The 68,856-nt window shown below is 42.2% G+C and overlaps 2 protein-coding genes and 1 long non-coding RNA gene across 4 annotated transcripts in view; 2 read left to right on the top strand and 1 right to left on the bottom strand.

The window, feature by feature from the left end:
* Positions 1-18,173: 18,173 nt before the first annotated feature.
* Positions 18,174-34,144, bottom strand: LOC121712549. The gene is made up of 3 exons (XR_006032633.1): positions 34,021-34,144; positions 33,976-33,977; positions 18,174-18,186 (listed from the first exon to the last, which is right to left on the bottom strand). It is a non-coding gene; the product is annotated as an uncharacterized LOC121712549 (long non-coding RNA).
* LOC121712338 (SLAM family member 9-like) lies at positions 29,256-56,413 on the top strand. Its single transcript, XM_042096539.1, has 6 exons — positions 29,256-29,299; positions 48,778-49,092; positions 53,602-53,862; positions 54,419-54,521; positions 55,810-55,874; positions 56,048-56,413. The coding sequence occupies exons 1-5, from the start codon at positions 29,266-29,268 to the stop codon at positions 55,832-55,834; spliced, it is 738 nt and encodes a 245-aa protein (XP_041952473.1). The 5' UTR covers positions 29,256-29,265; the 3' UTR covers positions 55,835-55,874; positions 56,048-56,413.
* Positions 56,414-59,762: 3,349 nt separating this feature from the next.
* LOC121712235 (SLAM family member 5-like) overlaps positions 59,763-68,856 on the top strand; it is a 15,966-nt gene continuing 6,872 nt past the window's right edge. The window contains exons 1-9 of one of the 2 annotated variants that reach the window (XM_042096339.1): positions 59,763-60,002; positions 62,409-62,478; positions 64,170-64,487; positions 65,000-65,254; positions 65,546-65,668; positions 66,361-66,380; positions 68,137-68,208; positions 68,457-68,546; positions 68,689-68,739. In XM_042096339.1, the coding sequence (XP_041952273.1) occupies positions 62,430-62,478; positions 64,170-64,487; positions 65,000-65,254; positions 65,546-65,668; positions 66,361-66,380; positions 68,137-68,208; positions 68,457-68,546; positions 68,689-68,739 (978 nt within the window). In that variant the 5' untranslated portion in view covers positions 59,763-60,002; positions 62,409-62,429. Of the gene's footprint in view, positions 60,003-61,117; positions 61,267-62,408; positions 62,479-64,169; positions 64,488-64,999; positions 65,255-65,545; positions 65,669-66,360; positions 66,381-68,136; positions 68,209-68,456; positions 68,547-68,688; positions 68,740-68,856 lie in introns of those variants that run through there. The other variant, XM_042096330.1, reaches the window with a different exon arrangement.

Genomic DNA, 68,856 nt, shown 5'->3' with positions numbered 1-68,856 from the left:
AGCCTCAACACAATTTGAATTTTGAATTCTCAGTTTCATCTAGCCCAATTGTCACATCCCTAGACATCTCTGCTCGTCGACGACTGGCATAGCAGAGGCTACCTTCACTTTCTAAGAGAATGTGTGAACGACAGAGGAGAACCGCAATACCTAGTTTTTTGTACAACAAGACGCATTTTCCCCTTGGGAATCTATAATGATACCATGTCGTCTACGGAAATAAGTTGACGGATATTTGTCGAAGCAAGGGATAACTTTCCCTGAAAAAACTGAAATTCATCTCAGTCAAAAAGGGCAGACTTTAATCCTGCCCTGTGCACATCCCTGCACACACACACACACACACACACACACACACACACACACACACACACACACACAAACACACACACACACACACACATCATGGGTTATGACGAGTCAGAGAGAGAAGGAGAACAGACAATGTGAGACAGAGTTAAACTTCAGCTATATCAAAAATATCTTCCTGCCATTAATTCACGTCTAGCCCCCCTCTCTCTCTTTCTCTCTCTCTCTCTCTCTCTCTCTCTCTCTCTCTCTCTCTCTCTCTCTCTGTGTCTGTGTGTGTACATTATGTTAATGTATGGCCAGCCCACAGACAGCTTAACCCAGCTCTGAGATGGATCACCCAAACAGAGATGGGGAAAATATTAGCTTTGGCACTCGGTGACAATCTGCACTATTCTCTCTCCTCTCTCAGTACCTCTGCCCCTCTCACACACTCATATTCACTTAGACACACTAGCACACCTTTGAGTAAACACACACACATTCATACTTCATACATACAGTATGTACAAAGAAATAAGCAGGCTGCACACACGTGTGTAGAAAGCTCACACAGGCAGACAGACAGAGAGACACACACACACACACACGAGCAAAGGAACAAGCAGGCTGCTTGCGCACACACACACACACACAAACACACTCTCTCTCTCTCTCTCTCTCAGTGACGGTAAGTACAATTTATCACTGACCTGCAAACAAGTCAACTTGAACACACATCCATATGGATCTGGGTGTATGGTGAGTATGTGTGTATGTATATGTGTGTGTGTGTGGTAAATACCTGTCTACTTACATGTCTGTGTATGTATGTTTTCCCCTTAGGAAAGTCCTGATCTTGGGGAGATAATGGCAAACACTCTCTTTTTATCTGTGTGCACTCTTTGAACCAGAGGATGAGGTCAGAGGCAGCATGACTCCATCTGTGTGTGTGTGTGCTCTTTTTTCATGGGTGTCTATGTTTTTCCAACATTGTGTGAACCTTCATGTATCTGGATGTGTGTATATGTTGCTGTATGCATGATTGTGTGTGTGTGTGTGTGTGTGTGTGTGCGTGTATGTATGTTTGTTTGTGTGTGTGTGTGCTTCTCTTGGGCATTCGCTCCTGTTTTATCAGTGTTCTCTCAGGCAGCCCGAGTTGTTTGATGTGTTGCCATATCTCTCCTCACGCTCTCCCTCATCATGTCTTCTTCCCGTCTAGACCACCTATGTGCTGCAACAAGTAAACTCCTTTCCCCTTCTTCTCCTGCTCTCCCTCCCTCTTTTACCCCCCTCTCCTCATCTCTCCGTCACCCCATCAAAATGTACACCCCCTCCCCTGTCATGGTTGACTCCCCTCCCAGCGTGATCTCAGATGCTGGGACAGAGAGGAGAGGAGTGGATCTGTAATGTTTCCTCATGATCCATATCTGCCAGACCATCCCTCCCAGCTCTGTGTGTGTGTGTGTACACGTGTGTGTGTATGTGTGTGTGTTTGTGTGTGTGTGTATGTGTGTGTGTGTGTGTGTGTGTGTGTGTGTGTGTGTGTGTGTGTGTGTGTATGTGTGTGTTTGTGTGTGTGTCGGTGTGTGTGTTTGCATGTGTGTGTGTCGGTGTGTGTGTATGTGTGTGTGTTTCTGTTGTGGACTACCTGGTGTGTGGTAACGCTCATTTTGCACACTTCAGCTGCACTCTCTGCAAGCACTTTAAACACTTCACAAATGATCTGTAAATGTTGAAATATCTATCACCTAGCCTTTCCTCTTATGAGCCATAACTTGACTCTCACGCCAAACTTCAGTCAACCTATTCCCCAACAGGGGCCTTGACTAATTTGCAGGTCTCTACGCAATGTGCGTAAGCTGTACAGGCTGCCTGACTCCAGGCTGACTTTAGGCTATCTCATATGCATCTCATACCTGAATGTCAGGTCATCATTGTTATTCCTAGGGCTGGGGGGAGTGCAAGTAAAGGGCCAACGATCACACAGTCCAGGCTGCCGGAGGGCCCAGGAAAGAAACACAAACAGCAATATCATCCGCTTTTTAAGCTTACAGTAATCAGCCTAGCCCCAAAACCTTACCTCTATTAAACTTTAACTTAGTCCTCCTGTTCTGGATAGATGGCAGTTGCATGATAGATGGTATCAAAGTCAAAGTCAAAGTCAGCTTTATTGTCAATTTCTTCACATATACTAGACATGCAGAGGAATTGAAATTGCGCTTCTCTCTATCCCCATGGTGAAGAAGAAACAACACAACAGATAAGACAAAAAGTGCAACAGATAAGGACATTTTTAACACACAAAAAAAAAATAACAATAATATCACAAGACAAAAACACAAGAATGTAACAGTTAGCAAAGAAATTGTACATTCTGTGATAGAGCAGAAAGATTTGAAAAAGTGCAATAATGCAAGAGATGTGTATTTGTCAGAGTGCAGAGTTTTGTGAAAAAGATGCTATACAAAAAAACAGCAGCAAGTATGAATGTTCCGTCTTTCTGATCCTCACCTGGACCAGAAAGAGGGTGGAAGGGACAGAAGGTGAGACAGATAACTACAAGTTTCCAATTGAGTGTCCCATTACTATTCTACGAGTCCCAGACTGGACAGAGAGTGTGTGTGAGGCAGACAGAGAGGCATGTGTCTGTGGTGCGTCAGGGTCTGGACAGAGGCCCTGGGGCGCTTGCGAAGGCACTCGTGGAATCTGGACATGGACAGAGACGTCAGCTACCTCCATAATCACCATGGGAACACCTGCTGGGCTTCAGGGCCGAGGGGAGAGAGGACAGAGACAAGGGAGGGGAGAGAAGAGTGGAGGAAAGGAGATGAGAGAGGCATTGAAGAGAAGAGACGAGAAGAGAAGAGAAGAGAAGAGAAGAGAAAAGAGACGAGACGAGACGAGACGAGACGAGACGAGACGAGAGGAGAGGAGACGAGAAGAGACGAGAAGAGACGAGACGAGAAGAGAAGAGAAGAGAAGAGAAGAGAAGAGCTTCAGGCTCTGGAATGGAATGTCAGCTGTCTGAGGGGGAATGGAGAAGAGAGATGGAGCGATAGAGAAAGAGAGGGTAGTGGAGGAACAGATGGAGAGAGATATAGAGAGAAAGAGAGGGTAGTGGAGGAACAGATGGAGAGAGATATAGAGAGAAAGAGAGGGTAGTGGAGGAACAGAGATGGAGAAGGATAGAGAGAAGTACCAAGAGATCAAGAGTGAGAAGGAAATTGTATGTGACAGAGAGAGAAAGAGAGGCGGGAGAGAGAGAGCAAGAGAGAAAGAGAGAGTCCTTTGAGACATCAGAGACCAAAGGACTGGTTGGTGATTTCCTCAGATATTCTCTAATATGACCTCCATCTCTCTCAATCCTCAGAGATGGACTCTAACATTTCCTCAACAGAGGTTTCTAATAGTGACCTCAGCAGACTGGCCTACACATACACACATGCACACATGCACACACGCACACAAACACACACACACATGATGCACACACACACACACACACCTCTAAACCTCTAAACATAGGCTACTGAAAAAATATTAATAATATCCATAGCTGGTAAACATTAGATGAGTGAGAGACGTCAAGATGAAAGGATCAGGATGAAAGGAGAGGAGAGGAAAAAGAGGGTGACTGCAGAAGAGAGTAAGAGGGAGGAGGGGATGGGAGAGAAGATAGGAAAGAGGGGTGAATAGAAGAAGTGGTGAGGAAATGAGGAGAAAAGAAAAGAGAAGAGAGGAACAGAAAAAAGAAGTGAAGAAAAGAGGTGGAGGAAAAGAGAAAGAGAAAAGAGAAGGGGAGAGGAAAAGAGGAGACAAGAGAAGCAGAGAGGAGGAGGAGAAAAGAGGAGACAAGAGAAGCAGAGAGGAGGAGGAGAAAAGAGGAGAGGAGTGGGGTCGGCGTCTGGACTTGATTAGTGTGCTGCTCAGACAGGGGGAGATGAGATGAGATGACATGGGATCCTCTCTTCCCAGAAGGCCGTCTAACGCAATTACTCCTGATTGGCCGTGCTCAGGCAACACTAATCAGGTTTGTCCTCCCTCACGACGACACACACACACACACTCACTCAAAGGCTACCAACACATTCCTGCACACCCTCCAACACCCACCCCCCTCACCCCACCCCGCACACACACGCACGCACACACACCTGGGCCACTCAGGCGGCAGATGACAGACCTGTGCTGACAGTTGGTTACTCTATTTGCTTCTTGTCTGACTGAGGAGGGAGTTACAGTGAATAGATATAGATTGATATATATGCTTTAATGTGCTCATGGGTAATTTGACTCCACAAAGTCTGTAGAAAAACAGACTTGATGATCATGTGACATACAGTACAGTCTTATAGACCTTATATAGATTCACATCCAGAGGCTGGAGCTGGCAAAAACCTAGAGAGAACTTGATGTCCGAGGCCCTGATCATTCACTTGCATACACATGCACACACAGTCACATGTCACATACAGACAAATTTATCAACACTACAGCTTGCCCTGGCCTCTACCACCACAGCCTAATGTCTTCTTCAGTTATTAAAGATCCAAAAAGGCATTCACCAGGCTCCACTATTCAACAAGGGTAGCTTATGAGGTCTTATCCAAAGGGGAGCTCCACTTCAACTTACACTTTCATTTAGACCTGCAGGGGAGCACTACTTTATGTGTCCTGCAGTGGACAAGTTACACAGGCAGTAGAACAGAGGGGGAATCTGGCCCACATATGACCCAGTTGTGGCGTGGGTATGGGTGGTCTATGGGTCTGTGTCAGAGCCATGTATACGGTAATACTATTCTATTTTATTCTGTGTTGTTCTGCTCTGTTCTGTTCTATTCTATTCTTTGTTATTCTGTTCTGTTCTAATTCTATTATATTCTTTTCTTCTATTCCAGAGCCATATAAGGCTCTGTTCTATTCTATTCTATTCTATTCTGTTCTATTCTACAGCATTCTCTGCTAATAAAAAGTCACAGGGCTGCACATCATGCTTGGATGTTTGTGTAACCTGCCTGTCAGAAGGGTGTGAAACTCAGGCTGAGAATGTCCAGAGCATCCCCTGTGAGAGGGAGCAGAATCTGGGCTAGTAGTGGCATCTAGAGAGTACAGGGGAAGTGTTGGGAGGGGCGGCTGAAAAGCACTGGCACACACACACACACACAAGTGCGCGCACACACACACACACACACACACACACAAGTGCGCGCACACACACACACACCTGGAGAGCGGGGGGGGGGATGTTGGGAAGCCCTATAACGGCCGGCTGGCCGGCGCTGGAGTCTTGGCAGCTCTGAAGCGTTAAATGGAATAAGCCCAGTGTTTGTGCGACACGATTCAGCAGGATTACCAACCATAATAAGATGGTTATCGGTGAGCTCCAACACATGGCCCAGCAGAGAGAGGGAGAGAGAAAGAAAGGGGAAGTGGGAGAACGGAAGAGTGATCTGAGGGAGAGCAGAGATATGAGTGTGTGAGTGTGTGTGCCAGACAGAGACAGTCTGAATGAGTGAGTGTGTGTGTGTGTGTGTGTGTGTGAGACAGAGAAACAGAAACAGTCTACTGTACATGTCACTCTGTCTGTCTCTGTGTGTATGTGTGTGTGTGTGTGTGAAGGGGGGGGGGGGGGGGCAGGCCTGGCAAAAGGATGGTCTAACTTCATTCACTCAGATACTCTTTCTCTCTCTTATACACACACACACACACATACCAAGATTTATGTATGAAACAGGAGCTCTATAGCTTGTATACACTTTTGGTAAAGACACACACAAAAAAAGAAAGACACGTGAACATACTGACTACTGACTATCTGTGCCCCCACCTATCTCCCTCTCGCTCACACACACACACAAACACACACGTTTTGTCTGGGGGGTGAGTGAGCATAGGCAGAGCCTGTTCTGTCTCCCTCATGTCTTTATTAAAACAGTGTGCGTGTGTGTGCTCTCACACACACTCACCCACAGGTCACATCTTATCTTTTTCCTGGCTTGCCCTCTCTCCAAGGGTGTGTGTGTCTCTCGTCAGGGACGTGTCTCTTTCCAAGTATCAGTGTGTTTGTGTGTTACTGCATGCTTGTGCGTGTGTGTGTATGTGTGTGTGTGTGTGTGAGTCTCTCCTTGTCTTTGGCCCTGTGTCTCTCTGTGTGTGACTGTGTCACTGCACATGTTCATGTTCAAGTGTGTGTGTGTGTGTTACGGGCAGTCGGACACCACCCTTAACATAAAGGGGAGACGCACACAGATCAGCTCGTATCAAAAATAGGGGTATGTTTATTTAACAGAATGGGTATCAAAATCATAGGTAGGCTAACAGTAACTAGTAACTACAAAAGCGGAACGCTTTCTACTGCCGGGTGGACGGCTAGACGGAAGTCAATCAGACAGAAGGCACGGCTGTAACTCGGTTCTCAGTCTTTGTGTGCGCCCCCTCAGGAGCGGTTCCAGAATCCTTTTATAGCACAGGTAGGCCTTACTCAGGTGTGGCTCACCTGTAATTAAGAAAAGGGGAAGACACTGCACCCAACAGGGGTCGCCAAACACATGTAGGAACAAACACCAGAGCTGGGGGACGTAACAGTCTGTTATCACTTTCTGGTCCTGTTTGTCTAAACCATTCTCTCTTTCACTCTCTCACTCTGTGTGACTCTCTATGTAAAAGTCTCTCTCTCTCTCTTTCTGTGTGTGTGTACACATCTGTCTGTGCTTGTCAGATATCTGTCTCTGTGATGTACCGGTTGTGTTATCTGATGGCTGTGACACAACATGGGGGATTACACAGGGCATTTTGATTCCGTGGTTCAGGTTTACTGAATATGTACACATATATTCTGTAAATGCACACACACACTCATGCACGCACGCACACACAGACAGTGACACTAGGATGTTGGGATGTTTGTATTTTGTCAGATATGTCATTTGGTGTGATCTTTCTCAATTCAAATTCAATTGTTTCCTTCTCCCTCAACCTTCTGATCTGCTCACAGCTTCCTGACTCTCGCTCTCTTTTTTCTCTCTCTCTCTCTCTATTTGGCTCTCTCTGCTCATGTTTCTTTCCTTTGGTTTGAGTCTCTAGCTCTCCAGGTCTTTTTGGATCTCAATATCTCCCCTCTTTCCCATCCCTCCCTTTTCTGTCTCTTTTAATCTTTCTTTTCTTCTCTCTTTCACCCCCCCCAATCCAGAAATCTCCTCAACTTTGTCAGTCTTCCTCTCTTTCTCTCTGTCTCCTCAATTTTCTCTGTCTCCCTCTCTCTTTCTCTCTGTCTCATCTCTGCTAATCTTTTTCTTTCTCTACCCCCCCTTCTGTCTCCCTCTCTCTTTCTGCCAGTCTGCCCCCAGAGTGGGCAAGCGACCACAGAGCATGCATGCCGAGCAGACTGCCTTCCAGTGGTAAGCGAATGGCCCACGGTGCCAGCCAGCCACTGCCATCTCCAAAGACGTCACTCAGAGCTGGCAGTGTTTGCATCGCATCCAGGGCCGCATGGAGCCTGTTGCACTGCCAGCGCTATGGAAACGCCAGCCCATCGCCATGGAAATGTCCCTGAAATGTTGTCATGCCTTCGGAGTTTCTACTGCGCGTCCTTAACGGGTAAACAGAGACATACAGAAACAACCGCACGTACTGAAAAACCAACCCTCGCCCTCTCTCACCCTTACACTCTCTCTCTCTCTCCTTCTTAGGTCTTCCTTCAACTTCCTCTCGCTTTCTCTGTTCTTTTTAATTAACTCTCCCTCTCTCTGCCCTGCTCAGTGTCTTTAAAAAACACACATTCTTCTCTCTTGGTCTCTGTCGAAGCCCACTGTGTCTGTCGCCATATCAAATCATAGGCCCCTCTCCCCATCCAGCCACCGATGAGTGCCTTTTAGTCTGTGAAAGACAGAGAGAGAGTCGGAGAAAGGGAGAAAGAACGAGAATGAGGGTGATTGAAAAAGGATGGGGGGGAGTGTAAGAGGGAGAGAAGTGGGAATGAGATTGAAAAAGCGAATGAGAGACAGAGTGGGACTGATAGAGAGACAGAAAGAGAGAGAGACAGAAAGAAGGAAAGAAAGAAAGAAAGAGAGAGAGAGGGTGGGGTAAGATGGAGACAGGAGGTTTGTGGTCTGGCACTCACTGAGCCTAGCGTCTGGTAATGGAAACCGTCTGTTTCACACACACACACACACACATGGGTAAGACGCCTGTGTGCACACACATACAAAGAGTGTGATGCACATAAGCACTTACACAAGAAGGAATATAAACACATGCAAACACCCAATGCCATGCACGAGCACACGCACACGCACACACACACACGCGCACACACACACACACATGGGTAAGACGCCTGTGTGCACACACATACAAAGAGTGTGATGCACATAAGCACTTACACAAGAAGGAATATAAACACATGCAAACACCCAATGCCATGCACGAGCACACGCACACACACACACGCGCACACACACACATACACACACATGTGCCCACACACACACACAGGCACGCGCGCGCGCGCGCACACACACACACACACACACACACACACACACACACGCACGCGCACACACACACACACACACACATGATCAGATGACTCTCATCCACAATTCAATACCACTGTTGGATCCCAAACATGCATATACACTAAACAACAAAACACACTGTAATACACACGCTCTGTAATACACACACAAACACAATCAAGAAAGCAATTAAATGTTGGGTTGTCTTCAAACACACACAGACACACAGACACACACACACACACACACACACACACACACACACACACACACACACACACACTCCAGGACCCGGTGCACCCTGTGTGCTGTGAAACAGGAGGGGGCGTAGTTTGTCGATGCATAAAACAGACGCGTTATGCCGGGCACCCGTACGACTCAGTCAGGCCCGGCTGGCTGACGTCATTTTTCCACACAACCGTTTCACCCCAAATTACAGGCGATCAAACCCTTCCTCTGTTAAACGTTAAGAATAGATCAATGTCGGATCGCACAGGCGGTTCTGATTAGCCGAGGATGGCTTCGGTTCTGCCGCGGGCTCACAAGCTGTTATTAAACGTAAAACGAGACCACCGCGAGCCGAGCCTGGCTGTGTATCGCATTAACAGATAAAACGATCTCCTGTCAATTGCAAAAATAAAAAAGTACAAATAAAAGAATCACTCATTATTACACTGCAATCACTCATAGTTGGTTTGTCATTCTCTGCAAATTGAGAAGCTGTTTTTTCTTTCTACTTCAAGCTTAACTTGATGGTAGAATACAAAGATGACTTAAGATGCACTCTTTCTATCTATCGATGTTTCGATCACATCTAATCTGAGAAATGCTAATGAGAGTTCCACAAGGGACTATATTCTATGTCCCAGTTTGTAAGATTGTCATCGTCTTGGCTTGCAGAAACAAAACAAGAGAGAGGATACAGAATGAGAAAAATGTGATAAGCTGGCGCCATCTAGTCTCTCAATACCTAAACCACACTCAACAGCTTTACATCTTGCCCTCTGTCTCCCAATACCTTTGAACGCAGGCCCGGATCTAGACTACTCAGATTGAGGGGGCAAATATAATTTTTGGGTGGACCATTTTCCTAGTAAACATCACATAGGCTTCGATTTGGTAACCCAAAGACATTTTTCTCCTAGACATTTTTCCAGCAGCGGAGATTTTAGTCACAGAAAGTTGATAAGTTGATTTTAGTCACAGTTCAAGTTGAGAAAGTTGAGTTAAGATAGGGGTGTCTGGCGGCATGCACCCCCGGAAGAATTTTTTGAAAAATGACTCGTTAAATGAGGACTTCTGGCGAGTTTTGTAGAAAGAAATGAACAGAATGAGACTTACAAACATGACATAGCCTAACCATCAACAGATTCATCTTTTGTGTTCATTTTCAAATTTTTCATTTACAGAAGGTTACATTATTGGTAAAAAATTGAACAAAAAAAATAATATCTAGGTTTGCCACTGCTGAATGCATGCAGGGGGAAACACTGACATCACATTGACACTAACACTGACAACACTGGCATTTCTTTATTTAAAGTCATGTCTGGTCCTCCATGGGGTTGGCAGATTCAAAAAGCTACAAAATAATGTTGATAAATTAGGTGGGGCAGAAGACCCCCAGCCCCATTCTAGATTCGGCAATGTTTGAACGTATTGCACTCTTTAGTAGGGACAAATATCTTTATTCTGTGTCCAACATTTGAAACTCAGATGTGGCGGCACACTGGTTCAGCGTAATTTCATGCGACTTCCCATGACTGAAGATTCTGAATGATGCACAAGTCAGCAAATTATGCCTTTTTGTTTTCATATGTGCTTCCTTGCCTGCAGAGCAAGGGTGGATCCAAGAGGGTGGCCAATGGTGGCACTATAACCATGGTATTTATCAAAAATCTACTATATCTTCTACAAGCATATGCATCAAGTGTATACCAACTGGCACCATGGGAAATATGCTTTCTAAATGTAACACTACAAATAACAAAAAGTGCATTTGCCACTGTCTTGAATTTATGATTTTTTTTGTGAGGATTTAATCATGGGCAGAGGTTGGTATGGTGGCTAAATGAATGGAAATGATAACAGGCAGGAGAGGCGAACATTGATGGCCATCCCAAATAACTTAAGGTATAACTTCAAAGAAAAGCTGTCAGTCCAGCAGAATGTCACAAAGAGCAGGCAGAGGTGCTCACTGGCATTTTTATCCTCTCTTTGTCACTATGCACAAAGGCGTTAATTCTGCCATTAGTGTGTGTGTGTGTGTGTGTGTGTGTTCCTCCAAAGGAAACAGTAAACCTTGGGTTGATCATCTAGTAATAGTCTGTGTGCCTGGACTCTGCAGCATCTGCAGCAGCTCTGCTCTAGTCAGACAGATGAATGATTGATCGCTCCCCAGTTATAACCTGTTGAGGAGATTTTGCAGATAGCCCCCAGTATGAGGTTTCTCCATTAGGATTCCCTGACACTGACATGTTCTGTCAGACTAATGACTCAATACAGTCATTGAGTCAGACTAATGACTGATGGTCAGATAAACTGAAAGGAAATGAAACACACTGGAAAGAATTTCTGTGTTTGTGTTTCAGAATCACTAAACCTGTGGCTGAGTATATCACTATACTCTAATAGGCACAAGAGGTCCATCTAGTGGTTTTAGAGCATCATCGCATTAGACTGGTGAAAGTATGACCTCTCAATAACTAGGTGAGCTTGTTCTTGTGTGCTCGTTTTCAGCAACGGAAAGTGCAAACACTTCATTTCATGTTTGGGATCTCATCTATCTATTTCTCTATCAATATCCTCATCCCCTGCTTCATTCCTTTACTCGCCCCCATAAGTCTGTCCCAACCACTGCCACATTTAGTTTAATCTTAACTTAATAAAAAGGAGATATCAATTATCATCAACAATGACAAGCCAGCTAGAACCTGCCACTCGTTTTCTCTCCCTCTCCTGCGCACTCAGACGCATTCTCAATTAAATGGAGTAGCATAGGGCCTATGTTCAGGTTGGATCTTTATAGAGAGGACCTGAAAAGTATCATCTTTATGTAACATGCTGTAGGTGCATGTTGACATCGTATACTTTCTCTAACAAGAGTGAAAAACAGTTTGCAGTACAGCTACTATTTATTGGCTAAATGTTGGTCCCTCCTCTGTCTCTTGGTGCCCTCACAGTGCGTGATGCGTGTGGTGGTGGTGATAACTGATCAGGCAACTTTTTAAAAATGAAAATTTTCGCCTACAAGCTCCTCAAGTTCCATCTTCAGCTAACTCCATAGACAATAAAATAAACGATCTAGCTGCTTCAGGTTTTGCAGCCTCCGTTACATGACATCAGCCCCCCACAAAGGAAATAGGTAAACACAATGCGTTAATTGCATTAATATTTCGTAATGCATTATGTATTTGTGTTATGTACATGTGTTAGGTACTTTTTACTTTACTTTACCGGCTAACTCCCTCCTCTTTCAGTCTATGCTCCCTGCTCTGGCTCCGTTCGTTCTTCTAATTCCTTGTGTTTTCTGGTAGACGCTTCGTTCGTTTCCATGGTCTCTCGCGCTGGTTTCACTGCAAACTGCGTGCAGCCGACGTAGCATTACGGCACAGTAACATATTTTGGCGAGCCAGCCAGGAGGAGTAGTTAGCAAGTAACATCACCCCTTTCATACGGAGACGAACCTGGAGTGAGACAATGGGAGACATCCAGTATCTTCGAGATAAAGTAAGTGAAGCACTCTGGCAGCTGGGGGAGAAGGACCTTTCTGAAGTCTGCATGTATCTGAAATGTGACGGACTGGACAGAGGAGAACCCCGCAGCAGGACCCAGAGGTCGCTCATCAAAATGGCCGAAAGTGTGCTGGATGAAAAAGAGGAAGCTCAGGAAGAAAGTGAGGTTAGTTCATTATTAGCTGACATACTTCTAATCAGTTTAGTGTCCAATATCTATCACCCCAACACCAATCACAGCTAGTCAGACGATGCATGGTCAGCTGCTACCTGGACAACCATCCAATTGAAGCATTGTGGGACACAGGGGCTCAGTCCAGTGTAATAAATGACCGTTGGCGACAGCAGCACCTCCCTCATACAACCATTCGACCCATCAAAGAACTTCTAGGGGAAGAAACCCTCACTGTTCATGCAGCCAATAACACACCAATACCCTACCTTGTGAGTTTTAACTAGCTTCTTCTGGTACAGTGGCGCGCGGTCAGTTAACGGTTATCGGCAAAGCCACTGAGTATGTTTGTTACATTATACGAAAGCTTGTCAGCTAGAGGAATAATACAGTTCAAAAATGAATGCTGTGTATGTAATGTATGAGGTTTACTGTTATGAAAAATAGGCTAAAAGTAAATACTGAAGGTATCATTTTGTGTATTAGCTCCAAGTTTGTGTCAGCGTCAGTCCCAATGAGTGAATGTATGTTAGCTAACGCTAATCGCGATAGAGGTTATTGCATTACTATAGAGGTTATTACACTCTATGTGGTTCTGAAGGAAGGCATCAAGACATGATTGTCCTCTATTGTTTAAGTGTCACATTATTTCGGCGGTATTGATGTTAGGAATTATTATCTGTTATCTCCACACTGGGAATTTGAAGAAAGAAATCTATGACATGAAAACATGAATAGAACATAGGCTAAGGTTGTTCAGTGAGAATGTTGTACACACACGCACGCGAGCACAGACACATTTGGCGCCGTTACACACACACACACACAGAGAATTATTATCTGTTATCTCCACACTGGGAATTTGAAGAAAGAAATCTAGCAACATGAATAGAACATAGGCTAAGGTTATTCAGTGAGAATGTTGTACACACACGCGCGCGAGCACAGACACAATTGGAGCCGTTACACACACACACACACACACATACACACCTTCCCAAATACTTACCTGTTACATGGTTTCTTAGATGTTAGATGTTAGATGATTTCTGCTACATACGCATAGTATACTTACTTGTTGGTGGTATAATTGTATAATATGTTACATTATTACTGCTTATGCGAGACATGGAATTTAATTGCATATTCAAAATATCTGTTACAATGTTCTTCTGAAACCCAATGTGTGATTGGGTTATACATTAACTAAAGGTTGTGATACTTAGCAATAGTAATGTGTAAATAGCTGACGACAGAACAAGAGTTGTCAAGTAAGTTACGTGTAGAAGTGTGCTGATGAACTGTCACATCTTTTTGTATTCCCAACAGACTTTTAATTAAATGTGTTACACCAGACCACAGTGTCATTCTTGGACTCGTAACACATGCATCACCGGCCAAACTGGTTAGTAACTTTTTATTAACACCGGCCAAAATTAATTTAACGCGCATTTGGCAGGTTGGCGGGTGTTAATTTAGAACCCTGACTGTCAGACTGAAATGTGCTACAGAAATAAACTTCCCTTGACAATAGGATGATGAGAGAGATGGCCACAGGAAATCTTCTTCTTTTTTCCGCTCTTCTTTGCTCATGCAAACAATGGTGGGCTATGTGTAGTTCATATTGTTTCTCCAAGCCCTTGACCTTCAAGTAAAGTAAAGCGTAGCATAGAATTGCCTCTTTTTATTGTCAAAACATTCACTTTTTTGACAACATTATACAGACATAATGGGGTCATAAAGACTTCTGTCATTTGCTTCTTGCCAGAATTTGCATTGTGTTTCTTCGGCTATTTTGCTGTAGACATCTGTCTTGTACATAGGCCTAGTGCAGAATTCAGTTCTCAAAGAATATTAGCCAATACAACAAACTGACACACAAATCCACAACTTTTGAATACTTTCTTATGAGCTTAATTGTCATGAGTACTTTGCACACACCTTTTGTACACAGCCCAGTCACTGGTTGACTAAAATGAGCTACAGAAAGCAACTTCACTCCGTCTTGTCAAAACAGTTGTATGTTTATGTAACCACAGGAACTTGACTCAGTATGATAGTAGGCTATAGGCCCAGGCATGTGCAGAGAAGGGGGGCTACATGGGCTCTAGCACCTGCCCTTTTGATGTCCAAGTGCCCTTTTGACAAGACCCGTTTTTTACTTTTAAAAATGTGTAATACTTCCGCTAGTTCCAACGTGAACATTCGCTAAAATGTCTCATTAATAGTTTGTGAAATTAGAAATTCAGTGAACTCTCAGAAGGTGCACGCAGGCACAGTGCTGCAGGAGACGTTTGGGAGCACGGTAAGGTCACTTGGGCATAAAAAAAAAAATCTTGGGTTCCGGTTTCCGACCGACCCTGTCAATTTATGTGCGACCCAAATTTATTTTATGAGCTTGGGGAAGAAATAACACTAAATAGTCTAGGCTACATTAAATAAATTCACAAATAAAAGGCGAACTATAATTACATTAATTACCCCTTGCATAGGGATGAGCGTATTCTCTCTTTTAAAAAAGCTAACAAAGTAGCCTAGTGCAGCGGTCCCCAACCACCGGGCCGCAACTGGGCCGTAGCCTACGACAAGAGTTTAAAAAAAAATGCATGCAAACTAAAACTCATTCGCAATAATACCCACTGACGATGGTGAGCCAGATACCTCAAAGAAAAAGAAGGGGTCATTCAATACGAAATATGACGAGTCATATTTAAAATATGGTTTCGCAGAGACCGGTGACTCGCATGCACCAAGTCCTTTATGTGTGGTATTTGGCGATAAGTTGTCAAACGAAGCAATGAAACCAACAAAGCTAATTCGACATCTAGAGTCCAAGCATCCTACACTTAAAGACAAACCCCTTGAGTTCTTTGAGCGTAAGAAGCGCGAGCAAGAAGGACAAAAAACTAGTGCGTAAAGCAACCACATCGGTGAACGTGGCTGCGCTAAAAGCCTCATAGTGGCTAGTCGGATTGCTAAATCTAGAAGCCCTTTACTATTGGGGAAGAGTTAATTCTGCCTGCTGGTAAAGGCATGTGAAGTGAACTCCTTGGGGAGGCTGCAGCTAAAAAAATAGTTCAGGTACCGCTTTCTGCAAGCACTGTCCATAGGCGAATTGATGATATGTCAGAGGATATCGAGGCACAGTTGTTAGCATGGGCGGACTGGCCATCTGGCATACCGAGCATTTTCCCGGCGGGCCGACGCACCTTTTGGGCCGATAGAATAGGCTATATATATAATTATTATTTTGGCCAACGATCGGCCCAAAGGAAGGACAATCAGCGGCCCATTGGTTACATTTCTATTGACACTGGACTGATCCAATAACAGCTCACGTCAGGCCCCACCCCTCCCATTTTGGCTCAGAGCCAGGATTCTGTGAGCGCATCAAAAGTTAATCGAAGTTGCCTACACGAAATTGCGGCGGGTGCCGGTAGTCACAATTGTGCAAAATTAACACCAATGTAGAAGATTCAAAAATACAATATTGCAAGTAGGCTAGCATGTCAGTAACATGTTGAAGTTCGTTGAGTTTGAACGAGGATGTAAGCAAGCATACAGAGCAGAGGGACAGTGAGCAGGTGGTGGAGAGTGCGAGCCTATTGAGGCTACTTGATAAGAACTCACTCACTGGTGGAGCAGGTAGGCTATGTGTGACATGCCATGCTGACGATGATGATTATGATGACTTATTAATTGCGATAATGTAATGATATGGTAATGATAACATAGTAAGGCCGTGCTGTGATTACAATAACAAATAGCGCAACTTAAATGTTCTAAATTAATGATTTGCAAACCCGGACAGCAAAAGAGTGTCAAATCGATGTTAATTGTTGGTCAGATTGATCAGTTTCCGTCAGACACCCAAAATTCAACATCGATGGCATGAGTGGTGGTTGGTCTCTCAAAGTAGAGAAGGTTTCTATCTTGGAAGGGTTATCATGCCATGGGCTAAAAGACTGTAGACTGACGGAAATGTAAGCTAAACGTAAAGTCATGCACAAGCCAACTAAGCTATAACCTATACGATAGGCTACTGGAACAGATAATTAGTTCATGTAGCTATACTGTTCCAAAATGTACCAGCAATGTAGGTAGGTAGTATAGCCTACAGGAATAAAATATTTCCAGCCCTGTTTATTTCATGTTGTTTTAGTTGTCCTACAGTGATAACTGGTATAAATTACATTAATGTCTACGACAATCTGGGTAATTTAACTCTTTACACATAGGCTTCAATATTTTTTGGTGCTGCTGTCAATTGAGCATTGTATAGTTTAAATGTAGCCTATTGCAGTGTTTCCCAAAGACTGGGTCGCGACCCACGGGTGGGTCACAGGAGATTTTATTTGGGTCGTCAGTACAATTTATGTTGTCTAATAGGCCTAATTTATACCACTTAGCCAGGAAAGCTATCAGTTTTCTATTAGGATAGTTTACCACAGTCACGGCCCCCTGTGCAATTGTGCATTTAGAATAGCTCTGAAACTGGGGGGCAAACACGTCGCACAGGGGACAGCGTGGACATCTCATTCGCAAAATGAAACATTTCTGTGCAGACCTCGCAGTTGCTGGGGGAGGGACATGAATCAGCCTAATCAGCTCTTCAACTTGACCGATTAAAATCTAGTCAACTAAAGCAGACATCCGTACGGACATGGCTATTCAATTTGCGGCTGTAGATAGTTTCGATTGTAGATGCACTCTTTAAAGTTAATATATTACGTATTACTATAGCAACCTCCTCACATTCCTTATTATTTCGGATTTAAAACGCTCAACAGTGCATTATATTAAGCTACAATTTAAATGGACATTTTAAACGCTATTATTTCCTCTCGTTTTCCACCTCGCAAACTCTATACTGTAGGCTACAGTAAAGGCGCATTATCGTTTGACTATTGCGTAAAAGCCTCTTGTTCTGATATTTATTCATTTCACATTCTTACAACATAGCTTGTCACAACATCAATACTGTCACAGCCAGGCCAGGTTCCCAAACGAGCAATCAGTCCAACTTAACCACACCTGCCCGTTCACTCTCCCCTGCTTATTAGTTACTCACCCCAACCAATCAGTCTCCACTGCTCATTCTCTTCCCTCCTGATTGGTGATCACTTTCACCTGCACTTCATTGAACCACAGACTACTTAATCTCCATTCACCCAGCACTCTGTCTCTGGCCTCATCATCGGATGCTACAGAACTCCAGGTCACTCTGTTCCTTGAAATCTGTTCTGAACTGCTATTGAAGCTGAATCGCCTAAGTTTGCCTTTTGGATCTCCTGTGTTCTCAGCGTGTGGTATGACACTTCTGAACTTTTGCCAGTAGGCCATGTTTTCGTGAAAACCCTGGATTTTGCCTGTGATGTTCTGATGCCTATGATGCCTGTAAATAAATCTCACTCTGCTTGACGTCTTGTCTGTCTCTGTGGGTCCTGACAAATACACGGCCTTGGTATATGGCCTACAAACAAACGTTTAACTCCAGAGGAAAATGCGGATTCAACTTTCCAAATAAAGAAACCTCCACAAATAGGCGACAATATAACGACTTGAGTTACTTGCTATGTTTACAGAGGAATTGGTGTTATGGATCCATTTGTCTGCAACGCAACGTAGCCTACAACATCACTCTTTAGAAATACAGGAACAGCTTACTATGCTGAAGAGTGACAACTGCGTAGCATGCAAGAATACCCCCGAGAAAAGTTTGAGAACCTGTGGCCTAAAACAATATGGTTGCATGCAGGTTGCATGTTAGATCTGAAGTGAAATGGGTCGCGATGGTTTGTCATTTTTAAAAAGTGGGTCCCCAGAAAAAAAGTTTGGGAAACACTGGCCTATTGAATAATTTGAAATGATGCTGTGAATTAAAGCAGAAACTCTTTAACAATTGCTTGTATAGCCTACTTGAATATGGAGATCATGTGCTCCATGCCTACCTCTGATCAGTCAGAGTGAGGCCTACATCACTTTCAGTGCTCCATGACAGTTGAAAATATACATATTCAAGGGTAACGCAAAGATTCTGTATTTAATTAGGCGTGCCCGACCAATTTGAGGGCCGCTTGGGCCAAATATGCCAGGGCCGACATTTGGTCCCAGTCCGCCCCTGGTTGTTAGAGAGGGTGAATGGGTCACCATGGTACGCTATCCAAGTTGGTTGGTTGCAGGTCACTGGCCAGAGTGTTTGAGTTGCGAGAGCCGCTGCAGAGATTTCTTACAGAAAAAAAGTCACCGTTAGCTGCATATTTTAGTGATGAGGGCTGGGTGTCAAAACTCGCTTACCTGTGTGACATATTCGGGTTGCTTAATGACTTCAACCTGTCGCTGCAGGGGAGAATGACGACTGTCTTTAAACTGGCAGATAAAGTCGCATTTAAAGCCAAGCTTGATTTGTGGGTACAACGAGTGGATCGGGGTGTATTTGATATGTTCCAAACAGTAGTGGGGGTTTTGGGAGAGACTGAGGCAGGGCCCTTTCTCTCACAGCTGGTGTGCGATCACCTTGTTGCGCTTTCAAATGAGTTTGAACGTTACTTCCCATCCTCCAAAGATCCACAGCAAACCAATGAGTGGGTCCACAACCCATTTGTCAATATCCTGAATAGTCCTAACTTGTCAGTGCAGGAGGAAGAGCAGTTGATCGAAATTGCAAATGACGGTGGTCTTAAGAGTGTGTAGGCTATGAGGAAACCTCTCTGGCGGGTTTTTGGATGAAAACCAAAGCAGAATATCCCGTAAAAGCGCTGAAAACGTTGCTACCATTTCCCACCACGTATATGCGAGGCCAGGTTTTCGGCAATGACTGCAACTAAGACCAAATTGCGCAATCGACTGGACATTTCAAACACACTGAGGGTGTCACTGTCTTCCATCACCCCCAGGTGGAACCTTCTCGTTGCAGGGAAACAAGCACAGGGCTCCCACTGATTATATTCGTAATGCACGTTTAGTTCCCATGTTTTGTTACCATATTTTGTTAAGCATGTTCACACATGATAGATGTAACTTCAAGTTGTTCAATTGTCATAGTTCATATTTTCACTTCTTCAAGTTCACATTTTTCACATTTTTAAGAGTTCGTTACCTTCACTGTTCATACATAACTGGAGCTAGTTCTTTTCAAGTAATGCATGCACAACACGGAACATGGAAACCCCGAACCCCCCCACCGGTCCGTGAAAAAAAAATGGGAATCAAACTGGTCCATGGTACATAAAAGGTTGGGGACCCCTGGCCTAGTGCACAGCTGTTCACGAAGACGATTGTTTTCGTCACTTACCAATGCACTCGCAATTTTGTCCAAACACCGCAACTTTTTCGCAAATTTGACCAATCATCGTAGTTTCCCCGTGAAATTTCACCTACCACAACAGTCTCTCGCGCAGAATATTGAGCCAGATGCCACACTTACTTCTGCATATTGTAATGTATTGAGATTTATGTTTAGGTGCATGCGCTCTGGTGAGTCCTTAATTAGGGGGGGGGGCTCTCGCGAGGCTAGACTAATAGGTAATGGGATGTGAGGTTATGTTTTAACCGGGGAACTGGAGGTGGCACTTGAGTTGTACATGCTGTGATGATGTTGGCCAATCAGCAGCCTTTGATAGTCTACAGTCCGGCATCAATCTGTGAGTAACGACAATCACCATGACCACGCTGGGTCGTATAGAAGAGTTTGATGAAGGCTCTGGCAATTCCATTGAAGAGTATATTGAGCGATTAGAATGTTTTTTCCTGGCTAACGACGTAGCGGAGGAGGAGAAACGACGCGCTATTCTGCTTAGCGTCTGTGGGGCTGCAACATATTCCACACAACGTTCGGTGGTCGCCCCCGCCTTCCTACAGCCGTCACCTATGCAAACCTCGTAATAGCCTTGAAACGTCACTACAGTCCTCCTCCATCACAAATTGTTCAACGTTTTCAGTTTCACAATTGCAAACAGAAGCAAGGCCAAAGCATCTCCAGCTACATTGCTGAACTCCGCAAACTTTCAGTACATTGCGCCGCCTGCTGGCTGAAAAGGACCTCACATTCAAAATCGCCGAGGAGAAAGCCCTTGCTGCTGAGACGGCCACATTAAATGCACGTATACTCCAGCCGAACCAAAGTGCACAACCACAGTCAGCAGAAGTTTATCAGACTGCACACAGTCCACCCATCTTCAAAATAAAACAAACAGCAGCAGAAGGGGGTGCAAAGCCATGTTTTCGTTGTGGAGGCACACACAACCAACAACATTGCAAATGTGCCTCTGCAGTATGCCACTATTGCAAGAAAAGGGGACACATTGCTCGTGTTTGTTTTAAGAAGAGTAGGGAGGTCACATCAGCAGATTCTTCGGACACAGTTTCTCAATCGGAACAACACACACACGCTGTTAGGCAACAAGACGAGGAATATGACATTTATACCATGGGCAGGCAGCCTTATGCTCACATAAAAAAACCATATCAAGCCACTGTGATCCTGAATAACAAGGCACATGTTATGGAGGTGGACTCTGGAGCCGCATGCTCCTTGATCAGTGAGGGCAGTTACAACACCTTGTGGCCTACCCAGCCGCCTTTGCTGCTCAAGGACAGTAGTGTGCTTAAACAATGGTCACAAGCACAACTACAAGTTAAGGGGAAAATTTTTGTGGAGGTGCAGTATCAGGGTAATCGCAGGTCCTTAGCCCTGATTATTGTTCAAGGTTAGGGGGCAAGTCTACTGGGCAGAGACTGGTTTGATGCACTGGGCATTTCCGTGTTAGGGGTGCACCAAGTATGCCTGCAATCCGTGGAGCCCATCCTAACGGAATATGCAGAACTTTTTCAGGACCTCGGAGCCTCACGTACCCCTCCAATTGCCATTGATATTGATACGACAGCATCACCTACGTTTTTTAAAGCACGCTCCGTGCCTTTTGCCCTGCGGCCAAAGCTAGACGAGGAGCTTGACAAGCTAGTAGCTCAAGGTATTTTTGAACCAGTGCGACACTCGAAGTGGGCCACACCCATCGTCCCAGTAGTTAAAAAAGATGGCAGCTTAAGAATTTGCGGTGACTATCGCTGCACAGTAAATACAGTGGTGCAGCCTGATGTTTACCCCATTCCTACGATAGCTGAACTGTTCTCCAGATTGGCAGGGGGAGTTATCTTCAGTAAATTGGACCTCAAACAAGCTTACCAGCAGCTGGTGCTGGACGACGAGGCTGCAGAACTTCTCACGATAAACACCCATCGTGGGCTGTTTCGGGCCCGCCGCCTGCAGTTTGGAGTTTCGACAGCTGTGTCCATCTTCCAGCGTTTTATGGATACCCTCCTCGCTGGTATACCAGGGGTGCAACCGTACCTGGATGATGTCTTAATAGCTGGTAAGACTGTGGACCAGCACAATGAACGTCTTCGTGCAGTGCTGGAACGATTTGCAGAAGCAGGATTGCGGCTGCAGAAGGAGAAAAGTGTGTTCGCTGCCAGCCAAGTTGAATTTTTAGCCGACTATGGAGAAAGTTGAGGCCATTCAGAAGGCGCCCTCGCCCCGGAACAAAACAGAGCTTCAATCATTCCTAGGCCTACTCAATTTTTACAGCTGCTTTTTGCCAAACAAGGCCACCATCCTGGAACCACTGCATCGCCTCCTGGATCAGTCTGCACCCTGGCAGTGGTCTGACTCACATGAAAAGGCTTATACTGCTGCTAAACAACTGCTGATGGCACGTGCACTATGATGAGACAAAGCCATTAGCGGTTGTTTGTGACGCTTCGCCTTATGGATTGGGGGCGCTACTCTTCCATATGGAATCTGATGGCCGGGAGGCTCCCATCTGCTTTGCCTCAAGGACAATATCCTCCACAGAAAGAAATTATGCCCAAATAGATAAGGAGGCCTTGGCAGTCATCTTCGCAGTTAAGAAATTCCACCAGTACCTCGCTGGTCGCCACTTTGTGGTCTTTACCAGTGGTGGAGGAAGTACTGAACCTCAGTACTTAAGTAAAAGTACAAATACACAGAGAAATATTTACTTTAGTAAAAGTAAAAGTACCACAATGACAACCCTACTTAAGTAAAAGTAAAAAGTACCTGCTTTTAAATGTACTTTAAGTATTAAAAGTAAAAGTATTTGCATAATGATTTATTCTCTTAATATCTATATTCTAAAAGGAAAAATCAGTATGGGCTGTGGCATTTTAATTAAGCTAGTTTTACGTTATACTCGACTAGATAGTTTTAAGTTAATGCAATTGTGCTTCCCATCTGTGGCCCAGTTTACATTCTGACCTACAATTCTAGAGACTGTAATTCTGGTTATCTACTAGGGTGATCTGAGTAATATCATTCAGCAAAACACGAGAGCCTGAAGTTTAACGGGGTAGACAAGGGAAACGTCGGGTGGATCGTAATGCCAATTATGCTGATTGAACAGAAAAGTTGCTGAGAAAGGTGTCTTTATGATTAAGTTCAGTTTCACTTGCGCAGACGCATAGACATTGAATGAGCGCTCACGTTACTACCCCCCAATTGTAGGCTATGCATCTTTATTTAATCACACACAATTAAGGAATATTTCCTAATCTGGAAAATGTTATGTTTTTTCCGGCCACCGGTTCATTAATAGTCTACCATTCATTTGTGCCGCAAATGATCAGACGTGTGACAGAAGCATGGGCATAGCCTGTAACTTCGTAGCGCTCCAGAATCTTTGGTAGCAACCCCTCGGTAAAACAAACGTGTTTGTCAGAGAGAGAAAAAAAACTGATCATAAAATGTATCGTAAAAAGGAACGATGGTGTTGTAGAAATGTAGCGGAGTAAAAGTACAGGTAATTGCTGTAAAGTGTAACGAAGTAAAAGTCAAAAGTATGCACTATAAATTTTACTTAAGTAAAGTACAAATACGTGGAAAATTTACTTAAGTACAGTAACGAAGTATTTGTACTTCGTTACATTCCACCACTGGTCTTTACTGACCACAAACCGCTGTTGGGCCTGCTACACCACTCTAAGCCTATGCCACCTGTCCTGTCCCCACGCTTGCTTCGCTGGAGTGTGCTTCTTGGGGCCTATGATTACGAGCTGTGCTACCGCCCTGGCAAACAGCTGGCGAATGCTGATGCCCTTAGCCGCTTACCACTGCCCACTGCCATTCGTGAGACTCCACCCCCCATGGAGGTACTCTTACTGGAAATGGCACCTGAAGCCCCACTGAATGCAAAACACATTGCTGTACTTACTCGGAAGGATCCAGTTCTGTCCTGCATGACTGGCCAATGGACACACCTGACAGCCGTTTCAAGCCATTTGTTACCCGGCGCCATGAACTGTCCGCACACAAGGACTGCCTATTGTGGGGAAGTCGTGTGGTTATTCCCAGCCTGGTAAGGGAGGAGATACTAGCCATGCTGCATGATGCACACCCAGGCATTGTGCATATGAAGGGTCTGGGGAGGAGTTATGCCTGGTGGCCGGGCATGGATTCAGCGATCGAGCAGACAGTAAAATCCTGTAAAACCTGCCAGAGATCCCGTCATGCACCACCAACAGCACAGCTACACCCTTGGGAGTGGACAACTAAGAAATGGTCACGGTTACATATTGACTTTGCGGGTCCATTCCAAGGGAAGACATTTCTCATAATTGTGGACTCACACTCTAAATGGTTAGAGGTTGCCATGGTGAGTTCAATGTCATCCTCTGCAGTGATCAGCACCTTGAGACTCCTCTTCGCAACTCACGGGTTGCCAGACGTCATTGTTTCTGACAATGGTGCGGCCTTCACATCAGAAGAATTCAAAGAGTTTGCCAGGCGGAATGGCATCAGACCAGTGACGACGGCCCCTTACCATCCTCGTTCAAATGGCCAAGCAGAACGTATGGTCCAGACAACCAAGGAGGCCCTGTCTAGGATCACTGTCGGTGACTGGCAGACACGCCTGGCTAGGTTCCTGCGGTCACAGCATGTCACTCCCAACTCAGCGACAGGAAAGAGCCCTGCCGAACTTCTCATGAACCGGCGTCTCACCACTGCCCTTGATCGCATTCATCCTGACTATGAGAATGAGATGCACCACAAGCAGGAAGTGAGTGCAGGAAAACTTCAAGGCCCAAATAGATGCTTCAGGCCACAGGACACGGTGAACATGAGGAGCTACACTGGGGGACACAAATGGATCCCTGGTGTGATAGTAGAACCTACGGGCCCAGTTTCATATAGAGTGCAGACTCCTGACGGACAGATGCACAGACGCCACGTGGATCAGCTGCGGGGTAGAGTGATTTCAGGAACGGATGTGGTCGCTGGAGAATCCATCGTTCCTGGACAGCAGTCACCTGAGGATGGGCTGCTTGAGTCTACCTCAGCTGAAACACCACAACCCGAGACCAGCAGGTCTGTTGAAGACCCCTCTGGTCTTGTGACGATTCCCGAACCCACTACCCCTCTACAGCGTCCGGCAAGAGACCGTCACCCTCCACGCCACTTGGCTGATTTTGTTGACTGGGGGAAAGGAGTGTAATGTATTGAGATTTATGTTTAGGTGCATGCTCTTTGGTGAGTCCTTAATTGGGGGGGGGCTCTCGCAAGGCTAGACTAATAGGTAACGGGATGTGAGTAACCGGGGAACTGGAGGTGGCACTTGAGTTGTACATGCTGTGATGATGTTGGCCAAGTTCTAAGTAAAGAGTTTGTTTACTACCACTATCTCTCTGGACTCTTTGTCGGATCTTACACATATGACACCAGACTGCCCTAACGTGTTCGTTTCTCTGCAGTTTTGATGACAATAAATAGAAGGCTAACGTTAATGATCTGCTTACTTACATCTCTCAACATGGTGTTGCTAACCTACCTAGGCTATGAAAGTAAGTTAATTAAGGCCTACTTGGTTTAGGCTACTGACATTCGAGTAGGCTATGCAACCCATTGGCAAACGTTTACCTGGAGATGTCCTTTTAGCTTGTCATGTTTGCTAGCTTGTGGGTAGTGCTACCAAAATCATAGAAATTAATAAAATTGCAAGACATTTACCTCTTCTATGATCCAAGAATGATTTCATTTGAGTTGGTTTTTTAACATTTATTTTAACTAATGGCATAGAAGACATTCCCAATTGCATCCACGTTTCGTAATGCACTATGCAAAAAGTGATTTACACTCGTAGCCGAACACAGTGAGATGCCAGCCTTCCAATCCACTCAGAAATGTAACTAGATGTACCGCAGAGCGGTACAAAATATTTTTGTAATATTTTTTCCACAAAAATAAATCACGCTGAAAGGCCTATATGATTCTAACTGTCTCACTAAATTGCATTATCCACACTCAATTCTCACTGGTATCTGCTAGACAACAAGTACCAAAACATGATTAGTTCATAGATTTCACATGTAAAATTGATTTTATACAACCCCACCCCCATCTTGCCTGTTCATAATTCTGAGAAATTCTTGAATTGTGTGCATGTACACGTTTATGTTTATGTGTGTGTGTGTGTGTGTGTGTGTGTGTGCGTGCTTGTGTGTTTGCCTGCGTATGTGTGTTTGTGCATGTGCATGCATGCGTACATATGTCTACTGTGTGAGTATGTGTCATACGTACAGTATGATTACTGTGAATGTATGTGTGTGCGTGTGTATCTGTTTATGCACATGTGTGCACATGGAATGGGTTAACATGACCCAAACATACTGAAAAAATTGGTCATCCTAGGCCCTACGGTTCTCAAGATATTCACAGAAAACTGTGTCTGCCCTACCCTCCTTTCGGGGGGTCCAGTACAGCGGGGGGGGCTACAGATCAAAACGAAAAATGATGGTTCTATGCTATCCATGTGGGGTTACATGCCCACCAAGTTTCGTCTACCCCGGTCTTTCAGTGTCCCAGGAATCCTTGTTGGTGTACGGTCACTAAATGTACACATACATTATTTTATTGTAAGGCCCTCCATGAACAAAAGTTCACAAAACTTGGCATGCATTCGGAGGGTGTCATAATGATCCTACACTTTCAATTTCGTGCAGTTTTGAATATGTCAGCCAGAGATATTGTGATGAAAACACCTTATTTTTTGCTTTTTAATTTTTAACTAGGTGGCGCTATACATGAAATAAGTGGTAATGGGATGGGTTGACATGCCCCCTTAAGACCATGATACAAAAAAAGGTGGACCTCCTAGGCCCTACGGTTCTCGAGATATTCACAGAAAACTGTCTCCGGCCACCTACAGGCCAGTTGGTGTATAGTAACATAAATTAATTTATTATGTGGCCCCCCATGAGCGGAATTCCACGAAACTTGGCGTGCATTCAGAGGGTGTCATAATGATCCTACACTTCCAATTTCATGCAGTTTTGACTATGTTAGGTCACAGATACCTGCGATTACAACACCTCATTTTTACTTTTTTGTGTTTAACTAGGTGGCGCTACATGAAATGAGTGGTTATGGAATGGGTTGACATGGCCCCTTGAGATCAACATACAAAAAAAAAAAAGGTCCTCCTAAACCTTACGGTTCTCGAGATATTCACAGAAAACTGTGTCTGCCCTACCCTCCTTTCGGGGGGTGCAGTCCAGCGGGGGGGGCTACAGATCAAAACGAAAAATGATGGTTCCATGCTATCCATATGGGGTTACATGCCCACCAAATTTCGTCTACCCCGGTCTTTGAGTGTCCCGGGAATCATTGACGGAAATTTGGGCATGCGAAAAATAAAAAAAAACAAAAAAAAATAAAAAATCTGACTAAACCTTAATTACTAGATACTTACTTGGCTATTAGTAATTATGCAGGCCACAGACTATGAATTATTAAAAAAGATATTAACTTAATATGAATTACAAAATATATGAATGTATTGAAACATATGACATGATGCCATCTCTTTAGGTGACTGTCTTTTTTGGACAGTTCTACGAAAGGTTATACTGCTTTGTGAATTACCCCAGTCAAAGCATTTACACAAATAAAGTAGGCCTACTTTGATTTTCTGTAATCCTTACTGTTTACCTTTACTTATCCTTTTTGAATAAGCATCAAGATGATCAGTGTGATTTTGGTCTTACTAACCTTAATTGCCCTAAATTAAAAAAAAAAATCACAACTATATTTGCAATTTTCACTTCCTCCTGCAATTTCTCCGCAAGAAACAGCTAAAAACACCGCAACTTCCATCACATTTTTTTTTGAAAAGCGAAATCAGGCATTTTAGATCACAACAATCTCAAAAAATCCTCGCGAAATCCTGGAGGGACTGATTTCCTACCCATCCCTTACTGTCATGGGGGGGGGATAGAGAATAAAACGTTTAACGTTGTTTCATGTTTAATGAAGTAGCCTATCAAACCCGTTTTAACCATGTCATGGGCCATCCATTTCAATAACCTGGCAGCTTCGAAAATCTAAGGCTGAACGTTCATAACATATTCTGTTTAGGTTACTATGTTATAGTAGCTTAGGTTAGTAGACCTAGTTCATAAAACAGAGTAGGCAAACCTTTTCTAAATCGTCATAAGCCGACAACATAGGCTACTGTAGTTGTTTAACTAACCCAACTCCACGCGTCGTTCTCTGTTTACAGTAGGCTACATTAGGCCTACGCGTCATTTCACTCAGTGGCCACACGCACAGCGCGTGAATCTGCAAGACACCAGCTTGCTTGCTAATGGTGGTAGTTCACTGTGATAAACATTAAAATTATAGCCTGACAAGCCAGACTAGGCAATAACATATTTGCTGCCTAGGGTGCATCTAAATTTCTAGGCTATTAAAATTAGCTTTAAATTTAATCAATAAGATGTAGCCTTATAGCCTATGATCTCTGTGTAGACAATAGCCTGAAAAGACCCATCTGTCTGTGCCCTGGCTACAGTAGGCCTACATGCACTCCTATTGAATTTTCAGAACCAAGGAGAGAAATGAGAAAAATGTGTTACAGCTTTGTCTGCTATTTACACCCATTCTTCTTGATACATAATGAATACATATGAAAATGTATTAAATGTTTATCAGTACTTTGCAAATTGCTAAACCATATAATAGCCTGTCCCACCATCATCATTGAAATAGCATAATGCTAGAATTTAAATGCAAAAAAAATAAATGTCCAGCTCAGGTTCAGATGATTAAAGCTTTATAGGCTAGGGAATGTAAAACTTAAGTTCCAGTATTTTTTGCGTTTAACTTGTTGTAGCATGAGGCAAGATTCCATGCTGCACTTTTTGCAAATGTTATATTTTTATTTTGTGGATACAGTGTAATGGAAGACGTTTTATTTTGATATAATTTGCATGTAGCCTATGTATTCTCTATTGGGTTGTAATCAAAAATAAGTTTTAAATAAAGTTAACATGGAAAAATTTTGTTCCATGTGCCCTTTTTTTTTTTTTTTAATTTGAGCCTTTCAAAGGTCTCTGCACGCCCCTGTATAGGCCTACGTATAACCACAGGAACTCTGAGGTCAGTCATGCGAACTCATGCGACAGTCATGAGAACTTTTTTGTTCCTTCTCTGCTTCTTTGTCTTCACCTGTTCATATGAGCAATGGCAGCCTGTGTGGTCATGATACCTCTTCTAGTCCTCAGTCTTCACAAAGGTAAAGAGTAAAACATTTCTTCATTGTATAGTGTTGCATCACAGTCATGAAAGTTTTAAAACTTCAGCCATAAAAGTGTAAACAACTTTGTCATTTGCTTCATTTGGTGAGTCTTCTTAGCCTGATGTCATCAGGGGCGGACTGGGACCAAAAGTCGGCCCTGGCATATTTGGCCCAAGCGGCCCTCAAATTGGTCGGGCACACCTAATTAAATACAGAATATTTGCGTTACCCTTGAATATGTATATTTTCAACTGTCATGGAGCACTGAAAGTGATGTAGGCCTCACTCTGACTGATCAGAGGTAGGCATGGAGCACATGATCTCCATATTCAAGTAGGCTATACAAGCAATTGTTAAAGAATAGTTTCTGCTTGAATTCAAAGTATCATTTCAAATTATTCAATAGGCCAGTGTTTCCCAAACTTTTCTGGGGACCCACTTTTTAAAAATGACAAACCATCGCGACCCATTTCACTTCAGATCTAACATGCAACCTGCATGAAACCATATTGTTTTAGGCCACAGGTTCTCAAACTTTTCTTGGGGGTATTCTTGCATGCTACGCAGTCGTCACTCTTCAGCATAGTAAGCTGTTCCTGTATTTCTAAAGAGTGATGTTGTAGGCTACGTTGCGTTGCAGACAAATGGATCCATAACACCGTCAATTCCTCTGTAAACATAGCAAGTAACTCAAGTCGTTATATTGTCGCCTATTTGTGGAGGTTTCTTTATTTGGAAAGTTGAATCCGCATTTTCCTCTGGAGTTAAACGTTTGTTTGTAGGCCATATACCAAGGCCGTGTATTGATGTTGTGACAAGCTATGTTGTAAGAATGTGAAATGAATAAATATCAGAACAAGAGGCTTTTGCGCAATAGTCAAACGATAATGCGCCTTTACTGTAGCCTACAGTATAGAGTTTGCGAGGCGGAAAACGAGAGGAAATAATAGCGTTTAAAATGTCCATTTAAATTTTAGCCTAATATAATGCACTGTTGAGCGTTTTAAATCCGAAATAATAAGGAATGTGAAGAGGCTGCTATAGTAATAGGTAATATATTAACTTTAAAGAGTGCATCTACAATCGAAACTATCTACAGCCGCAAATTGAATAGCCATGTCCGTACGGATGTCTGCTTTAGTTGACTAGATTTTAATCGGTCAAGTTGAAGAGCTGATTAGGCTGATTCATGTCCCTCCCCCAGCAACTGCGAGGTCCGCACAGAAATGTTTCATTTTGCGAATGAGATGTCCACGCTGTCCCCTGTGCGACGTGTTTGCCCCCCAGTTTCAGAGCTATTCTAAATGCACAATTGCACAGGGGGCCGTGACTGTGGTAAACTATCCTAATAGAAAACTGATAGCTTTCCTGGCTAAGTGGTATAAATTAGGCCTATTAGACAACATAAATTGTACTGACGACCCAAATAAAATCTCCTGTGACCCACACGTGGGTCGCGACCCAGTCTTTGGGAAACACTGCAATAGGCTACATTTAAACTATACAATGCTCAATTGACAGCAGCACCAAAAAATACTGAAGCCTATGTGTAAAGAGTTAAATTACCCAGATTGTCGTAGACATTAATGTAATTTATACCAGTTTTCACTGTAGGACAACTGAAACAACATGAAATAAACAGGGCTGGAAATATTTTATTCCTGTAGGCTATACTACCTACCTACATTGCTGGTACATTTTGGAACAGTATAGCTACATGAACTAATTATCTGTTCCAGTAGCCTATCGTAGGCCTATAGGTTATAGCTTAGTTGGCTTGTGCATGACTTTACGTTTTGTAGCTTACATTTCCGTCAGTCTACAGTCTTTTAGCCCATGGCATGATAACCCTTCCAAGATGGAAACCTTCTCTACTTTGAGAGACCAACCACCACTCATGCCATCGATGTTGAATTTTGGGTGTCTGACGGAAACTGATCAATCTGACCAACAATTAACATCGATTTGACACTCTTTTGCGGTCCGGGTTTGCAAATCATTAAAGGAGAATTCCGGTGTGATATTGACCTAAAGTGTATCGAAACATGATACCGAGTGTGAACGTATGTCTCATAGCCCATCTCGGCTTGTCCCCTGCACTCCAAAATCTGGCGCTAGTTAGCCGATGCTACCAACATCTTTTTCAATAGTGGTGCTTCGGCATCGGGCTAGCCATGCAAATAAATCACTGTTTTACACCCATTTACGAGGCTCAATGTATCTCCACACTTCATTGGTAGACTTCCGAGGGCCCTGACATTTAAAACGAGACATTGAGAACTTTGAAAAAGCACTGGTAGTTTACTTACAAGACGATTTATACAGACAGTATCTTCACGAAGTTTAGCGTTTGCAGCCATCTTGAATTTAGTCACGATAAGTCGAGCAACGAGTAAGAATGAACAGCTATGATAAGGGATCAGATTCCAAAAATAATTCAGTGGAAATGCATGGATTCCAGTTGCTGCTACTGGAAGAAACTGGAATCCATGCATTTCCACCATAGACTGTATATATAGAACTGGACAGTGTGCCGTCTGTTAAGAGTGATGCGAGCGCTAGTCCAGGGCCCCCTGGTGGCTGGTTGCAGTACAATGTGTAACTCCGCCCATCCCCATGTATTTCAATGGCCAAGTAGCAAACTTTCCGTGTCACTTTTCTCACCTAAAACTATTTTTGTATCTACAACTTTTTATTCGAAAAAATAGTTTTCAAGATGCTTCAATACACACAATTTTTCTTTTCTCGCTGAAATTATTTTTTTTAATGTTATATTAACAAATCTAAAAAGGGCGTGTTTACACCTATGATTGACAGCTGGCTGGCTGCAGACACGACGCTTTGTCCATTATGTTTTAACGTCTAGGCTGCAGACACTACCACGTCATCGCTCACTTATTTTAACGACACCTGATTTCGACACATAATCTAACCTAAATAAGTGTTGCTGTTATTATCATTAGGCTATATCTTATCACAGTCTGACTAAATACAAAATTGATAGTCATACATTGTGTAGTTGTTTGTAAGAGACATCGTTGTTAGTTGTGACAGATTCTTTGTGAAAAAAGATATGTGCTGTTCTTTCGTAGATGCTAAGTATATTAGCTCATAGCATGCTACATCATGCTAGCATTAGCCAGTTGATAGGTAAAGTAAAAGGGCTCTGGTATATTGAAGTGACGTTAGCCATAGTCACCATCATTTACAGTCCTACTTGTTTCAAATGGTTTAACGTAACCAGTGATTGCCGCCATCATCGTTGCAACTTCATTTGAATACACTTAGGTCACTGGAGAAGGCGATGTTAAGTTTCATTAACGTTAACTCTTGCTTAGTTTTGCGAATGGCAATAAACGCCACCTAGCCTGCTAGGTCGACAACCTCGGTATGCCCATTTATGAATCAGCCTGACAAATAACGTTACTTGTGTTTTAGTGAACACATTATTGGACCATAGCTTAACGTGAGGAGGGATTCAAAGTTACAAATGCTTAGTATGCTCAGAACAGCGGTATCTGAAAATGCGTTAAGGTATCGTTGTTACCTGCGATTGCACTGCTGGAGAAGCATTTTGCATTGGTATGATTTGATCAGGTCTTGCCAGTGATGTGTAATCCTCCCGTAGACGTACATCATTTCAAAATACTACGTCTAAATCGAAAACTGTGACAACTCATTGATAGGCTCTCTCAATATGTCTGTAATCGTATGCCTCTACCACAGGCTTGCTAGTCAGAGAGGGTGCTCCATTACCAGAGAGAGTGCTCCATTATAAATCAAAAATGTAATATTGCAGTCTTCATGTCAGCTGTAAAAATATGAGAACATGGACCTACTACATCAGGATACTCTGTAAACATTTTACACATAATCAGGAAGCTACTTTGCTGTTCAGTGTGTGATGTGTTTAAAGTGGTACTACATTTTTATTCTTTGTTTCAAGTGCATAAGAAAATACCACATTATGATGATGGTTATGGTTACCCTTAACAAATACAAAACAATATAATACTTAAAACAGGGATCAATCAATAGCCTAATGAAATAAACAATGAAAATGAGGGGGGAAAGCAATAATAAATAATAATGCCCATTCAATCAATAATATAATAACAATAACATGGTAAGACTACATTAAGGAGAATATCAATAATAAACAAATGTCAAATTAATCAACAGCCTATAAGGAAAATAAAACAGTACTACTGCATACAAACCATAATGTATAAGAAGTGCTTAAAAGACCAAAAACTAGCACAAGAACGAAGAGCACTGGGCAACTCATTCCACCAACATGGAACCACTGAGGAAAAGAGTCTTGAATTTGACCTAGTGTTTAAGACTGGTCGACACAACAGACGCTCATCAGAAGACCGCAGTGGGCGGTTGGGGATGTATATCTTGATAATTGAATTAAAATAACAAGGAGCAGATCCAGTCAGTGTTCTATAGGCCAAAGAGAGATTTAAATTTAATTCTGGCTACTGTAGGGAGCCAATCGAGAGTAACTAGGAGAGGAGTTACGATGTGTCCTCTTTGGCTGATTGAAGACCAGTCATGTTGCAACATTCTGAATGATATATCCCACAAAAGAAATAAAAAAAAACATTCAATATTGATTTAGTATCAACCAATAATTATTCTGATATTAATATTCTTGTAACGTCTACATCTTTGTGTAGACTACAGTTAAATACTAAGCAATGGCCTCTGACTTAAATACCAATATGGTATTTAAGTATAAATACTTAAATACCTTAATATGGTATAGTCTACGTGATACACAGGACTACACAGTAAACCCATTTAAAAAGCATCATCTCAGTATACCCATTTAAAATAGGCAAGGATACGTATTCAATAACATTTGGGGTTGCTCACAGTATACCCACCACTGCAACTAACTAACTAGACTACACCACTGGTTAAATGGCGCATTGCAATTTACAATTTGTGTGAGTTCAGGGGCATACAGAAAGTTGAAGTTTGGGTGACATCAATAAAGAAAATAGAAACAAAGGGATGTGTACAGCCTCAAGTATGAATGATGTCACATTAACAGAAGGTTCAGAGCAGCGGCAGACCTTTCTTGGTGCCACGCAAGTTATTGAAAGTCATGTGTTTTCAGAACGTAGTGGTGCTGTGCCATGTCCCATGTATAAGGGGCTTCAGGTTAATCCAGTGACGGTGGGTGATGTCAGGGAGATGGATGTCAGGGGACTTGGAGAAAGGAGGAGGACATGCCACCTCAGACCACCCCAGCCAAACCACTTCACGTAGGCATTCCCTTGCTTGCAGACTAATGTAGACCATGGAGACCACCTTGCCGCCACCTCCAGTACATTCAGCCATCTTACCTGCAAAAAGGAAAGTTACAATAAAGTTAGTCAGACAATTTTACAACATTACAAAGCATCTAATCAGGCACTATAAGTAATACCAATTAATTAAATATATGTGTGCAATAAACTTCACAGCCTACCTAATGTTAACTACACATTTAAATATGCGGTGGGAATGTTATTAACTTGCGTCAGCTTGAAAAATAACGTTATCAGTATGACTGATCATGGACGTTAGATGACAAACTAAGGTCTTTCTCAAATGTTCACCGATATCCCTGGGAAGTGACTGGTTCTTGGCGTAGTGTTTAATGCAGGCGTTTCATTTATCGATCATTCACTTATGCGGTCTACAACTACCGACCTATTTTTTACAGTCTATGCTACCGACCTACCATCACAGAAGTAGCTCTAACAGAGGTGTCTGTCGTTAACGTTAGAAAAAATGCAACGCTGGCAAACTGGCTAGTAGTTACATTAACATGACGGGTTGATGAGGTCCATGCTTCACATTACGTTAACGTTAACTTGCGTTGCTTTATCACATCATATACTGTACTGACTGTCTAGTGTTATTAATCCCCATGTACAGTCAATGGTTACTCCATGTTGAGATGGCATACATTAAGATTGAGACATTTGAAAACAGCAACAACTAATAAAACCAAGTATCATGCATCGACTGTTACGGGAGCTGTGTGCTAATCTTCACTTCAACGACTAACTTAGCCTCCCGTTGACGGTAACGTTAATGTAGCTGCTAACGTCAGCAAAAAACTTTTCAGTTGATACGCAACACTTACCAGACAAGAACAAACCGATTGTTGTTTGTCCTGTTTAACTCACAGCCGCAAAATTCATCCAGCCAGCTAGCCTTCGGCGCCGAGTCGACCTGCGTTGTGGAAAGGAGAAGGGGCGGGTTTCACTTGACAAGGGGCGTGTTTAACTCGCTGAGTGGCAACTGAGTGGGCGTGCCTGACCGCGACTCCTCTTCACTGCGCATGCTTCAACTTCTGCTGCGCAGCCGCACTTCAAATTGGTTGCAAATTTTCCAAGATGGCGTCGCCTCGGCGGCTTCAATTCCATAGAACACTGCTGAATGCAACCACACTGTCCAGTTCTATATATACAGTCTATGATTTCCACTGAATTATTTTTGGAATCTGATCCCTTATCATACCTGTTCATTCTTACTTGTTGCTCGACTTATCGTGACTAAATTCAAGATGGCTGCAAACGTTAAACTTCGTGAAGATACTGTCTGTATAAATCGTCTTGTAAGTAAACTACCAGTGCTTTTTCAAAGTTCTCAATGTCTTAAATGTCAGGGCCCTAGGAAGTCTACCAATGAAGTGTGGAGATACATTGAGCCTCGTAAATGGGTGTAAAACAGTGATTTATTTGCATGGCTAGCCCGATGCCGAAGCACCACTACTGAAAAAGTTGTTGGTAGCATCGGCTAACTAGCGCCAGATTTTGGAGTGCAGGGGACAAGTCGAGATGGGCTATGAGACATACGTTCACACTCGGTATCATGTTTCAATACACTTTAGGTCAATATCACACCGGAATTCTCCTTTAATTTAGAACATTTAAGTTGCACTATTTGTTATTGTAATCACAGCACAGCCTTACTATGTTATTGTAATAAGCCTAGAATGTGAGGTCAGACTGTTGTGACTAGAGAAATACTCTACAGAAAAAGTAGCACAGATGTATAAACAGTAATCTTTATTTAACACAATTCATGCAGCTCCCAAACATGTCAGACTGGGATTCATGAAATCTTAAAACCAAATGCTATCAACCTGGGCGAACAACACACCACTATGAAGCCTACTACACAGAAGACACTGCAATAAAGAGACCATACAAAAGAGATCACACACACAATAAATGGGTAAAAGCTATAGCCCACACCACCCCCATAGGGCACTGCACAGGTTCACACTGCACTTTAAGATTCATACCAGAGACGCCATCAGACTACAACATAAGGCTTTAGATACAAGGATACAAGGATACAAGGATACAAGGAAGTTTATTGTCACATGCATATAGTTACTGGAAGTAAGAAATGCAGTGAAATTATGTCTGGTGTCAGCCTATTTGTGCATTAATGGGGGGGGTAAAAAGTGCAGTAGAAGAGGGGTTTAGTAGATTAAGTGGCAAGGGCTGCATAAAAAAGGTGGGGGAGGATTGGGATTGGGTGGGGGGCACCAACAAGGAGCACCCAAGAGCAACAGGGGCAAGGAAAAACTCCCTTACCAAGGAAGAAACCTTGGGCAGATCCACGGCTCAAGGGGCTAACCCAACTGCCAGGGGTCTTGGTGTGTGTGTTGGGGGGATGACAGGGGAGATGGGATAGTGTGCTGTGTATGTGGGGAGAGGGCAGTGTGCAATATGTGTGTTGGAGAAGCTTCCTCATGAGACAATGTGCTGTGTATTGAGGGGGGGGGGGGGGCAGTGTGCTGTAAGTATGTTGGGGATGTGTGTTGGAGAAGCTTCCTGATGAAATAATGTGCTGTGTATGTAGGGGGGGGGGGGCAGGGACTTACTATTGCAAGCAGAGTACTGTATGTAATGTATGTGAGTGATGACAGTGAAGATGTGTGTGTGGGCGGGAGGGGAGTGGAGCAGTGACTGTGTGTGTGTGTGTGTGTGTAGTGTGTAGGTGGGGGCAGTGTGCTGTAAGTATGTAGAGGATGTGTGTTGGAGAAGATCCTGAAGACAATGTGCTGTGTATGTGGGGGGGGGGGCAGTGTGCAGCAAGTATGTAGAGGAGGCTTACTGTAGCAAGCAGTGTGCTGTATGTATGTGAAGTGATGACAGTGATGATGTAAGTGTGTGTGTTGGGGGGGGGGGGGTCAGGGACTTACTATTGCAAGCAGAGTACTGTATGTAATGTATGTGAGTGATGACAGTGAAGATGTGTGTGTGGGCGGGAGTGGAGCAGTGACTGTGTGTGTGTGTGTGTAGTGTGTGTGTAGTGTGCTGTAAGTATGTAGAGGATGTGTGTTGGAGAAGATCCTGAAGACAATGTGCTGTGTATGTGGGGGGGGGGGGGGGGCAGTGTGCAGCAAGTATGTAGAGGAGTGCTGTATGTATGTGAAGTGATGACAGTGATGATGTAAGTGTGTGTGTTGGGGATGGGGGTGGGGTGGGGTGGGGGGTGGGGGGGAAGAAAGGCTAGGCAATCAAGGACATGGGTAGATGGAGGAGAAATCAAAAATAATAAATAAAAAGTGTGCAAAAGTTGGAGAAAGTCAGATATGTGTGTGTGTGTGTGTGTGTGTGTGTGTGTGTGTGTGTTTTGACGTGTGATGAAATAAGAAAATAAATAAAAGGTCTGTAGCATAGGGAGAGGGATGTAAAAGTGTAAAAGTGCTAAAAGTCTTGTAGGTGTGTGTGGGTGTGTGTGTGTGTGGGGGGGGGGGGGGGTCATGAGTGCTGAGGAGTGAATGAGTGCAAAGTCAGTATAGTGTGAGTTCAGAGTTGGGAAATGTTTGAGAGTGCTGAGGAGTGAATGTGTGCAAAGTCAGTATAGTGTGAGTTCAGAGTTCGGATGGCCTGGGGATAAAAACTTCTCCTGAGTCTCTCAGTTCTGGCTTTGTGACTACATAGGCGTCTTCTTGATTTCAGCGGTAGGAATAATCCATTGTTAGGATGAGAAGAGTCCTTCAGAATCTTTTGGGCTCTTAGGAGTACTCTTCTGGAATAGATATCTTGTAGAGCAGGGAGTTGAGTTCTTATAGTACGTTCAGCTGAGCGCACTACTCTCTGCAGAGTACTACAATCTCTAACTGTGGAGTTCCCATACCAGGTGATGATGCTACCAGTTAGAACACTCTCAACCGCTGAAGTGTAAAAGGCCTTCATGATGGATGTAGAAACTTTGAATTTCCTTAGCTGACGAAGGAAGTAGAGTCGTTGTCTGGACTTCTTCAGAACATATTGAGTGTTAACAGTCCATGTTAAGTCTTCAGTAATGTGGACACCAAGGTATTTAAAACTTGTGACTCTCTCTACAGGTTGCCCGCTGATCATTAGTGGGGTGTAACTGTAGTTCTGCTGCTGCCTTCTGTAATCCACTACCATTTCCTTGGTTTTATTGATATTCAGTGTCAAGCTGTTAGATTGACACCACTGTGCCACCTCATCAACCTGATCCAAGTAGAACTGTTCATTGTTGTTACTAATCAGGCCCAAGATCACTGTGTCATCTGCAAACTTGATGATGGAGGTATGACTACTGTTGGCTTTGCAGTCATGTGTGTAGATGTTGTACAGCAGTGGACTCAAAACACAGCCTTGGGGAGCACCAGTGCTGATGGTTAATGAGTCAGATGTCAGACCCCCCACTCTAACCACTTGTGAACGGTTGGTGAGGAAGTCAAATATCCAGTGACACAGGGTGGTGTTCAGTCCTAAGGCCTTCATCTTTGTGACCAAGGTGAGAGGTACTATCGTGTATCACCACAACCCTCCCACCCAATCATGAAACGGATACTGCCAGGTTTAAAATAAGTTACACACACACACACAAAGTCAATAAACACTTAACTCTCCCGGGATACGAGACCCTCCCCCGGGGTCTAAGCTTTGGCGCTGGTTGGCACAGGGAGAAAGCAGACGCCAGTCCAGCGCTCGTGAGGCCTCCGAACAATAGCGGAACCGGAGCACCTCTTTCTGAGAAGCAGCAACGCCTACGCACTCCTATGCCCGGCCTTATCTACAGGTTAGCCCGCTAAACTATCTTCGCCGCCGGCAGCCCTAAATAGCATACGAACGGCACCCACCCCCAAACCTTGAGTGCAGCTCGGCGTTAGCAACCACACGCCACTTCCCAGTTTCACTCACCCTTTGCTGTGCTCTTCTTTTTATGACTATGCCTCTCCTTCAACTCGACGATAATCACTGCTCCAAAGTTCCTGCTCCTTCACGCTCATCAGTGGTCAGGTGCGAGCAATCAATTAACTCAACCCACTCTTCCCTCAGCTCCCTCCCCCCACATACGTCAGTCATAACAATACATTCATCCAACGTCATTTCATTACATTATCATTACCATATCATTACATTATCGCAATTAATAAGTCATCATAATCATCATCGTCAGCATGGCATGTCACACATAGCCTATGCTCCACCAGTGAGTGAGTTCTTATCAAGTAGCCTCAATAGGCTCGCACTCTCCACCATCTGCTCACTGTCCCTCTGCTCTGTATGCTTGCTTAGGGGAGCCCGGGGCACAAAGTAACACTTTTTGGTTATGGCTAAATAATTCTAAAATCATTTGAGTTTCACTAGTTATACTTTTTAACAAGCAACATACATATCTCTGTTACACATATGCACTGGAAGTTTGTTTGTAGGAGCTACTGTTCTTTTACAATTCCACCGAGAGTGGCGATAGGTGAAATGTTACAACCTGCCCCATATGCGGGGTTAGTTGTAACACTCATTCAAAAGGCTGTTTTTAATTAAATGAATTCAATAAATGTATCTGAATGTGTATGATAGAATAGGATCTGACTATTTATGATAAGTCATGAACTAACTACAGACGTGTGTCGAAAATTGACTTTATTTTCTATACGGAGAAATAACATGAGAAATATGCGCCAATGGAAGCAAAGAGTCTAACCAAGGTCAATCCTGCCAAGAAAAGCCCTCAAACCTTAAAACACATGAGGCAAAATGCAAAACATCACAAAAACTAACTAAACTAGCACTAATACGCGCACATTTTTGTATTGCAACATCATTGTACAGTATGAGTGGCTTAGTTGTAACAGCGCGTTACAACTAACCCCGCTGGGTCACGTTTGTTATAAGATAAGCTAGCTCCTGCTATGAGTTGGCTACATGTTTCAAAACGGTGTTCATTTTTAGCATTAAGATGATACAAGATTGGAGTCAGTGAGCTGCACCCACAACTTAGTAATGGAAAGACAAGTACCACCTAGACATTAACGTTGATGTCTTCAAAAGGCGTTTTGCTGCAGATCTTAGGGATGTGACGCTCGAAGCTGACGTTTCGAAACAGTGTCGAGCTTCCGAAACGCAAGTGTTTCGAACAGTGTTTCGAAGTGTGGTTCAAAACGCCCATGTCACGTGACCATGGCTTAGTGAGGCTTCGTGGTGTTTCAATTTGGTTTGGACAGGTGGCACACTTGCCGCGCGAGCCAATTACCCGAGTAAACACCTGTTTGATCTAAATTACAAAGTCCCAGAATGCTTAAAAGTCATTCAAACACATCCTATCTTTGTGTTTTTTTTGTGAGGAGAGAGATTTTAAGAGATATAGCGACATAGAGACATATAGAGATATAGCGATTTATAGTGCATTCTTGTGATTGATAGGTTAGTGATATAGATTAATTGACAGGCTAGAGACAGACAGTAAGCAATAGTTTAGATAGATATAGTCTAGTGACGTTAATATTTAGATAGTAGCAGAAGTAAAAAAAATATATGACGGATGCCTTTATTTCAAGAACAGCTGACCCTTTGAAATAGGAGGAGAGTGGTTTATCCAAACCTAACTGTGATGGCAAAAAAATATTTGTGCATGCCAGCAACAAGTGTGCCTTGTGAAAGATTTTTTTCCAAGGCTGGGGAGGTTTATTCAAAAACAAGAAACAGATTAAATGCCAAGACGGCAGAACAACTGTTATTCCTAAATAAAAAATGTATGTTGACATACAAAAAATGTGTTGTTTATTTTTCCCATGTTGTACCTGATTAGTCTAACCTGCTTCACATGTATCCTTTATTTCCCTACAACATGTTCCCAAAAAAAAACCTGGGCCATAAGCATAGCCTACATTTTAAAACCATTGTAGCATTTTCCTCTCCAGCATATTCCAAAGGATAATGTACTATGAAACTGAAATAACAAAACATCTAACTGGCAGATATAAAAATGTTCTAATTACTGAACGCATATACTAGTCTGAAATGTCTAAGCACCAGCAGGGAGTCGAACACCGGCCGCTCCGGCCGAATGCAAGTGTGTTAACCACTGAACCACGAGGCTGTGGACAAAATCTTGCGTTCCATGTTGGCTATTTATATTCTTCGTCTGAAGCAGTTGTGCTTCACGGTCAAAATGTGATGTTAGCAAAACTGGCCACTAGATGTCACCATGGAGTTACGTGTGTCGGATTGTTTCGAAACCTCGACACATTCCGGCGCAATTGCTTCGAACGTTTCGTTGTTTCACAAAGCCTCTGCCCATCCCTAGCAGATCTAGGTGGAAACACGTCCATACTGACTGAAAATTTGTGGAACACCGTCTCATAGTCATGTGATTAACTGACCAATAGCATGCCTCGATCAACCCCCTGCAACTAGGGAAAAAGTCTGTGTTACATTTAACCCCGCGTTACTTTGTGCCCCGCGCTCCCCTACATCCTCGTTCAAACTCAACGAACTTCAACATGTTACTGACATGCTAGCCTACTTGCAATATTGTATTTTTGAATCTTCTACATTGGTGTTAATTTTGCACAATTGTGACTACCGGCACCCGCCGCAATTTCGTGTAGGCAACTTCGATTAACTTTTGATGCGCTCACAGAATCCTGGCTCTGAGCCAAAATGGGAGGGGTGGGGCCTGACGTGAGTTGTTATTGGATCAGTCCAGTGTCAATAGAAATGTAACCAATGGGCCGCTGATTGTCCTTCCTTTGGGCCGATCGTTGGCCAAAATAATAATTATATATATAGCTTATTCTATCGGCCCAAAAGGTGCGTCGGCCCACCGGGAAAATACCGGTATGCCAGATGGCCAGTCCGCCTATGGTTGTCATACTTAATTCTAGTCAGAATTTGAGTCTGATACTCCTTCATTGGGATGTGATTATGGGGCATGTTAAACCAATACAGTGGGGAAAATGCACTCAATTGGATAGACCTAACCAATTAAAGCAATGCAATAGCTTACCGTGAGCTGTAGGGAAAACACTGGAACCATCCTTCTTCTCCACAAACGTTGTTTTCTGGTGGTTTTTTTAAAGTTATTGGGCTGTTAATATATTGTAGCCTACAACACCCTATAGCAAAATGTAAAGGTGCTCTAAGCGATGCCACACGTTTTTTAGGTTAAAACATTTTTATGTCACTTACTGCAAACATCACCTAACCAACCAACGCTAGCTGTCCTGAATACACTATAAAAAAACACGATCTCTGTGGACAGCCCACTCCAAAAACGGCAACAAAAACAACCAGGGCAAACCTAGCCCATAAAAACATAACAAACTGTTCCAGCAAATTACAGACGAGATGAGCGTTTAGGAGAGTTTCAATTGCACAGGAGCAGCACGGGAGGGAGGGAGAGGAAGTAGTGAGCTAGCTCTCTGTTTTGTTCGAAAGTCAACAGAAGTGACGTTACCCAATATCGCTTAGAGCAGGGGTCCCCAACCTTTTATGTACCATGGACCGGTTTGATTCTTATTTTTTTTTCACGGACCGGCGAGGGGGGGGGGTTCCATGTTCCATATGTGTTGTGCATGCATTACTTGAAAAGAACTAGCTCCAGTTATGTATGAACAGTGAAGGTAACGATCTCTTGTGAAAAACGTGAACTTGAAGAAGTGAAAATTGAACAATATGAACTATGAATATTGAACAACTTGAAGCTAAAGTGTGAACATGCTTAACAAAATATGGGAACAAAACATGGGAACTAAACGTGCATTACGAATATAATCAGTGTGAGCCCTGCTTGTTTCCCTGCAACAAGAAGCTTCCATCTGGGGGTGATGGAAGACAGTGACACCCTCAGTGTGTTTGAAATGTCCAGTCGATTGCGAAATTTGGTCTTAGTTGCAGTCATTGCCGAAAACCCGGCCTCGCATAGATACGTGGTGGGAAACGTTTTCAGCGGTTTTACGGCTATCTCGGGATATTCTGCTTTGGTTTTGATCCAAAAACCCGCCAGAGAGGTTTCCTTATACACACTCTTAAGACCACCGTCATTTGCAATTTTGATCAACTGCTCTTCCTCCTGCGCTGACAAGTTAGGACTATTCGGGATATTGACAAATGGGTTGCGGACCCACTCATTGGTTTGCCGTGGATCTTTGGAGGATGGGAAGTAACGCTCAAACTCATTTGAAAGCGCAACAAGGTGATCGCGCACCAGCTGCGAGAGAAAGGGCCCTGCCTCAGTCTCTCCCAAAACCCCCACTACTGTTTGGAACATATCAAATACACCCCGGTCCACTCGTCGTCCCCACAAATCAAGTTTGCTTTAAATGCAGCGACTTTATCTGCCAGTTTAAAGACAGTCGTCATTCTCCCCTGGAGTGACAGGTTGAGGTCATTAAGCAACCCGAATATGTCACACAGGTAAGCGAGTTTTGACACCCAGTCCTCATCACTAAAATGTGCAGCTAACGGTGACTTTTTTAATGTAAGAAATCTCTGCAGCGGCTCTCGCAACTCAAACACTCTGGCCAGTGACCTGCTAAAGATGCTTGTTTTTTGTTGCTCATTCTAGCAGTTTAGCTGACTTTGTGTGACACTACCGTTCGCCAAGACTGATCAAGTGAAGTGAGCTGACCTGAGGCTGCGCAGCGCTGAAGGCAATATGTAAAAGTGTTGAAGGCGGGACAGACAGACGTAAGAAAATAGACCTTGCAAAATGCAATCAAACAACTGCATATAGACCTATGCCATGTAAAAACGTGACATTATTGCAAATTAAATTTAGTTTAGTTCGCATGCATTTTTTTTAAACTCATGTCGTAGGCTACGGCCCGGTTAGGAATGTCCTGCGGCCCGGTGGTTGGGGACCGCTGGCTTAGAGCACCTTTAAGACCACGAATAGCTGTGGCTAGGCCGCGAATAGCAGGGTAGGCTATTCGGAAAAAACAGATATTTCCCCTCCTTCGTTTTTGAAAATAATTCTGTTCACACCGATGCTAAAAACAGCTGGGGAAGGGTGTCGCAAACCCCTCGAGCAAATTACAGAGATGACCAATTAGAGATAGAGAAGAAACAAGGGAACAACATTAACCTGACTCTCGCCAGATGAATTTCGTTCCGCCTAGCTCCACTCACATCCATCTGGGATCGGTTCCGTTGGATTGTATGGTAGAGCCAATCAGGATGCAGGGCGGGAGTTTCATAGATGTGACGTAGCGTAGAAGCGACTGTGAGACTACTCTCAGCGTCACGGGTTGGCTTTGATGTGAGTGGTTGAAGTAGCCAGTGTTGTGCGTGAACGAGTTCAAAAGAACGCGTTCATTGAACACGCTAATTTTTTCGTGAACGTTGAACTGAACGCAACACATTTTTTAATAAAGAACTTGAACGTGAATTAGTTCACATTATGTGTCATGAACGGCAGACATCACTGTAAATGAACGTTGGAATTTGGACATTGAAAACTGAGTGACATCTGTTTTCTCTTTTGAAACGCAACGAGAGAAAGTTCCTCCCTCCTGTATTCTCGCTGGTGCCGCTTAAATCATGTATCACCAGACAGAAATGGTTTTGACATTGTGTGCGCAATGCATTGCGGGCAACGTAGTGTCCGGCTGAGAATAGTTGAATAGCAGACTGGCTTCCACACAACGTTACCCGTGATGAATTGCAGCAGAGTGGGGTATAGCAACGCCGCGTAGCAGGCAACAACGAGAGCGCGGAGGGCTGGATTTCATTGCACTAAGTATAGAACTGGTCTACCTTGTCTGTACTGCTGCAAGTTTCATCACCTGGTAAGAAACCCACAATTGCAGTGTCATGAGCAAATGTCTAATGAGCAGCTTCAAAGAACGTATAGTGATTTCTAGCTCGTAGTGTGAAAAAAAGTATTTATTGGGCAGTTCCAGCGTTATGGATGACATTTGGACTCATATTGGTAAACAAAATGCCTTAGAGTGGGGGCAAAATTAGTATCAGTGAATTAATTTGCATAACTTTTAATGCAACCTCTGTCCTCTGAATACTGAGAAATCCTTAAATTTCATATGATCAATTTCATCCTAAGAATACAAGGCATTTTATCTGCGTTATGGATGTGACATGAAATGGACACACTTTTGTGAGAGATTACAGGTTTTCTACAAACTCTGTGAATTTTAAAGGAAACTGCAGAAACTATGATATATGTACCATGAAGGAGACTTGAATGAACACAAAAAGTGTGTTTTTGCGTCATTTTCGTAATGCATTATGTACGAAAAACTGGTGTTATGGATGTGACGGTTTCACGTTATGGATGTGACTTGTCTGAACCAGTCCTCGACAAACTACATAAAACACATAATTAAGTAGTGAATTTTGATATGAAACAATTGAAATGGTAATCATGAAAAACTAGTGATGAAATTATTGCTTCCTCAGTGCCCACTAAGATCCACAGGAAGAATCAGGACAACAAGTCATTTAAAATATAAAAAATAAATTATTTTTTTTCTTTTACCGTCATCAATTTTGGTCAGTGATTACCTGGTTACTGAAACACCAGGGAACATGAAACTTGGTGGCCACTCCCCTAAATAACTAGCCCTACCTGAACCGTTGCACCCAAGATGACAAAATATTTATGGTATGTTAGTCTCAAGAGCCCGCATGAACCTAACCCATACCCACTCATTTGTGATTTGCACACATAAAGTACATGCACGCACACGTGCACACACGCACATGCGCACACACACGCACAGTCGCACACATACAGACAGGCAAGCACACATAAACACATACAGACAGGCAAGCAAGCACACACACACACACACACACACATGCACAAACACCCACCCACATGAATGCAGACACATAAACACACACACACAGGCACGCATACGCATGTGGGCATGCAAACACATACACACACACACACACACACACACATAAACACACAAACATAGGCACGCATACGCACATGCACACACACAAACACACACACACAGACACACACACTCTTATAAACAAAAGCAAACTCACATATGCACACACTCATTTACATGCACATGAGTTGCAGGAGTAGGAGATGGAGACAAATTGACAAGCGTGATTTATTTTTGCGAAGAGAATATGCAGGACTGAGAGGCGGTCATATTTTGTACCGCTATGCTAACACGATAATCCAGTTACTGTACAACATTAGTATGACAGTTACAGGAAGATAATCGCTCAGATTTTCGTTATTAGGCCACTTGAAAATAGGCTATGGCTATGGCTATTATGTTTGTTTTGCTAATGGTTAGGCAAGGCCTCCCTGTGGTTTTGATCAACCTAATAATTTTTGAAATGTCAGTTGTAAACACTAAGTTGAAATGCGTTGAAACTGACATGCCACCAGAACAGACGTTTTATCGGCTTTGAGGTATAATAAAGTCCCCAGTCTTGTAAATTCACATTATGTAACATCCATAATGTCACATCCATAACGCACCATTAAAGGTTTTAAAAGTAAGAAAGGGGCACAATTTGGTCATCACACTTTACATTGATATAAATCAGCTTTGCACAGACACTATGGACATTGTCGCATCAACACTGTATATGTAGCATAAACTTTTCCTATAAAACGTTATGGATGTGACATGGCCATGGAACTTGCTGACTTAAAAACAAAAGCCTTACAAATGTAAGGAGTTGTGCTCCTAAAGGCAAGCTGAGCATAGACATTGCTCTACCATTCCCTTGTCAATCTGGAATTTGTCAAATGACACAATTTGTTTGAACATTGGGTCCATTTATCCACTTTTGAAATATGTATAATATTACCATGTAAAAAAAGTTGTTTCTGTATGGTTGCACACCATATTTATGATGTAAAAAGAGTGTCATTCTCCATCAAATTCAATCAGATCAGTTACAAACAATAACATATAGACCTAAATGAAGATTTTAACAACAGTTCTATTTGCGTATGCACAATTTTTTTTTTCCATGGTAAGGATGACCTTTGCATGGAATTGCCCTATTTGAATATCTCACGAAAAAAGTAAAATGAACTGAACTTTGAACTAGTTCAGAATTAAAATTGTGAACTTTGAACGTGAACTGTTCACTTTGAGCATGTATGAACTGAACTAGTTCAGAAAAGCTGTGAACTGGCACAACACTGGAAGTAGCATGTCAATAGATGACGGACAAGTGGCTTTTCCAATCTTATGCAAGGATTTTTTTTAATAAGGCTCAGCCTTCTGAAGCTCCAATGGATCGATCCCAGATGGATGAGTGGAGCTAGGCGGAACGAAATTCATCTGGCGAGAGTCAGGTTAGAACAACATGTCACAATGCAAAAACGCTGTTTCCCTTGATGAAAGTGAAACCAGAGTTTTCCCACATAGTTTTGGCTGGGAGTTTTCAGAAATAATCGTTATCAGTGATAAAACCTCTGTTTTCGTGTAAATGAAAGGCCAAACTGCATGGAAATATATGCATTTTCCCCATGTTTAAACATCTGTTGAGCTTCATAGCGTTTCAATTGAAACGTGCTCAGATGACGTGATAGACGAGGCACTGTTGCTCATCTGTCCATCATCTTCTTGCAAAGCCCAATTTGATGGGTCCGAACAGCTGTGGTTCGCGGGCATAGTTGCTCCACAACGGAACAAGTCCAGACCGAACTTCCCGACCTCAAATGTTGTGGGCGGGCCCATAGATATTAGAAAGCTAGATTCCGCACTGTCCGTCGAGGTGGGGGCAACACCTTTCTATGGGCAACACTTGCCGGCAATCAGAGACACCTGTCTGACTTCCAGTCACATGTTCCTCCATTGGCCTCCAGTGATTGTTGCCCCCACCAAGATGGCGTCGCTATTTACGTACGTTCTGGATCCCGATGCGGTATCTAGCTTTCTAATATCTACTGTATGGGCGGGCCTAGTTCAGCTGGCATCCAGGCTAGTCTTCCGTACAACAAGTCAAGAATTCACAAGATTTTGTATAATTTCCGTTGTACTGGCATCAATCGTGTATGCATTCCACATCTCAGTTTTTACCTCTAAATGGTCAATTCTGCATATACTGTACAGTATGTTAACCAACACAATACATTTGTGTTGTAAACTCTAATTTAAACTATGTCTATTGCACAACCTTGATAAACTGGGGGAAAAGCTTGACTTGATATAAATGACTTAGTCTCTGTTCCCACAGTGGCCAGCGCCCCGGAGTCTCTGTTTGCCTTAGAGAAACACTCTGTAACCTTTAACATGAAGACAAATGACAACCTGGATCCAGATGTTGCCATATGGACCTTTAATCAATCAAGTGATGTTGTCAGGTATTACCCACATTATCCTAAATCTCGCCAGCTAAGAGTCACAGACCCTTACAAGGGCAGAGTAGAGTTTAATCGCACCACATTCTCTCTGGAGCTAAAGAACTTGATGAAGAATGACAGTGGACTCTACATAGGAGAGATCAATGAGTGGGCAAAGACTGTTGTTGGATACAGGCTTTTTGTTTATGGTGAGTAAAACATTTATATTCTGTATATACTGTGTATACGGTATATGGCTTGTTCATCAGTGATTTTAGACTAAGATAATACGCTAATACATTATGCCTCTCATTATCATTAGCCTTACTATTTCTGATGAAGCTGTGCTTTGTTACTGTACATGTCAGACACCATGATGGTGTTCAGCACTAGAAGGAGGGGTAACATGCACTCGCTCCTTAGTGTTTTACTCCCCCTCGCTGTTGGTTAATTATATTCTCTTCAACTGTGCTATTATTGTACTGTTTCAGAACCATCTTATCATCACTGTGTTCAGGGATGGGCACAAATACATCAAAATGTACTTCCAAATAAAATACAAAATACCCACCTTAAAAATGTATCAAAATAAGCTACAAAATACAGCAGCCAAAAAATGTATCAAAATAAAATACTGTATTTTTGTATTTTCAAAATACTACAAAATACTTTTTTTTTTAAAGCCTTTTTTCGTCTATCCCTTCACTTGTACACTACCTGGAAAAACATCTGAAAGCAAGAGACTCCTTCCATAATCAGTCAACAGATTAGATATGCTGACCCCTCATGTTAGACATCCCAATATAAACCTCTGCCCTGAGAAATGTTCGGTAACTCAAGGAACCCTTCCTTTAAAGGTGCCCTGCCACACGTATTTCATTACTTTGTGGTAATGTGGTAAGTTGTTTTGTGGAAAAAATGCCTTGGTTACCTTGGTTTCAAGCCATTCTAGCTGGTATAGAAAGCCTGCAGGAAGACTCAGCTCGATTTGTGACAGTTCTCATTAATATTCAACAAGCTAAGCTGCTTGACTCTGATTGGCTAACAGCTAGTTGGTTTCGTCCATAACATGACAGCTGTTATCAACTAATTTTAGCTTCATGGCATGAACTTAGCTTGGCTAGGGAGTGCTAGCATTGTCCAAATGTGCATAAATAAAACCTGCTAGGCTAGCGAGTGCATTAAGCCTGTATAACACAGCACTTCCTTGAGTTGACAATACCGTTTTACTTACGGACTGGGCACTGGTTAGCCTGGAGGACCAGACCCAATCTGAAAGATTAAGGGTCTGGCCACGAATAACGTAATGGCCAAACTCGAGGGGCGGCACCAAGCACGCATTTGAAAATCTCACCGCACGCAATTGGATAACACTATACGATCAATGTTAATGCCTCTAGCCCGCCTATATCAGATACACAGATATGATCGGTTCCCCGCGATGCAAGGGGCAAAAGTTACGTGCATCATTACTCGTTGCCAGAGTCTCTCGCTGAGCAAATGCTTCCGCAAAAACTCTGGATTCCAAGGGTAGGCACTAGTCTTAGACTGCCGCGATGGTAGCCTACTGCTCCAGGCTTCAACAGCAACCTTTTTGCGAAGCCTGTGGCATTGTTCCAAAAACAAAACTGGAGCCATTTGATCCTCAACTCTGGGTTTTTAGGCATACAAAAACATACAAAAACTGTCACTGAGCTAGACGAATTTTGTGGGCGCAGTCTCAATTGGGCGAGCTCATGAATAGTAATGAGCTCAGTCAATTCCACGTCAGACTGACCAGCTTTGTAATAGGCCTGATTTCTCCGCTTATTTCTTTGCGGTGTCTAGAGCTGACAGAGGGGGTAGCAGTTCATTTTCACATTCACAACATCACAAACACATATGAACCTAACATATTTAAAAAATACAAGTAAAAACGGTTTTGTGTGGCAGGGCCTTTAAGACCTTTAAGTATACTTATTTACTCTATTGGTGTAATAGATTGCCCACTATGAATCAGTGACAATAATTCAAAGACAAACAATCCAAATAGATGATTTATTTAGAAATTTAAACTAGGTGGCATTTTAACCTTTTAAGTTATTTAACATCATCACTACCACACTTATGGTGAGTTTCATCACAGTTGAATAATTTTGTATACACCTGAAACTGGTGTGTGCACAACCTCTATCAATGTACATGTAAATACAAAAAAGCATGCGCTTTGTGTTGTGATGACTAGTGCAATGCAGGGGCGCAGGAGATTGAAAGTGAGGGGGACCAAATTGTGAACACAAACCTATAGTGAGATCAGATTTCCAGATATCGGATTGCCACCTCTGGCCCACTTTCGACCATCATATTTTAAACTTGCCAGAATATTAAGACAATACCATTGATTGTTTTCAAAATATTTTTTGATAAAAATGGTGAAAACTTTGAGATGAGTACAACGCCAGATCTGCCCTCAGACCAGCTTCTTGCTATGTGCAATTCTACTTTTATTATTTTTTTTTAGATTTATTTCACACTACTTGGGCCAATGGTAGAATACTGGTCACTACTTGGGCCAATGGTAGAAAAAAGCAACATGGGATGTTGATATTTTATGAAGCCAAGAATGAATCATAATGCCTATGATCCAAACATGGACTACATGATCAAATAGCCTAGTTAGGCCTACTTAAATTGTCTGGTATAAACCAAATTAACTCTTCACTGTGTGTTTGCAGTTAATATTTATGCAATGTTAGAACTTAACAAGTGTATATCTCCTAGATTTCAGTGCCCATCAGTCCCAACATTTAGCAATATAATCAAACAGTCCAAAAGTAAATTAAATCCCAAACCAAACCGAAAATGCTTTTGATAGCCTACCGGTATGCCGCTCCAAACGAAATGCATGTCTAAATGCAGGTTAGAAATATTTAAAAAAGCCTGCCTCGAATACCAGCCTGCCTCAAATAAAGATGATGATCGATGAATTATGCTAAGCAAGTAGCCTGAATTATTTTATGATTGTTAGTAGACAAACTGGCTTCAGATATCCAACAGAGTGAATATGAGATTGTGCTGTCTTACAGTACTGTAGATGGCTGTGGTTAGTGATGTGATGCTGTTAATGGGGAGTTTTACATAGTTAGCGCAAATTCTATATGTTATTATTTATTTAGCGTACCTATAAGGCTTTTTTTTCCTTATCAAAAGTGAGGGGGACGACGGCTGTCTCTTCAGCACTGCGGGGGACATATCCCCCACGTCCCCCATGCCTCCTGCGCCCCTGGTGCAATGTACATGCCCATAGCAAGTGTGAAACAGCCTCAAAATTCCCTAGTGGCCGAGAGCGGTATTACAGGGGCTTGACCATGCGATTGTGCCACAGACAGAGACATAGATTTTGTGCTTTATAGATAAATAGATGTCATCACAGTGTTTCACAGAAAGTATTTTACAGTATTTTGAAAATACAAAAATACACAACACTGAAGTATTTTGATACAAAATACGAAGGCATTTTCATCATCTCAATAAAATACAAATTACAAAATAGTATTTTGTATTTTGTATTTGAAATACGTATTTTAAATACATGTATTAGAAATACTGCCCATCCCTGACTGTGTTACAGTAAGTAATTTATAGACAGCAGAGATGGTTAAAGTACACACTTTCGGTCCGTGTAACGCTTTGCAGTGCTATGTTCTATTTGCAGAATTCACATGAAAAAATATAAAAATAGGCTTAAAAATCCGTTATCCATTCTTTAGGACGGCACAGTAAATGGGTTATTGTTGCTTATTTTGATTTTCAATTGAGCACAGTTACGGTTTTCTGTTCAGAAGTTAAAAATTGAAATGATGCGTCAATTTTCTAATTTCCCTTTTTTGCCCTTGTGGTTGGACTGAACCACGAGCACCGGGGGGAGAACACCATCTAGCTGGGCCAGGGTAGATGGTGGAAGAGAGCGCCGCCTGAAGTTGTTTGTGATTTTGACATTACTTTAGAGATTAATAACTAAAACAAGGCATGTTAAACATAACTTTCAGTCTATGTTGTATCTACAGTAGGCCCTAACCTATATTTGAATACCATGGCCATGCCATACCAAATAATTCCCCAAAGCAGAATGCTTTGCCATCGACGTCAGTCTTGGCTATACCGGGCTATACAGGCTACCCCAAGCACTGTTTGACATGGCATTTTTGCTTATTTAACGCTTTACGCTAGACTAGGTTTCATTAGGCTAAACGAAGACACAACAGTGAGCCTAATTTATCAGTTTATCCATTTATTAATTTCAACAGCAAATAGCCTACATTGGCCTGTAGGCTAGGGCTCAAGTCCATTGGTAATGCTCATGTAAGTCTTCAAAGCCTCCCAGAACATAGGCTAGAACACGTAGGCCTGCTCATAAGTGTCAGGACGCAGCAATGTCTCCCTCTGCATCTAAGGTTCTGATCTCGAGCTGATATTATCAATCGCTTGGCACCTTGATGCAAGCTGAACTGTGTTTGATAGCCTCGGGGAGAATCGGGGAGTGACAAGCCATCTATCTCTACATCCGCTGATAAAATGTGATTACCATGAATGCTTGATATTGTAGTTTGTGTGTGTGTGTTTGTGTGTGTGTGTGTGTGTGTGTGTGTGTGTGTTTGTGTGGGTGGGTGGGGATGTAAAAGTTGTCAGTTTAATAATGAGTCATGTTAAAATGTGTGTGTGTGTGTGTGTGTTTGCAGAACAAGTATCTGCCCCCATCTTGACTGTTGGGCCTGTCCTGTCCAGTGGTGACCTCTGTAACATGACGGTGACATGTACAGCTGGTGACCTCTCTCTGACCTCCATCTGTAACAGCAGCACCTGCATACAGAAGAAATTGACTGCGTCCTCAAGCCTTGCCATCTTTATTAGAGATGGTATCATTGTCTGCAACCATACTAATTCTGTCGGTTGGAAACATGCCACAGTGGAAACTGAGGCTCAATGCCGACGTAAACAATGTTAGAAACATACATTTACCTTTATGTGACACATGATCTATAACCATGACAAATCAGTCAGGCATAGTATAGTATAGTATAGTAAAGTATATACTCTTTTAATCCCGTGAGGGAAATTTGGTCTCTGCATTTATCCCAATCCGTGAATTAGTGAAACACACTCAGCACACAGTGAACACACAGTGAGGTGAAGCACACACTAATACCGGCGCAGTGAGCTGCCTGCAACAACAGCGGCACTCGGGGAGCAGTGAGGGGTTAGGTGCCTTCCTCAAGGGCACTTCAGCCGTGCCTACTGGTCGGGATTTGAACCGGCAAACCCTCCGGTTACAAGTCCGAAGCGCTAACCAGTAGGCCACAGCTGGCCCTCAAGTCACTCTAGTCATGCTGCCAATGAAAATTTAAACATTCACTAGGCACAAGATTTATTTAAACCTTGGAACCATAATTTGTTTGACATTGTCCCAGGATAGAGGAAATTGTTTTGTGTTAAAACAATTTCCAATGTGAATAAAACACAATGTGAATAAAAACTTTATTCTACCTATTCTCTCAGGCCCAAGTGCCCTCTCTGTGTGGATCTGGATTGCTGTAGGAGGCCTTTGTGTTACCATAGTTATAGCTGGAGTGTGCTGCTGGGTCAAACGACTGGAGAAGAGGTAACAGAAAGTTTATAAATTATAATAGACTCTGAAAACGATGGGGTTTATAATTTTTTGTTTATGATGTTATAGAAGGAGCACCTTTGATGGCTGATAGACACAGTGTAATTATGAAGGCAAGAGGCTATACACAAAAACACACACTGGAACTGGAACAACTTTCAGCAACGTTTCTTTTATTTACAGTAATACGTTAATTTAAACATCAAATATACTTTCACAGGATACAACTACAGACATGCTGCTCTCCCAGCGAGGTGACAGAGAGGCATCCTATTTGGACAGTGAGAACTACTGTGTCACCTACTGTATAGATAGCAGTGTTGGGAAGGTTACTTTTGAAATGTAATAGATTACGATCACAAGTTACTCTATTTAAAATGTAATAATAGTGGAATATTTCAATAACTTTATTAAAGTAATGTAACTTATTACATTGAATTACTTTTTGATTTGTTAACCATTTTCAAATGTTTAAACCTGCTGTGTTATCCTTAAAACAAAACTCGACACTGACTGCTGTCAAACTCTTTCTAAAAGCCTTCATTAGGCTACATGAATTAAGATGATAAATTCTTTAGAACACAGCTGATCAACCGTCTGCTTTCACGTTTGAATGAAGTTCCAGTCCTTGCGTAGTGATATAAAAGACATTAATCAGAAGCACAAAACCCGTTGCCATTGACAGCGGTGATTAAATGCTTTGCCGGTGATTTATGTAGATTTAACATAGGCCCGAACGTTGGGAAGGCCCATTCATGTGAATGGAACGTTCTGCAGCACTCTGAAGAGCCGTGTAATAATCAAGGATCATTGATGATGCCTTCTAGGATATCATTGTTTTGCTGAATTTTGAAGGCAGTGTAGTCTATTATGTGTGTCCTTTGTGTTGCCTTCAACCAAAATTATATTTTTATAAATTATAATTATATTATATTTTAACAAAGGACCAAAACAGTAAGGCTTTTATTGTCAGTATGCATTTTGGGTAACCAAAAGTCCTGTGGGGAGTTTTTATGGGGCATTTTACAAAACGCATGAGCATACCTTGGCAAATAATGATCTAAAGTACTAATTTTTCATTATTTATTGATCTACTTTTGCACACAGCTTCACCTGGTGCTAGGGCTTAATTGTGTTTCTAAAGTCCTATCAAGTGACCTAGAGGGCTGAAATGTGGTCAGTTCAGAGATGCTTGTTATCCGGCAGAAAGAAAAAAACAATATTCTAGCCTCTGTAAGTCTGTGCCAGTACTTCACACACGCTATTCTGATTGTTTCCTAAGAAACTACAGGGTCTCAGCTTTCTAAAGAGGTCAAGCACTTGATGGTAGACTAGGCCCCAAAAGAGGTGAGAACAGTGTGGTAGAAATTTTGGATTACTAAACAAATCTTATTACATAAGAGGTGATAAACAATACATTTTCATATATTATGTGTATTCTTTTCTATACATTCAATACTGTGCATCAACTTTGCTTTGTCTGTCATTTGTTCTCTTCGTGTCACAACTTTCTAATAAAGGTCATGCGACCCCTTTTGTGAGTTAAGGGTATTCTGCCTGAGGCAGTGATGTCAGGAATATCCGACAGGAAATGGACTATGGCAAGAAAATGCTGAAGGATGTACAGTCTATGTATTGTATTGACCAATTATCTTACTTGGAGTAGCCACATGACTTGCGTATGGTGTATGGATCACATGCTATGTCCAAGAAGTGCATGTGTATTGTTATATTTCTGCATGTATGGTTAGTTTTGGAAAAGACCATTGTACTCATGTGATTTGTATTACCACAATGTGTATACGATAAAGACTCACCCTAGAGAACATTGAGTAGTGTTACTGGAACATGCTGTTGCCAGTGAATTGCTCCTGGTATCGTGAATAAACCTGCAGTGATTTCTCACACCTGAGTGTGCATGGAGATTTTTGACCACAGCAGTGTCCTTTGAATTAGGCACAGTGCAATTTCGGAGGAAAAAGACAAAAAGGCCTGTTCTTAAAGAAGATATGCAATTGTGAGATGATAGTCTACCCACCAGATTTCAAATTCACTGTGATGCAGCATGCGCAAGAGGAAGTAATGCAGTGAGCATATTTGTACAGTCTATGGCTATGGAGTCTATGGAGATTACCAGTTAAAGAACAGAACAACTACATAGCAATATAAAAGTAACTATACAAATTCTCAATAGTTCTTTTACAACTGTTTACACACATTTTCAAAACTCTGTGTCTATTTTTCAAATCTCTACACACAAAAGCCACAATTGCTCACACAAAATGCAAAATGCCTTAAAGGGACACCAGGCAAGCCTGATGCTTTTTCTCTACGAAACTCCCCCTTGCTAGGTCTGAAGCTCTTTTCCTGTTCTTTGCGTCTTCCGTCAAGGGTTTTCACTGCTTATTCGCCGGCTCTGCCATTATACACACGTTTGCAACAATCTCTAGTGTTTCCTTAGCCTGCCTCTGTGCTGTAAACTGATCCTGCTTCGGTCGGCAGGTAGGATACACCGAACTTACAAGTGGGATATTCTTCCTACAGGCAGTAGGGGCGGGCAAGAGAGCCTTCATTTGCCCCGTAATGTGTCATTTAACCATATACCGACTTACGAAGATGATTAATTAACACGAAAACGTTGCCTGGTGTCCCTTTAAATCTCCAGAAAAATGACATTGAACATTAAAAATTTCATAAACGAATCTCTAAAGCAAACATTCGGCTCACATTATAAACTTTTGTCATAATGACATTTTATGTTTTATGCTCAAAACCTAAACCTCTTCTGTCTTTCATGGACTTCAATGTATATTTAAGAGTGAAAGTCATCTACAGAGAGAAGTTAAAATACACAGTAAACATGTAATAAGCAATATTAAACCAAAATTTTCCCAAATAATTTGCGAGTTTTGAAAAAAGCTGATTTGGCCAAAGACAGAAATAACTGTATTTCCAAATAAAGAAATGACTGACTACTATCAAATTACAGTTTTTTCCAATTGCTAACACACTAAAATAACATGCAAAGCACAATTATTTAATGAAACACAGAACCTCTTCTCAAGTCTTCAAAACTCTAAACACATTTTCTGCTTTACACACATTTTGCAATTCAAAATGGCACTTTTCAAGTGCAGTGAACACGGTTCTCTGCAAAAGACACAACAATCTGACATAAAGTCACATGTTTGCCATTTCAAAACACTGCCATTAAAAAAGACACTACATGAGCTAATTGGCTAACATACAGTATGTGCCACCTGGCCAAACACCTCAATGGTTAATTGTTACCACTTCAATCAGGAAGTAAGCACTATGAAAGGACGACAGGTGAGCACCTTTTTTTTACAACAACAATGGAAGTCGTTGCAGAGAGAGGAAGAGGGTGAGAATGAGAGGTTTACTGTTTTTTGTGATACTGTTCTTTTTCAGTTTACTGTTTTTTGTGATTTTGTTTTTTGCTATATCTCCATTTTTAAAAACATTAAAAAGTCAGGCTATTTAATTGTGCATTTCAGGTAATATCAATCAAATTGCAGTTGTGTTGTTTTGATTGAGTAAAGACAAATCAAATAACAATACCCAATTACAGCTCTACTGAAATTACTTGGAAAACAAAATGTAAAAAAAATATTTATGAAAATTCATTCAAATCATGGATATAGTTTTGGAACCAAACTCTTCATATATTACTGTGTTTGTGTGTGTGTGTGTGTTTGGGGAGTGTGTAGTCCCTTTCAACTGCAGAAACAAGCATGTACGTTCCTAAGGCATTTCCGAAAGCATAGAAAACAACATTGAGCTAATGGTAACTTGGGGACAATAGTCAAGTTTTACGTAAAGTCAATTTTTGTAGAACATTATGCTAAAGTCCAATTCATTTTTATTTCAAAGTATCTGCAATGGTTCTGAACATTTCAACCAGAAATCCTATAGGCACAGATGGAAAGGGTCTTTACCTATATATAGATTGTATCTATTCATAGGCCTATATACTAAGGCAATGATCAAATGGCGTATAGTAAAGTAGTGAGTCTTTCTTAGCTATCACCAGACCAAGCTCAATCTTTTAAGATTGAACATTAGTCTGGAGAGTCTGCTCTGTATTTTCTACAAGAGGCGTGATCAACAGGCATAGTTCAAATGATTCTGTATGCAGTTGGATAGTCCTTCAACTAATCAGATCTATGATCTGGGTGCACTAGGATAAGCCATTTTATAATTGGTCCCCACAGATTTGTAATGGAAGTAGGAAAGGATAGACAAATTTGGAGGTTTCTAGCCTGAGCTGCAGGGCGAAATCAAATCACCGGCAGATTAGGCTGGGTTTACCCAGTCTAGAGTGTTCATCTAGAGTGTACATCCAGGACTGAGTGTGATTAAGTGGCGAATAAGTGTGGCATTTTGATAGGTTGTGTTGGAAAAACGAAATCAAGTTACATCCTGTTAGATTTTTTTGTGTTAGGCAGAAAATTGTGTGGTGTTTTGAAAAATGTGTTTTGGGAAATTGAAAACTCAGTCAAACACTGAAAATTAGTGTATGGTTTTGCAGATTTGGTGTGGCGTTATGGTGTGGAGTTCAGAAAAGGTTTTGTGTTTAAAGGCTAGCATAGCCAGTAAACAACAGTCTGAATGTGGGTTGGTCTAATGTCCAATTGTCAATTGCTCCCTGCCACTTCCTTGAGGAGTTGAACAGCTGTATGGCCTGGGGAACAAACCAAAAGCCTTCCTCAGCCTGTTCATTGAGCATGATAGCGACGGGAGTCTGACAATCAACATACTTGTCTGGTGAATGTGCTGTGTAAAAGGTGGCTGTCGTTGTCCATGATTAACAGCATCTTGTTCAGGGACCTTTCCTCCCCCATTGATGTTAAGGACTCCAGCTCAGTGTCAACAATAGAGCAACAACAGCTTTCCTCGCCAGCCTGTCCAGTCACGCTGCATCCCTCTTCTTAATCTGCCTCCTCAGCACACCACAAATGACACTGGCAATGTACAATGTCAAGTATCAAGTGGGCTATTTCATATGCACAGTTCCCAAAAGGTTCTTTGAATTTGCAGCAGGCCATCTTGCCCTAACCGTGCAACTCTTTTTATTGCAATATTGTAGGCTACAGGCTACGTGTATTATTGTATTATTGCAAAAGGCAAATATTGAAGACACTGGACGTTTTCTATATGAAAATGATAGGCCTAACCGATCAGTTTGAAGATAAATGGGGGGTGGGGCTGGAGATCATGTGGACGAACCAATTCAAAAGATGCAAGGAATTCATTCGACGCCGCGTAAAGGGTTTTCTTTTACTGGAAGATTGACTTCTAAAAGTGAAAGTGAAAGTGAGGCTCCGCCTCATTTGAAGGTAGCCTACCAATTGTCGCAGTGCAATGAATTACGGTTAGCCTATTGACTTGTATTAACTTGTAATGCCAAAGCGCGGCACATTTCAAATCCTGCTGTGAAGCAACCCAGGCAAGGTGAGTAACCTAAAAATGAATAGGCTAAGCGTAGCCTAGCCTACATTTTCTTGATTTGTTTAGGAATCTGACTGATTTGGGTGCAAGGACTCTTGAGCGACTATTTCAAAAGACATGTCACCTCATGTTTTTTAATGTATGGTGCAAAAACTGTATCATATTTTATAACGAAAAGGGTCGAATAAAATCAATCAATGTCATGCTGTTCTAGCCTATTGTTTTCAGCTATTGTTTCGCTTATTCTGTGTTTTCCCCATGATATGGAAATCATATCAGTAATACACGTTAGCACTATTGCTCCACGGAATCGCTGAGTTTATGTCCGATGCTTCTGTCTGATCATTTGTAGCACGATTGATCATAACCTAGCCTGGGAATTATAGCCTACTCATACGAACTTTCGGCAAATGTGGCATTTGCTCTGCAGGTCCGTCTCGCCAAGAGGCCATTTGAAGCCCACTTCCAATGTTCCAAAAACACGGGCAAACACGGCATGGACGTGTATTTCTTTCGAACTGACTAAATAACTGCATTTAAAACACCCGTTTACAAGATTGCTAGACTTTTTAAACGATTTGGTAAGAATGTAATGTAGGTCTACTACCAATTTAAGTTTAATTCCACTGCTAATCGTCGGCCTAACAGGACTACACCAGGCTTTCCATTCGCGACGCGTAAAATCCTTTTCCAGATCCACTCAGTTGAGAAGGGTCTGGTGTCAACGAGGCTAATCATGACCGATAGGCCTATCAAACCAACTAACTAACTATATTTAAGTTGTGGTGGTAACATAATGTAGGGCAATTAAGGAATAACAATGCTGTACAATATAAAGCTATTTGCTGATAAGAGGGTTAAGGCTGCCAGTCTTATGACGTCATTTTCTATATTTTTGATATGTTGCTGAGTAGATCATAAACAGCAAAGAAAAGTGACTGATAATGACTGACTGACTATTATTGTGTTACATGCTTCAAATGTAAAGCACTTTGAGCTGCATTCTGTGTATGAAAGGTGCTATACAAATAAAGCTTATTATTTAATATGTTATTCATTCATTCAGCATATTTTCCACCGGGTATATTCTCTCCGTTCCGGTGTACATTTTAGGACATCCTCAGCTGTCAGAACATCAGATGAAAAGGCTTCAGGTCTCACGAAAACCGCTGTCAAGCTTACGGAATTACACATGTCTCAGACATCAGATGAAAAGGAGTCAGGTCTCACAGGACCGCTGTCAGGAAAAGCGGAGTCCGATGAAAAGGTCTCAGATGAAAAGTTATCAGAGTCAGGTTTCAGTCTCAGGAAAACAGCTGTTTCTATTAACTAGGCCTAGTGCAACAGCAAACTTATTTGTGGTATAATAAAATAGTTGAAATAGTGGTTTTCTGCAAGCTAGTTCACTACTGGGATGCTCTTTTCCTACCCAATCATGTTGCCAGTTACCCTACTTAGTTGTGAAACATTCCTCCTTTTGTTTTCTTTATCATTACACAACTTTTACAGCATTTTGTTATCCCCGTCCCAACTTTTTTTGAAATGTGTAGCTGGTACCAAATTCAAAATGAACATAATATGTTCCATGAAACAGTCGAATTTGTCATTTTCAATTAGTCCTCTGATGTGCATCTCTTCACTGAAAACTCTTTTGTGAGCATATAGCTGTGGAAAGCTGACAAGCAAACATTGATATGTCGTGCACATGTGTACAACAACAACAATGGCCTAATAATTATGATATCATTTCATATATCCATAGATACATTTATGTCTATCCCTAGACTGGTCGGGGGGTGCAGGGGCTATGTTTAATTCTGTGAGATTTGAGTAGTCTGTTAGTTTATAAACTACCGTATCAATCTAGTGTCTGCTTTTAGCGAAAGTCTTAAAGTAGCCTACATGCAATAATGAAATAGAAAGGGAAAAACAGCCCTAGTACACAATACAGACATATGAAGGGTTCAGGTGCAAAAGCCTCTAAATGCCACCTATGTCAAAAATTAGAGAAAGATGGTGAGTGAATGCTCTCCACACATAGTATACGTTAGTCAAATAATTTAACTTCAAAACCCACTAAATACCACTCTCTTCCTGGTCTGAAATATCGATTTATAGGCAAAAACCTATAGGAGCCTGATTTTAAATGCTCATTTAAAAGAAACGTGGTCAGACGGATTTATAGGGTTTTGCGTCTGAACTCTTCATATAGGACAGTACAGCATACAATACAATACCTTATACAAAAGTGAAAAGATACAACTTGACGAAAATCACTACAAAAATGATTGCTCAGATGGTATCAACCAAGCTCAAGAACTACATGAGGGCCATTGGTTTGGGGCCCAAGGCCTTTACCAAAGGGAACGTGTCACCTCTGGTGTCATCAGTCTGTCTTTGTGTTCACAGAAACTTCTTGAAAGTACAGAAATGGATGCAAAGTGGATTCTGCTTCTCTACATGGCCATCCTTCACACAGGTTGGTATCATGCCTGGACACAAAATCAAATGCTTCAAAATCAGCTGTTTACTCAAAGTTATCAGACAAAGTGACTTACCGGTAAATTACTTATTACTGATAATTCTGCCTTAATTATGGCAATTGCCCAGTACACCTACAGGGACTTTTATGACATCCCATTCTAAATCTAGAGGCATACAGTAGGACAGCAATGCTACTCCACTGTTCTCAAGATTTTTGAGCTCAACCCATTCTTCCACAAATGTTTGGGAATGCAGACTGCATTACTAGGTGCTTGATGTTATACATCTGTGGCAAAGGTCTAAATGAAACACATGAACTCAGCGATTAAGAGGTTCCAATATAAAATATAAAAGTATTCCAATACTTTTGCCCATTCCACCCCTCCCTTTTGTGCCCCTGAATCAATGTGTTTATTGATGGGAATAGTGTACAGCTCAATCCAAGCTGCTTTGTTTTTGAATTTAGAATTTAGGACTTAAATACTTTTGTTTTTTTGACTGAACAAAAATAATGGACAATGAGATGATCACTGATCATGAGGAGAAATTTGCCATTGGCAATTTGACACTTTTAAATAAGTATAATAATGTAAAACGTGTGTATGTTTATTAGGGGTGGGCGATAAGGACAAAAAATAATATCTCGATATTTTTTGTGAATTTGACGATAACGATAATTAGTCGATATCCTTTAAAATAAATTTGTAAAAGTCTGAGTTACTTTACAGCTCATTATTTATGAATATAGGCTACAATAATAACCAATAACCTAACCTGTGAGTTTTTAACCAAATCAACCAATGCATTGTCACTCTATGACACATTTCCAATTTTGCCCCCACTTGTGTGTGTGGCAATGACATGGTCTACATTAGAGAAGATGAATAGGCCTAACAGTTTCCCAAGTGAAAGTCTGAAGCTGATGTTTCTTTCAAAAACCTTTACTTAGGATTCACTGTAAAACTAAGCAGACCAACAGAGTACATATCAGTTATTTCCTTCGAGGTATTGTTTAAGAGCAATCATGTAGGCTTCCTAGTTACAGAACAGAAACGAATGCGTTAGCTTATGGCTAATGTATATGAGAAATCCCATAGAGATGCTAACGGTTAGCATAATCGATAAACAGATATGTAGAGCGAACATCAGTCGATTTACACAATGGTAAGGCCTACATGAGAAGAGTTCTTTGTTTACAACTGACTATTTAAATACTCAAAGGCTAATGTTTTCTCTGTGTAGGACGTTACTGTCCCATCAATGCTACTTGAACAGAAGTATCCGCACAAAATCCCAAGTAGCCTACGTACATCTCGCTGCACAAAATAAACATTAGGCGTGTGTGTGACAATGTAGACCCACTAGTGATCATGTGACACTTTCTCTGCTGCAGCCAGGGGCTTCTCCCGCATACACCTCCTGGATTTAGTGAATGCATGGCGTTTCAATGCGTGATTTCGAATGTTTTTTCCCCAGAAGAAATTGAAATACTCGATAATGTCAATTTGCACATCGTTAAAACAACAATCACGATATTATCGCAGACGATATATATCGCCCATCCCTAATGTTTATGTTAAGTGCAGTCTTAATGTAATTCAGTCATTTGTGATTTCACTTGGCTAGTTACCCTCTCTTACTGTCTCCTTACTCTCTCTTACACTGTTTACCATTCTGTTTCCACAGTGACTAGTGCACCGGAGTCAGTGTTTGCTCAAGAGGGAAACTCTGTCATCCTGACCTTGCACAAACGTGTCAACCTGGACCCAGATGATGCTGTCTGGATATTTAATCAAACAAGAGATGTTGTTAGATATTATCCACACCATCCTAAATCTCGCCAGCTAAGAGTCCTAGACCTTTATAAGGGTAGAGTAGAATTTGACAGCACCACGTTCTCTCTGGAGCTGAAGAACCCGCAGAAGACTGACAGCGGACTCTACAGAGGAGAGATAAATGCAGAAGGAAGAAAGACTGTTGTTGAATACAAGCTCTCTGTTTACGGTGAGTTACCATGGAAAATAACACTTTTATTAACATAGTGACTGAGCTTCATGCTTCCATCTAAAATATATAGGGATATGGGGCAGCCGTGGCCTACTGGTTAGCGCTTCGGACTTGTAACCGGAGGGTTGCCGGTTCGAACCCTGACCAGTAGGCACGGCTGAAGTTCCCTTGAGCAAGGCACCTAACCCCTCACAACAGCGCCGCTGTTGTTGCAGGCAGCTCACTGCGCCGGGATTAGTGTGTGCTTCACCTCACTGTGTGTTCACTGTGTGCTGAGTATGTTTCACTAATTCACGGATTGGAATAAATGCAGAGACCAAATTTCCCTCACGGGATCAAAAGAGTATAAAGACTTATATAAGACACAGGAGTCCTGCACCCCAGAATTAGCACAGCAGCTACTCTCAGAGCTGTTCTAAGTTTTGTTATATATATTTGGTTTGGGGTTTCTGTGTTTTCTCTTAAATACTGTAGTGTGTAAAGATGTTTGTGTGTGTGTGTTTTTGTAGAGCAAGTTTCTGCCCCTGTATTGGCTGTGGAGACTGCCCTTTCCAGTGGTGACATCTGTAATGTGACGGTGACCTGTACAGCTGGTGACCTTTCTCTGACCTCCACCTGTAACAGTAGCACCTGCACACAGAAGGAACTGACTATGTCCTCAAGCCCTGCCATCCTTATTAGAGATGGTGACATCATCTGCAACCATAGCAACCCAGTCAGTTGGAGTCAAGCCACAGTGGACTTTGAAAGAGTGTGTTCGCAAGGTAGGAAACATTAATTGATCTTTCTGATGATAACTACCTAGAAAAATCCTGTGTGTTTTATTGGCAATGTCTTAAGCAATCCTCTTTAACATAAAAAACATTTATTTTAATCTCTCTCTAATGTGAATGCACAGATGCATACACAAATACACACACACTGTACCTATAAATGTGCTAAATTAACAATTATTATGTTTTTTTCTGTGGTTCTTGAGACTCAATAATAGTCAGATGATGGCTTCATGTTAGTCGGAAGGAGAATGGAATAAGTTAATTTTTCTGTTTCTACAGCGCAACATTTTTTTGACAAACAGAATGCAACGATCAATACTGCTGTTGTTGGAGGATTAGTGCCAGTGGCATTTGTAATTTGTGCAGTGCTACTAATTTGTGTCCTTCACAAACGATGTACAGGTACAGTACAACTTCCATAACCAGGGTAATGTAATGCCAATGGGATCATTTATGACACTGTAGGTTAATCATTTTAACAGACCTGTAAAGTAATTGTATCTACTCTTAATGTATAAGTAAGTATAAGTATAAGTATATATACTTTTTTGATCCCGTGAGGGAAATTTGGTCTCTGCATTTAACCCAATCGGTGAATAATAGTGAAACACAAACAGCACACAGTGAACACACAGTGAGGTGAAGCACACACTAATCCCGGCGCAGTGAGCTGCCTGCTACAATGGCGGCGCTCGGGGAGCAGTGAGGGGTTAGGTGCCTTGCTCAAGGGCACTTCAGCCGCGGCCCACTGGTCGGGGCTCGAACCGGCAACCCTCCGGTTACAAGTCCAGAGTGCTAACCAGTGGCTGCCCCAATGAACCCTGATCGTTACCTGACCCTAATCGAAAACCCAACTTTAAGACCACAGACATTATTATTAATGATGTCATCATCAGACCTGTTATTTGTTAGAATGCCAAACTTTTCAATTGTTTCTCTCAAGCATGTACTGTAGTTTTACTATGACAATGTCTGTGTGTGGAGAAACAAACAGAGCATAGCTTCATAATTAAACCACAAGTGCTGAGCAGCCTGTTCTGCTGTAGTTTGTGTTTTTGTTCACTAATGATGTTCGTTCGTCTGTTCATTTGCAGGAGCCAACAAGGCAAAGAGGGTCAGTATGCCTTTTTAATATTTTCAAGTTAACTAATTTCCACTGTAAGAATTACAGTACACTAATAATTACACTAATACTATGTTTGCAGGCATTATTGTGTGTTATATTGACATTATTTATGTTGAGCTTTGGCTGTCTTAAAGGATAATTTCAGTATTTAGCACTTTGAGTCCCTTTTCTGGTTTGTTTTGGATGAACTAGAGTGGTGGACACCGAAATTTTGACGATGGGGCCTGTCTTGACTTTTCTGACTCGTTTTGAATCGCCTTTGACTACTTCAGAGTGGCTGCCTACAGGCATGCACAAACATGTCCTTAAAACAACCCTTAACATTCGTTAACATTCGTCACCGAGTGGTTAGTGGTGTTCTAAATGTTCCAAAACAAGTATCGGAACTCCCCCTATTACCGTCGGTCCCGTATTTCTGCCGTCTTGTGTGTATGTGTCACTCACGGTAATATCCATTTCTATACAAACCAAGACGGCGGATTCTTAAAGAAATGCAAACTAGAAGAGCTGTAAACAGTGTTGTAAGGCTGCGTGTATACATCCGCTTGGAGCTCCAGTGGAATTTTAATTTTATGACGAGAATTCTCGGCCTAACCGTTCATGAGCCGTTGAAACGGCGTAAATAGGCGACCCATCAGGCCAGCACTATAACTCCGACCGTGGTAAACAAAATCGGATATTTCAGTAATGCAGTAAATGCTCCCGTTAAGAACCAAACCAGATTTTGTTCAAATCTACACACCTATGGCTACTGAAAAATGTAAGGTTCATTTAGCAAATGTTATTTTGAAGTGTTAAAAAAACATAATTGTTTTAGAATTTCCGAACAAAAGTGGTGATAATTGGGGGTGTTACGATAGCATAGTGAAATACAGTTTCTGTCGTGTTTTATTTGGCATTTTGTAAAATCCCATTGATTTCTGTTGGAAGACTCATTGCACGTTGAATTACTGCGCCACCGTCTATGCTTCAGGCTCAAATATTGAGCGGAAGTTTATACATGGTTGTGAGGTGTCTGAAAAAATAGTTCCACAATAGCAAATAACACGGCTGGAAATCATACATTGCGCCGATATATTTGATTTCAATAACCAACGAACACCACTAACCACTCGGTGAGTTAGTTAGCACAGTTTTGAAAACGAACGTTAAGGGTTGTTTTAAAGGGGAACTTGGCAACTATTTCAACGTAATAAACCCGTTTAGAAATCATTTGGATGGTTAAATGACCTGTTCCGGTGAAAATGGTGACTTTTCCCGCTGCCCCTAGCGTCCCCAGGCGGAAAACCAACCTTGCAACATTGAGACTACCGTCCCGGAAAGAGAAGTGAGAAACAAGAAACTCGTTTTAAATCGTGTTTCTTACCTTGTAACATCCACATTGTCTGCCGAACCGTTTTGCTAGCTTGTAAACAAATCCATGTGCTTTATCGTTACCTTTTTCCACAGTTTGAAATAGCATAATGCACAATTTCTCCAGCAGAGGGGGAAATCCTGTCAAGTTTCCCTTTAAGGACATGTTTGTGCATGCCTGTAGGCAGCCACTCTGAAGCAGTAAACGCGATTCAAAACAAGTCAGAAAAGTCGAGTCAGGACCAGTCGTCAAAATTTCGGTGTCCACCATTCTAGCTCATCCAAAACAAACCAGAAAAGGGACTCAAAGTGCTAAATACCAGAATTATCCTTAAACTAAATACATACCCCTATGCTGAATGCTTCACCTGGCGTCTGTTTTTTCTTTTAGAAAATTATCCCCATTGAGATGTTCCCAATGACAAATGGTGGCAAGGAGCAGTCTGAAGTTGTTTGTGGAAAGGTGAAGCCTCTCTCTCTGTTTTTCAACTTGTGCTATATTATGTAGTGGATACATTTCAAACATTACAAACAAATGCTCAGACTGAGTGTGGGTACTCCAAAAAGCTGGTTTTGTTAAAAATCTGAGTTTGTTAAACCTGAGATGAGGGAATCCCTGGGCTTTCTGTTCCAGTAAGAAACTTACCTCAAACTTTGAGTGAGTTATCATAGTAACTGACATTGTGAAGCTAACCTGTTCACTCTTTGCAGGCTTCCCCTGGATTTCCCCAGAACCAAACCCCGGGATCAGAACTGAAGCAGCGAAACCTCTATAAGCCTAGGGCCACACCTTCTGTTAATGTAAGGAAAATGATAGTGAACACAAAATGGTAGATTGATATTGCCCGACAAATTAATGAAATATCAAGGGAATATTTGTGTTTAGTGTACACCCTTTGTTGTTGCCATAATAACAATTCCATTTCCCAAATTCTGTGCCCAGAGCGAAAGCAGTGAGTCCTGGGCTACACCCTTGGCTAGACAGAAGATACTGGTGAGATTAATAATCCCAATCCTAATTGAAGTTTGAGGACATGATGATGCCCTTCAGTCTTCAATGATGTTTACTAAACATTGCTAGACTCTGTTTGAGATCCGGACCTAGTTGCAT

Source organism: Alosa sapidissima, chromosome 1, assembly GCF_018492685.1.
Source record: "Alosa sapidissima isolate fAloSap1 chromosome 1, fAloSap1.pri, whole genome shotgun sequence".
Classification (NCBI taxonomy): domain Eukaryota; kingdom Metazoa; phylum Chordata; class Actinopteri; order Clupeiformes; family Clupeidae; genus Alosa; species Alosa sapidissima.
The sequence above is the reverse complement of the archived record's forward strand: the minus strand, read 5'-3'. Positions and strand labels throughout refer to the sequence as shown.

Excerpts from the sequence above, each read along its gene's own strand:
- LOC121712338 (XM_042096539.1), top strand. The coding sequence starts at position 29,266 with ATGATACCTCTTCTAGTCCTCAGTCTTCACAAAG. Across the intron at positions 29,300-48,777 it reads AGTCCTCAGTCTTCACAAAG|TGGCCAGCGCCCCGGAGTCT; the intron begins GTAAAGAGTAAA and ends CTGTTCCCACAG. Across the intron at positions 54,522-55,809 it reads GTCAAACGACTGGAGAAGAG|AAACTACAGGGTCTCAGCTT; the intron begins GTAACAGAAAGT and ends TTGTTTCCTAAG.